Source organism: Marmota marmota, unplaced genomic scaffold, assembly GCF_001458135.2.
Source record: "Marmota marmota marmota unplaced genomic scaffold, marMar, whole genome shotgun sequence".
Lineage (NCBI taxonomy): Eukaryota > Metazoa > Chordata > Mammalia > Rodentia > Sciuridae > Marmota > Marmota marmota.
The window spans coordinates 5107557-5179645 of NW_026000005.1; positions in this window are offsets into that span (position 1 = coordinate 5107557).

Here is a 72089-nt window from a genome sequence, read left to right on the forward strand (position 1 = left end):
TTAGTTAAGATGTAGTTGTGGAAAAAATTGTAAGCATCTTAAAAACGAATTAAAGAGACAAAACAGTAATTTAAGGAAATAATAGAAAGGGTGTCACAAGACATTTCATGATTAGATGTCAAATGAGTAGTACTATTAGACATATCACTTAATTTTTAGTCTCAAGTTTCTTGATCTTTCCATAAAGTGAAAGGTCTCAATAGCTCATCCCATAGTAATGCACATTTGGATATAATACAATTGTTGCCTGGCCCTCATTCTTCTTTTTATTTTCTGCAGGTGGGAGAGTCTGAAGGTGTGACACCAGATGGGGAATGTAAGTGGGAAATTGTACGAGTATGGAGGTGTCTCCAAGTCCTCAGTTTTCTCCTGACCTAATTTTCTCTGATTTGGCCAATGAAGTGGGCATGAACTAGCTAGGAAATTTCTGTCATTGTCCTGGAAGTCCCAGATAGTCAGAATAATCCTCCATAATATTTAAACTGAAATTTACACATTCTGGTCAGCTCATGTAAAACATGTTGACACTAGATTTTGCCTTGCTATGAATAGACTGATTATACTGATACAGCACTTGGCTAGCTGGCTATCTACTTACAAGTTTACACATTCCATTAATCTCACCATAATGTGATCCATATTTTATGTGATTAATAGTTATATCTCAGTAATTGTTATGATGGTAGAGTTTTACACTATAGATAGTTTTTCATACTTTGTCATTTTTTACTTAACATATATTTAAAATCCTCAATTTTCAGTATGTATAAACTTTTCTACATCTTTTTGTATAGCTGCACAATACTCCATTGTGTGGGTATTTCATATTTTTTTTTATATTATTATCTAATGTATGGGGTGTTAGGTGGTTTCCAGTACTTTGTAACTGCAAACAAGTCTGGAAAGAATAACTTTTTGTACTTTCTCAATCTTTTTAAAGAAAAAAAATACCCAGCTTCTAAACATTTTCTTATTTTTATAATATTGCATAATGGTATATAAACATAAACTTTGGCAGATTCTTTTGGTAGCTCTAACACAACCATAAAGTCCTAACAAATATACACATTAAATACCAACCAAACCATTAAAGCAAGTAGAATTCACATTAGCAATATCAATTTATTGTTGTAGAGAATAGTGTTTAATCTGAAACTAAATCATATTTTGTAGTAAGAATTTTTTTTGTAAAAATGGCTGTAGTGTTAAAAAGATTTTTGGTAATAAAGACTAGATTATCATATTTAGTCGATGATTCATTTTTTTTCCTATCACTTTTTTCTGTTTGAGCACTGAGAAACTTTATTCATATAGTAACTCTATAGCTCCATTGGCTTTACTTGGTATTATTTTGATGTTAAGTCCAATTGTGTTCCTTTCTTTTTGGTTTATAGTGACTAATGATGTACATTTTCTACTTTAATGCATATAATATATACATATATATATAAATAATACATATATTTCTATTATAATATATTTCACATTAAAACTAAGTTTTCTTATTAAATGCATAGAAAATCTATTCTTCTAAGAATATCTTTCAATTGTGAATTGTCATTGTAAAGTGAATATTGTACATTATATCCAGTAAATGATTCAAAATGGATAGAGTTTAAAAACAGAATTATTGTTTTAATTTTCACACAAAAGCATGCCAACTTTATGACAGTCTGACAAGCTTATGAACTTATTGTTAGTGTAAATTTCCCACTACAAGTACCTGGAAATGTTTGAGGAAATACAGCAAAAAGTATTCATAGGTAAACTTAAAAAAGTTCAAAGGAAATTATCAGGTACTAGGTCAAGTTAGGAATGAGTATTAGATGAGTGTAGAAGTGGACACTGGGATTACCTTGGAAAGGTGTTGAACCAGGTAGCAACCAGAGGCTCGGGTTTTGACACTTACATGAGTGTGTGAGGGCCTTCTTAGGGCCCTTGAGGTAAGAGTTGAAGGTGAGATCCATGAGTAAAGCTCTAAACTATCTAAAGGCATATCCACCGAGAGAAAGAGGACTAAAAACATATATTCATTAGAGTAGAAGTTGAAGGAGGGGAAAAAGAAAGTGTTTTGCTTGTTTATTTAGGTAAAAGTTCTTGTCAGAAATTCAAACCCTAGTCTATTTGAATGGATTTGGAGTTCATATTACAGTACCAGGTTGGTTTAGGAATTTCTAAACTGAGAAATTAACATAAAATATATCCTAAACTGATGACATGTTGGAACACTGACCAAAGAAAATATAAAACTTCTCAGGAAGAATGATTTGGTTTACCATATTTTCATGGGAATTAGTATGGGGAGAGAGAGTTCTGCTGAAAAAATGAGATTAGAAAGAAACCTCTTGAGAGCAGGAATTATTACCTGTTTTGTTCACTCCTTTACGGGCAGCATGTAGGATGGTGTCCAGTATGTAGGTGCCAAATGACTAGTAAATAATGACCACACATACATTCACATACACTGATGATTGTCAGGTTGACATAATAAACAGAAGGTTATTAAGAACTTGAGATAATAGTGCAATAAGGTGTGAGAGATTATAAAATAAACATTTACAATAATCCATAATTTTCTCATTGAAAATGAAAATTATTAGGAAACAACTAGAGAGTTGTGATGAAAGAGATAAAAATAAAAAAGGGTTTTTAGAGTAAAAATGTTGTCACTGAACTAAAAATTTAGTATGCAATTAAGCAGTTTAACTGGAGAAGATATTGAAGTGTGAGTAAATAAGCCAAATAATCTCAGAGGCAAGAAAATGGAAAATATAAAGGTGGTAGTAGCAGGCACTGAAGATAGAGATTGTATTACATATATGGGTAAGATTCCCAGAAGGAGCAAAAGAGAATGGGGCAGAGAAAATATTTGAGGGTATAATGACTGAGGATTTACCAGAAAGATGAATAATATTTTAAAACAATCATTTGCCTCAAATAGGAAAACAGAAGTAAAACTTTAAAACATCAAAGATGAAAATATGTTAAACTAGAAAGAAAAGGCAGATTACCTACCTACAAGGGATCAAGAACAAGAATTAGACTATCAACAAGTAAGACTTAGGCAATCAAAACCAGACTTTTAGCAGAAATAATAGATGACAGCAGACAAAGTGTCAATGAAACATAACCTCTGATCTAAAATTTAAAAAGCAATCATGAAATTCATCTGGTAAAATAAGAGACCCAGAATAGCAAAAGCAATCCTTAGCAGGAAGAGTGAAGCAGGTGGCATTGCTATAATGGGATAAATTATTATACATGACTAAGAATAAAATTTGTCTACAAAGATCCTTCACAGAATCTTTGAAGGATTATGGAAGAATGCCCAAAGAAGAAGGAATCTGAACTGAGAAAGTTCAGAGTAGGTTGCAAAGAGTGCTGGTAAGCAATGAAGCCAGGTAACAAGTTGGTAGATCAAATAATTAATGACTGTAAAAATCAGTAAAAATAAAAATGATAATAATCATTAATTTAAGCAGTTATTAAAATAAGGTAGAAAAATATGTCATCAAAACATATTGGATGAAAGGAGGTAATTAGAATAAAATGTTCTAATTGTATTATGTTGCTTACAAAGAGTAATATATTAATTTTATATGCTTTTTCAATTATGCCAGTTAGAAATGTAAGGGTATCCACCAAAAGGTTAGGAATAGAATACATTTCATCCAAATCTATAGTAAAAAAGAAAGAAAGAAAGGGAAGTCAATCAGTTTAATGTTTGTCAGAAAAGGAAAAAAAAAAAAAAACAACTAAGCAAAGAAAAAGCCAAATAAAAGCAAAGAACAAAACTTAATAGGAGAAATAATTACAAATAATTAATAACCATAATAACTATAAATAGATAATGTCTCCAGTGGAAACAGGAGAGCTCTCAAGTTAGATAAAAAATAAAATCCAGCCTGAGTTATTTATAAATAATACATAATAAAATACAAGAACATAATTTAAAAGCAAGATAATAGAAAAAGATACATGTTAATCAGAAGAAAACTATCATATAGTATATTAATATCAGGTAAAATGGACTTGAAGAAACACCTTCAGGGCTACAGTTGCCACTTACTCATAATAGAAACAATTCACCAGGATCTTGAACCTGTAATCCATTTAACACTGTGGTCTCTTTATATATATTTAGCAAATAGTGACAGAAAAATGAAAATCCACAAATCTATAGTTACAGTAAGATGTTAGTAAGAACACCCAAAATGAACCAAGAATATAGAAAATTTGCAGAACACACTTATTGTCTAATCTAATGGTTGCATATGTATAATTTTGTATCCCAAAATTATAAACAATTCATATTCTTCTCCAGTGTATACATGCTATTTACTACTAAGCCGGAAACCAATTTCTCAACATTAGCAAAGACTCTATATTAAACTGATAATACCCAGACTTCAATACAATGGAATTAGAGATAAAAAAAGGACATAACTAATCCTGCCTTATGTTTGGAAATTTAGAAGTATTTAGATAAGTACTAGAGAAGAAATCATAATACAGTTAAGAAATATTTATAATTGAAGAGCAATGAAAATACCACACATTAAAAATTGTGGATGGAGGTAAAGTAGACATTAGAGAGAAACTTCTCTCTTAACTACTTATGATAGAAAAGAACAAAGATTGATATATAATTCAAGCATCCAACTTTAGAAATTAGAAATAGAATAATGGAGCAAACCCAAAGAGAATGAAAGAAAGATAAATATAAGAACATAACTGGTGAATTAAAAATAAAGAGAAATTTAAAAAGCTAAAAGCTGATTATATTACAAGATGAACTAAATAGACACCCTCTGGCAGGGGTTTTCTAAGTCACTTTATGATGTGAATATATCTTGATTAAACTCTGCAAAGAAACATACAAGAAAGAAATACTATAGGATAACTTCATTTATGTATTAGACTAAATTTCTAAATACAATATTGGTATAAGTAAATTTAGCAATGTATAAAAAAGTAATAAAAAGTGTTTCTTCCAGAAATACAAGAATTGGTTAACATAAAATCCTTAAGTATAATTTATCACATGAATTGTATTGCTAAATCCAATTACCAGGTTTTGATTAACTGAAATTTCAAACAGAGATACTACCTGGGTAAATTAAATATGTCGTTCTTATATATAGATAGAGAAGGAAAGTCTTTCAAATTTGAGAAGTATACAATTCGATTGTTACTTTTAAGTTTGAATTTTAAACAATGTTAAGATTTTGGAAAATAAACTATAAAAATGATAGCTCTTCTTTGTTGCAGACGCACTGTTCTTTGCATTTCCTTTGACCTTGTCTAAGAATATAAATTCTAATTATGATAGCTATTATTTATTAATGTTGTGATGAATCTTGATATAGCTTTCAGAAGAAAGCTAAGCTTCAGGATGTGTCATATCTTATCCAAATTCACAGCTAGTCAGTATTAGAGAAGCATCACTGTAAACCCAGTGAATTCACAGCTGTGCTTTCCATCCAGTTAATATTTTGAGTAAAAGCTATTGTATACATCCCTATGCTCTCCATATTTTCCATAGTATTTCTCCGAGTTGGCTCACTTAAGCATTTCTAGTTGCTGAACTTTACGTTATTTCCAAATTTTGCTGTCATAAATACTTAGCTATGGCACACATATTTTAAAAAAATTCTTTTGAACAATCTTTTCTTAGAATATAGGCCAATGAGTAAAATGACAAAATATAAATGTTTGAATATCTTAATATCTTGCCCTATACTACCATTACTCTCCAAAAAGAATGCAATGATTCCCGGTGATTCTTTTTTCATCAGTGCATTATACTCACATATAATAGTGGGATTCATTATGACATATTTGTCTATTCAGATAACATAATCCATTTCAATGCACATTACTTCCTTTTTCCCTCCCATACTCCCCACTCATCCCCAATGATCCTTTTCAAATAGATATAATTTTTTAGAGTATCATAATTATACATAGATATAATGTCTAATTATACATAGGTATACAAAAAATACATAAAAGTGAAATTCCCTTTGGTATCTTCATATATGAAAATAGCATGATTTTGTTAAATACATTCCATTTTTCTTCCCCTTCCTTCCTCCCTCACTCTCATTCTCCTTCTTCTTTTTTTATGTCTTATTTAATTTTATGCACTTTTAATACAGACAATACAAATAGCTTAGAGCCATCACAAGCAGTTCTGGAGCCTTCAGCAAGCAGACATCTGCTCTTCCCTGTGTTTTTATGATATCCGATTCCCTCCCCCACTGCCTTCTTTCCTTTATTTTGCTCTAGCTTCCACATTTGAGAGAAAACATTTGACCTTTGATTTTCAGAGTCTGGCTTATTTCACTTAGCATGATTTTTCTCCATTTCCATTTATTTACCAGCAAATGCCATAATTTCATTCTTCTTTATGGCTGAGTAAAACTCACATTATAACACATTTTCTTTTCTTTTTTCTTTTGTTACCAGGGATTGAACCAACGGGTGCTTAATTACTGAGTCACATCTTTAGCCCTTTTTATTTTTTAAGATAGGGTGTTGTTAAATTGCTTAGGACCTCACTAAATTGCTGAGATTGGCTTTGAACTTGCAATCCTCCTGCCTCAGCCTCCTGAATTGCTGGGATTACAGGCATGTGCTATCCTGCCCCCTCGCCCCCCTGCTCCCAAAGCTTTACCACATTTTCTTAATCCATTCATCTATTGATGGTCTTCTCGGTTGATTCCATAATTTGGCTATTATGAATTGTGTTTCTATAAACATTGTAGTGGCTTTATCCCTATTGTATGCTAATTTTAGATCTATTATATAAATATTGAGGATGGGATAAATGGGTCATATGATGATTCCATTCCTAGATTTTGAAGAATCTCCACACTGCTTTCCAGAGTGGTTGTATTAATTAGCATCCCACCAACAAGCAATGCAAGCGTATACCTTGTCCCCCACATTCTCACCAGCATTTATTATTATTTGTGTTCTTGATAATTGCCATTCTGATGGGTGAGCTGAGATCTTAGTGTAATTTTGATTTGCATTTCCCTAATTGCTAGAGATGTTGAACATTTTTTTTCATATATTTTGTGGCCATTTGTGTTTCTTCTTCTTTTTTCGGCAGTACTGGGGATTGAACTCAGGGCCTTCTGAATGCTAGGCAAGCACTCTACCAAATGAGTCATAACCCCAGCCTGCGGTATCGTCTTTTGAGAAGTTTCTATTTGGTTCTTTTATCCATTTATTGATTGGGATATTTGTTTTTCTTTGGCATTGAGTTTTTTTTAGATCTTTATTTATTCTGTTTATTAATCCTCTGTCAGAGGAGTAGTTGGCAGAGATTTTCTCCCATTCCATAGGCTCTCTCTTCATTCTCTTCATCATTTCCTTTGCTGTGTAGAAGCTTTTTAATTTGATGATGCCATCAAATACCACTTATTGATCCTTAACTTTAAAATAAGTATAATTTCTATATATGTTATATATAATAAATATAATTTCTATATTTATTCAAAATGTATTGTTCAAAAATATACAGATATTTATATTTATAGGAGTCTATATGTACTTGGCTATGTGACTCTGTAAAAAAATTCTAAATTGGCAAACTATTTGTTTGTGTAGCTTATGATATGACTTTTTTTCTTAAAAAGTGATTTATGAACTGAGGATCCATTTTAAGTCCTTCTTTATTTTTATTATACTTGATTTCTTATTAATCATAAATTGATAATAGATACATTTCATAAATAGTTAATGAAAAGATACCATATATAAATGCAAATTGTTTTTTACCTGTGGTGCACCATAAATACATGACAGCTTGTATCTATTACTGCATTCTCAATAGGCATAAATATTCTTTTTAATTGCCTTTTGCTAATATCATTTGTCCTAGAAAGGACATTTTCATACAAATTGCCTAATGAAGCTCTGATTAATGAATATTAAAATTATTATGAACGCTTTCAAATGTGGAAAACCAGGAAAAATGGTTCAATAAACTCCTATGCTTATCACTTAGATTATCAGGATTTTACAACTGCTAAATCTACTTCCTTTTTTCTTTACTGATTTAGTTTAAGGCAAATTTCATACACAATGTCAATTCATTTGTATAAACCAGTATGCATTTCTAAAAAGCTACTGTCTTATAGTGATACTATCACAATGAACATTAAAAATAATTACTTGATATAATCTAACACATATTTTATTTTTACATTTCATTAATTTGTAAGTCTCTTTATATGTAATTTTTTAGACTAAAGATTCAAACAAGTATATATATTTTGTAGGCTGTACTTCTTAAGTCTCTTTTCAGATAAAGAGGTCTGCTCATTATTTTTCTTTCTTATGCCATTGACTGGTGTCTGATAGAATACCTATATCTATATTTGCCTCTTTGCTTTCTTTTGTTATTATAATTGTTGAATGAAATGTAGCTCTAGGAGTCCGATTAGATCCTGGTTCACCTCTTTTGATGAAAATTATTTCTTAGGTAGTCCTATGCACCTTCAGTTCCGTCCCATCAGGAGGTACAATGTCAATTTGTCCCATTCGTTGTAATAGTGAACTTGATCAGTAGTTTTTGGTGGGAATAGTTTGATGTCTTCCATTGAAAAGTTTCCCATCATGCTATGACCTAATGATTTCAGTCATTAAATATTGTGTTTCAATGATTTCATATGAGTTGCAAAATGGCAATATTCTAATGTCATTACTCCTTCAATATTTATTAGGTGGAATTCTCCCATAAGGAAAAAAGCTTATTATGATTAAATAGAACTTTCATAAATGTTTTGATACAATATAGAGATATTGCATTGATATTTTTGATATGGTATTTGGATAATATATTTTATATTTTTACGAATGTGCTTACATTTATCCTCTGATTCAACATTTAGACTAATGATGACTTTTATTGGAGACTTACTTGATCATGAATTCAGCTACATACTGATACTATAATTTCAAAATACATTAAAAGAAATTCTAGTTTTGCCATTGGTGTATTGTTTCCCTATGATTTTATTTGTAGAACTGTTTGCATATCTATCACTTTTTCCTTCTTAGATGCAAGGTGAAAAGCAATCATCCTTAGCTTATTGCCATAATGCTTATTCAAAGGGATATGGAAACCAGATTAATTGGACATATTAGCATCTATCATTTTTCTGTTTTGCCTACCAGCTGTCTCTTTATGGAAGGAAATATCCAACATCTTTGCACCGCTGCTCCTAAAGCAGCTCTGCTAACAGATGGTGCCTTGAAGGAATCCCATAGTTCATCATTAAATGTGGGTGTCAAAATTTCTGAACATGTTGTGAGGAAAATTGTTTAATTTTTTCCATTCTTTGGTGCTAACGCAGTTAAAAAGAAAGTATTGTAGATTAGTTAGGAAAAAAACTGTGAAAAATATGCTGGATCTCTGTTCAGAGAGCTAAATTTTATGGTTCTAGCAAGTGTGGTTGGTTATCCCTTACCTCTTTAAAGTCAAATTTGAAGAAAAACTGCTTTTCCTTGGTACCATCATTGTCCTTAAAAAAATGGGCGATTATATATTTGTTTGAAATCATTGTAAGGTTATCACAGATAAATGATATTTGAGATAGAATGATGTTCTACAAAAACTTTTTATTGAAGTTGTTGACAAAAGTAAGTTGACAAAAGTCAAATGGATGGCTTTTAGAAAAAGTTAAATGGTACCACATAAATAAAAGGGTTTAAAATGAAAGTGCATGGATATTAACTGAATTGTTTACTTTTTATGCGAATGTTTTATTGTTATGAATTTACTGGGCTTTCCATACTGGTCATTAGTGTACATATGAAATGTAGCAAGCATTTTCTTCTCGTAGTCTCTGTACATGCTATTTCCTCAGCTTGTGATATTTTTCTCCCAGTGGTGGTTTTGTTCCATATTTATTCAGGTCAAATGTCATTTCTGGAGAGAAAGTTTCCTTAGACAGGTCTATCACTCTCTGTTCCCTTACTTTACTTTATTGTTCTTCATAGTACTTAAAATTGTTTATTATTAAATGTCTTTTCTGTGAGAATGTGAGCTTCATGAGTCTACTGTACTTTCTGAAACATAGTCAGCATGTATATGAGTTAGAATTGTTTTTTTGGTTCTGGATTCCAGAAGTAGCGAAGAGACACTTTAAATATAGAATCTTTACTGATACTTTACAAGAATCCTAAGTGTCAATAGACACAGGGTTGGGATAGAGTCTCAAGACTTTAGTCTGCACTACCAGCTTTGGTGTGTTCTTGTTTTGACCTTTTATGTTTTAACTCATGCACATGAGATGGCTTCTGCAGTTTTAGGCATTATGTTTATGAGCTAAGCAGAAAGAGCAGGGAAAGGGTGATATTAGCAACATCTGTCACTTTTATCATTTGGCATCAGAGATGTTTCCAGTAACTCTCTAGCAGACTCATGCTTATATCTCACTGAATAGCACTGTTATATAGCCACTGCTGGCTGAAAGGGAGTCCAGAAGGTGAATACTCACAATATCCAAATACAGCAGCAGACATAAGCAAAAGGAAGGGAGTTTGGCAGTAGTTGCTAGGAGAGCTAGCTACTAGAATCTATAATAGTAGTAAGAAAAAACAACAATAATCCATTGAATACATAAGTCAATATTAGACAGCATGAGTTGCCTTAGCTCAAAATGCAAGAAACGGCTCAAGTTTTTGTTTATCAATATTAACATCTATTAAGAACTTGGAGCTTTGAGTATATTGTTAAGTAAACTTAAGGAGAGTATGGTTCGTGGGAATCAAGAGCAATGAAATATATAAAAAATGATATAACAAGAAATAAAATAATAAAATAAAAAGTGAAAAATAATACTAGTATGTGGTCATTGTTTATAAACGACAGATTCCTAGGGAGGTCCTATAAGTTTGTAATTAAATGACTCAGCAAACCTGGAATCTAGGCCATTTAGGTGAGTTATTTAATTTCTCTAAGCCTGAGGGGGTTTTTTTTGTCTTTAAAATGATAATCAAATTCATTGGTAACTAAAAAACTTAGATTAGAAGATATAGGCAAAGTAGTATAGTCTAGTACCTAGCACGTTACTGAACAAAAAGCCCAAAATTTGTATATACAACTAAGTAAAAACATTACAGTTATCCAGATTTCTATTTCATTATCTTACCTAATCTAAAATAATATTCTGATTGATGTGATACTTACCTTCTTAACCTCTCAATGAAAATCTAATCCTATTTCCATGATTCTTATATACTTATTTTCAAAATAGAAAAATACTTGAGTTTATTATCAGGCAATCTTAAGATAATATTGCCTAAAAGAACAAATGAGTTCAAAAAGAACAAATGTCTTCAGTACTATAAATTATGAATTTTTATGAGACTAATACAAAACTGTGGTCTATTATTAGTTGTTTTTGTGTGTGTGTGTGTGTGTGTGTATGTGTGTGTGGTGTATTAGTTACAATGCTTAGAAGTTGAATGCCACCCGAACAAGGTGCATTACAGTCTCTTCTGTAGGCATGTCTATCTTGATATAGTGCTGACTCTGTTATTCTTGCATCTAATATATTCAAGTTGGCATGGAAGTGAAAGACATAATTCTCATTACATGGGCTAAGCCAGGCAGCAAGGGAAACAAGCCTGACTAAATGCTTGGATTTCACCCAGTGGTGCAGCAAACTAATGTTGTTTCTGAAAATGAAAACCGTGTCTGTATTTGTCAGCTGGAAATGTCCAGGGCTTTAGAGAAAGTATGCAATCAATGGAGGATACTGTTCACTAAGTTAACCCCTTTTCATTTGAGAGCACTGAGACGAGGTTCTCTGAATAATAAAGGTGCTTGTTGTTAATGACACAGAATGCTTCAGTGACTTTATGCTGAAGGACACATTGTATGACATTTTTGTTTTTAACTCAATGTATTTCTTGGCAGCAGCAGCTAATAAAATTACATTAAAAAAACCCAAAAAACAAAAGACAAGTGCCAGAAACTGTTCAAATACCTCTTGTAGGTCAATCATATCATCTATAGCTAAAAAATTGGCACATTTAAGAACTTTAGTTATCTTTCCTAATTTATTATAAACTTTAAACATGATCTATTTTTTTGTGATTAAAAAATTATTCCACTATATTTGTGGTTAAAATTATTTGTATTTTAGCTGGTCATAGTGGCACATGCCTGTAATCCCAGCAGCACAGGAGGCTAAGGCAGGAGGATTGCAAGTTCAAAGCTAGCTCAGCAATTTAGTGAGACCCTGTCTCAAAAAAAAAAAAAATTAAAATGGGCTTAGGACTTGTTTCAGTGGTTAAGCACTGCTGGGTTCAATCCCTAGTACTGGGGGTGGGGGTGATTACTCATATTTTAAGTACTGTTCTGACTTTGACATATCACATCACAATTACATATTTCTATTATTTCCTTCTCTGCTTAAAAGCTTTTCCATCTTGCTTCTCACCATCCTCCCCCATTACGTATGCATGGTTATTTATTAATATAAATGATAGCTCAAATGCCTCTTATCAATACTTATTAGAAAAGTAGCATTTATTCTTTATCACAGTAAAAGCTGGTCTTCACAGGAGGCATCACAATACCAGATCTTAAAGTAAACTACAAAGCTATAGTAACAAAAATGTCATGGTATTGGCACCAAAATAGACATGTAGACCAATGGTACAGAATAGAAGACACAGAGACAAACCCACATAAATGCAGTTATCTCATACTAGACAAAGGTGCCAAAAACATATATAGGAGAAAAGATAGCCTCTTCAACAAATGGTGCTGGGAGAACTGGAAATTCATATGCAACAAAAGGAAACTAAAACCCTTTCTCTCATTATGCACAAAACTGAACTCAAAGTGGATCAAGGACCTAAGAATTAGACCAGAGAACCTACACCAAATAGAAGAAAAAGTAGGCCCAAATTTTCACCATGTCTGCTTAGGAACTGACTTCCTTAACAAGACTTCTAAAGGTCAAGAAATAAAACCAAGAATTAATAAATGAGGTAGATTCAAAGTAAAAAGCTTACTTTTCAGCAAAAGAAAGGATCAATGAGGTGAAGAGAGAGCCTGCATTTTTGGAGCAAATTTTTGCCACATGCATGTCACAGCACTAATCTCCAGGATATATAAAGAACTCAAAAAACACCAAAAAAAAAAAAAAAAACCCCAAACAACTCAATCAATAAATGAGCTAAGGAGCTGAACAGACACTTCTCAGAAGAAGATATATAATCAATCAACAACTATATGAAAAAATGTTTAACATCTCTAGTAATTAGAGAAATGCAAATCAAAAGAACTCTAAGATTTCATCGCATGACAGTCAGAATGACAGTTACAAAGAACACAAACAACAATAAGTGTTGGCAAGGATGTGGGGGGAAAGGCACACTCATACATTGCTGTTGGGACTGCAAATTGGTGCAACCAATCTAGAAAGCATTATGGAGATTCCTTAGAAAACTTGGAATGGAACCACCATTTGTCTCAGCTATCCCACTCCTCTGTCTACATCCAAAGGACTTAAAATCAGCATTCTATAGTAACATAGCTACATCAATGTTTATAGCAGCTCAATTCACAATAGTTAAACTGTGGAAGCAACCTAGATGCCCTTCAATAAATGAAAGGATAAAGAAACTGTGGTAAATACACACAATGGAGTATTATTCAGCCTTAAAAGAGAATAAAGTCATGGCATTTGCAGGTATGTGGATGGAGTTGGAGAATATCATCTTAAGCGAAGTAAGCCAATCCCCCAAAACCAAAGGGTGAATGTTCTCTCTGATAAGTAGATGCTGACCATAATGGGGGGCAGGGCATGGGAAAAATGGAGGAACTTTGGGCAAAGAGGAGGGAGGGGAGGGGATGGGAGGGGCCATGGGGGCAGGAAAGATGGTGAAATGAGATGAACATCATTTCCCTTGGTACATGTATGACTACACACATGGTGTGGCGCTACATTGTGTACAACCAGAGAAATGGAAAGTTGTGCTGCAATTGTGCTGAATGAATCAAAATGCATTATGCTATCATATATACCTAATTAAAATAAAAAACTGGTCTTCAAAATTTCTTGTGTTTTAAAAATATGGAACAATGCCACAAATGAATAGTGTGGGAGAATAATTAATTATGCATAAATTTCCAACATTGGCGGTAGGATTAAGACTTTACCTGTTTGGGCAGATTGCATCTCATATTACTTTAATAAATCTTTTCTCTTAATTTACTAAGAGAACATTGAAACTCTCTTTTCTAAATAAAGTCTTCTGGGGATGTCATGTATAATTAGTAACATAATGAGCATTTCTCTCTAGAAAATGGGAAAGACACAGATGTTTTTTGACATCTTTAAAAAGATTCCCAAATTTTTATCTTTTTGGAATATAAAGTGTTTGTGGAATTATCATGACAGGTCACCCATGCACTCTGGAAGTCTCAGAGTAATTGTATGATTCAATGGTTAAAAAGAACACTCTTACCAATTCTTTGGGGATTACTGAAATCAAATATCAACATTATCCTAGCATGTCTGACTTTCATTTGAGTTCTGTGTTCTGAAGGGCTATATACCTGGCTTTGTAGCAGTATCTCTATTGTGTTTAGTATTCAGAAATCATTGGCTAGTTTTTCTAAAATTTATATTTTATGATGGAGCTTGGGAGTGGTTGGAAGGATGTAGTTTAGTTATGTACTTAGTCATCCTTATTTTTTTTTTTAGAGAGAGAGAAAGAGAGAGAGAGAGAGAGAGAATGAATCTTTTTTTTTTTTTTTTTTTTGTAGATGGACACAACACAATGCCTTTATTTTTTTATGTGGTGGTGAGATCGAACCCGGGTCCTGCCTGTGCTAGGTGAGCGCTCTACTGCTGAGCCACAATCCCAGCCCAAGTCATCCTTATTTTGATCAACAAACATTTATTGAGGATTACCTACACTAACCCTTGGGCTCTGTTGAGCCTGGCAATCTATTATTTCTCTCAATTATGCTTTCTCATTGTGAATTCATGAAGGGTTGACTTGAGAACTTGTAGGAAGTTGTGCACAAGGTGGATGCTTTAGGACCTTTTCCTGGCAATTCCAGATGATGTGAAGATCACAGGAAGGAATAGGTATAAATTATTGTGTGTGGTATGAAAATGACTCTTGAGATTGAATTATTCTATGGGTTTGATATTGGAAGTTGTATTTCCAATTCTCACTTAAGATTCTGAGAAATATGCACGGGCATAGAACCTACTACATTTTAAGTACCTAAGAAAAAGATAAAGCCTAAAAAATCAGAATGCTGGTATCCCTCATAGTTAAATATATATTTTTGGTTTGTTTTTTGTTTGTAGGCTCTCAGCAGTAACTATTAAAAAAGCTCTGTCCCATCCGATCTCGCCACTTGTGTCTATTTATCTTAGAGAATCTCTTTAGGCTTTATTTCCTGAGAGCACCTTCACAGGAACTTAGATTTCCTGTGTCCTGGAAACACTGATTTGAGACAAAGACCTGGGTCTATGCCTGTCCTTCTGGGCTCAAATTAGCCAAACAATAAGCCTATATTGATGGACATAAATGTAAAATAGACTAACTTCATATCTTCACAAAATCATTTTGTTCAAATATTGAAATATTATTTCAATAATTGACATTCATGCTCTGGTGAGGAACTTTGGGTTTACCAGAGCCTTTTTTTTTTCCTTTCTCATTATCTTACAGTTTTGAAAAGTTTTAAGACAAAATTTAATCTTTAAAAGAATTATCTGAGATTTTAATATAACTGCATCAAATTATATCCCATGCTTTTGTGTTATGTCAAAACGTATCCTATAAAACTAAAAAGAATAAAATTTAAAAAAGAAAAAATATAGCTACATCAATTCTGAAAAAAAAAATCTTTTAGAAATTGGCCTACCTGTAGTTTGCCTGCATGTGCCAAAATCCATTAAAATGATATGAGGAATAAGTATGAAGAGCCAAGTTTCCAAGGGCTTATTATTGTGTAGTATGAGCCAAAACAAAGCTCTTTAAAATGAAACAGATTTATTTAATAATAGAATGACAAGAACAATAGGAGTCACAGCAAAAGATAAGCAGAGAACAGGTGGCAATAAACTCTAACTAGTGTGCCAAATGGAGGTTGGTGATGTTAGTAAATCACAAATATCAATCAATATGGGAGCCCTCATAACATATCATTCTCCTGGAGAAAAAAAAAAAACCCTGATAGGACAACTTCCTGTAAGGGTTATTGTTATCTGCTGCATATCCTCTGTTCATAGAATATTGACTGAATTTATCAGCAAAAAATACTGAGTGCAAGTACTTGTTGATTAGCTTTATAATAATTTCATTCAGATATCACTTAAATATAAATTTTGCTTAAAGAAAGTATACAATTGTTATGGTTTGGATATGAGGTGTCTCCCAAAAACTCACGTGCGAAACAATGCAAGAGATTTCAGAGGAGAAGCGATTGAACCCCGAGTCTTAATCCAATCAACAAATTAATCCCAGATGGGGTTAACTGAGTGGCAGCTAGAGGCAGGTGAGGTGTGGCAGGAGAAAGTGGTTCATTGGGGGTGTGGCTATGGGGTATATATTTTGTATCTGGAGCTGGAGTCTCTCTTTTCTTCTTGATCACTATGATGTAAGCTGCTTTCCTCTCCCACCCTCTCCGCCGTGATGTTCAGTCTCATCTGGAATCCCAAGGAATGGAGCCAGCCTTCTCTGGACTATGACCTCTGAAACTGAGCCCTCAATAAACTTTTCCTCTCCTATAGTTGTGCCGGTCAGATCCTTTATTCACAACAGCGAAAAAGCTGAATACAACAACAATTCAAAGATTTTTAGTATATTCAGTCATGCAACCATCATCATAATCGAGTTTTGAACATTTTCTTCATTTTATAACATCGTCTATGTCCATTTAGCAGACACCTACTGTTTGCCTCCCAATTTTTTCCAGAGTTAGGCAACCACAGTCTGCTTTCTGTCTCTGTAGATCTGCCTATTCTGGATGCTCCATGTAAGTGGAATTATAATATGTATTCTTCTGGGACTGTCTTCTTTCTCTTGATGACATAATATTGTAGTGTATATAAAAAGCACTTCACTCCTCTTTATTATGGAATAATATTCTCTTGTATTGACATATCACTTTTTACTTAACAGTTGATGGATTTGGAGGAAAATGCTGGACAGAGATGCATTCTTTCTGAATAAAATGGAAACAAAAATTTAAAGTTGAGCTCTAACTTATTTAGAGAGTGAGTGAAATAGTTGAGTAAAGGAGTGGAAAATTGAAACCTGAGTTGTAAAAAATCATTGTTTTTTTTTTAAAGAAAACAAATATCAAATACTTAATTTAAAAATTTCTACAGTGTTGATAGGTTCTCTGCAATGTTATGTCTAAATCTCTTTGGAAGCCAATCACTGACAACTGACATGTTGTATTGACAGGAGAAGGAAATCAAGGAGATAGTATTGTATTCAATTGTATTCCATGTTTGAGTTGACACCAGTAAGCAAGACTTCAGGAATTATAGAAAGCAGAAAAGAGAACAACAACTCAGAAGAAGCAGGAAATTAGAGATACCGGGAAGATTTAGGAAGGCGCTGAAAATCCTACAGGCCATGGAGTTATGGTGATATTCATCTCCAGCTTTAGATGCAGGGAAGCCCTAGTTGGCATGCAAGAGCCACCACAATATATGACTCTCTACTATGAAATGTAACTAAAACTAAAAAAATATAAATAAGTGGGGTCATTAAAAAATTCTTTCATGTGCAGACACTGTAATCCCAATGACTAGGGAGGCTAAGGCAGAAGAATTGCAAGTTTGAGGCCAGCCTCAGAAACTTAGTGAGACCCTGCCTCAAAATAAAAAAATTTAAAAAAAAGACTGGAATTAGCTCAGTAGCAAAGAACCCTTGGGTTCAATACCCAGTACCGGAAACAAAACAAAACCAAACCACATTCTTTTTAGGGTATACAATTTCAGTCGTCACTCAGCACTCATTGACCTGTTTTTGGTTTTGGAAGAATAGGAAAATGAAGGGAGAAGAAAGGTAATATATAACTGCCCATGTTCAAAAGTAAGATTCTGCAGTTTTAAAACACATGCTACTATCATCAGAAAAGGTTTTTTAAACTTCTTTTCCTTTCAGTTTATCAAAGTCTAGGCATGGTAGGCCTCTCTTTACCCCTATCTAGATAGGAAGAAGTCTAGGTAAGGAGACAGGTGGGGAGAGCCTACTCTCTGACTCCAGGGACCAAATAGAGGAGAGGATGTTCAAGGCCTGCCATGGATGTCTTAGAGAGGGAGGAGCTTTAGTGATATGGAGCAACATTAAGCATAGAGAGTGCTTTTAGACCCGTATCCTCTTTTCCTCTCTTTGTTAAAGTTCTGAAAATAGCTGTTTCTTGGATTCTTCCATATAAAACTTGGGGCACAGCCACATGAAAATCACTTTGATAACAAAATAGGGTAAGACAGAATGGTGGTTTGAGTTTTAGAGTTTCCTATGTGATGTGGAACTGAGTGAAATTTCAGCCAGGCTGACAAGGGATCCTCCATAATGGGGTGACCCATGGGTCAGGAGCCTGATGGTAGATGAGACAAAGGATTAGTGACCCATAGCTGGCTAGAGCCAATGAGACCCGAAGCCTATAAAAGGGATCTGGATCTGAGATCACATATTGTCAGAGCAGTTTGATGCAGTCCGTATGAACTGCTGTTAAGGAATTGTTTAATGAATTAAACTCTCCGCAAGATTGAGCATTTAGCAAATGTATTTATCTCTGTTCTATCTTTCATATATTTGTCTAGCTACCTACCTACTTATCTGTCATCATCCATCTACGTATATTTTGTTTTGTTACTTACCAATAAGTAGAAATTAGACCAGATTCATATATATATATATATATATATATATATATATATATATACATGAAGTAAAAAAATCATTTTCTCTGCACAATCACAGTTAAAAGATTTAAGATTTATGTCTCACTACATATGCATATTAACTGTTATCAGAATATACCATAGTTCTGGTACTAACTAAATCTTCCTCACTATTTTTTTGTGAAGTGCTATGGGTAGGATTGAAGCCAGGGGCACTATTGAGCAATACCCCCAGCCCTTTTTTATTTTTTATTTTGAGACAGGGTCTTACTAAGTTGCTTAGGGCCTTGCTAAATTGGGGAGGCTGGCTTTGAACTTGTGATCCTCTTACTTCAGTCTCCCAAGCTGCTGGGATTATAGGTGGGTGCCACTGTGCCTGTCTTCCTCACTATTTTGAAAGTCTTAAGAGAATATAGCCAAGGAAAGCCTGTCTACCATGTTCTTAATTTTGTCATCTTATTTTATCTTTCACTTACTAATTATTGTCTTGAACTGTCTGGAGCCTAAAGAAACAGGTGTCTGGCAGCACTAGTGTACTGATATGAAAAGGAAATTCCACATGAGATAGCTCTCTGTTCTCAGACTGACTTTTCATTGTAGAATAGATTGAAACACTCAGAATACTAATTAGATTTTCTTTTGCATCTCACCCATGCAAAATTTTTACCCACCCAAGGACAGTCTTTCCATTTTACTTGATTTTTCTTAGATGTTTGTTGAATTTTTGTTAAGCAATTATATTTTTGAAATAAGGAGTGTGTTAGTTCATATAAATAGCTAGACTGAGATCGTCTCTGCAAAGGATCTTTCTGAAAGGGATGATTGACAACATGTAGACTTCCCTTTAGGCTTTGGCTGTGGGGATTGGTAGGCTAGCTTAGAACTTTCACTATTTTCAAAGTAATGATGATTTTGCTGGAGTGATATTGTGATTGTATTAGTTTACTAGGGCTACCAGAACAAAATACCACAGACTGAGTGACTTAAAAAATAATTTTTTTTAACATTTCTGGAGGCTGGAAATCCATGACTAAGGTGTTGAAATGTTTGATTCTTCTGAAGCTCTTGTTTCTTGTTTTGTAGATGGTTGTCTTCTCCCTTTGTCTTTACATGGTCTTCTTTCTGTGTGTGTCTGTGTCATAATCACTTCTTACAAGGTGACCAATCATATTGGATTAGGATCCACCAAAATGAGTTCACTTAAATTCAACTGTCTCTTAATTTAATTTAAGTAATATTTTGTGGTATTGGGGATTGACCCAGAGGTGCTCTACCACTGAGCTACATCCCCGTCCTTTTATTTTTATTTTTTATTTTGAGATGGAGTCTTACTAAATGCCCCAGGTTGTCCTCAAATTTGTGGTCCTTCTGCCTTAGACTCCAGAGAGGATTATAGGTGTGTGCCACCTCATGCATCTCCGTCATCTTTTTAAAGACTTTATTTCTAAATATCAGCACATTCTGAGCTTTTAAGGGTTAGAATTTTAACAAATGAATTTGAGGGGGACACAATTCAGTCCCTGAAAGTGATTTTTAATGAGGTTTACTTTTTGAAGGAAATCATTCCTGTTTGACTTTATAGGTCCATGGAAGTATTTTGGAGTTCTTGCAGAATTTCTCTGCCTTTGTCCCCTTGATTATACCAGTAGTCCTTCCCAAACAAAATTTCACTGTTTTTAGAGGAAAGTTTGTGGGGCTTCAGCTGGAGGTGAATGATCCAGCCCTCCTGAATGTGCATCTGTTCCAAAAGGAGATGACTACATCCTCTATTATAGCCTTCCCATGTATGTAAGCTCAACTGTTTTCATTTTGTGAGTCTAGATTTGTAAATATATATTTACCATCTTTATCCCTTTTCCAAAAATTTGTAAAAATACCTGAATATTGTGTCTGTAAAATGCATAGTCTTTGACTTCACATTGCTGTGGATTTCTTCTTCTTCTTTTTCTGTCTACATTTACTGTTATTTCAAAGAAATTTGGAAATTTTGGAAAGGAGAGAAATATGTGTGGTTTTTATGGTATATTGAACCAGAAGTTAGCCAAAAAAAAAAAAAAAAAAAACCCAACAAAAAAACTTAAACTATTTTTTTTTCAAAAAACTTAAACTATTATGTTTGCATTTCTATATGTGATTTATATTTATAAAACACTTTATATAATATTGTTTGAATTCTCAGAACCAAATTGAGACTTAACTGTGACTCGACCTGCCCTCTTGAATCATGGGCCTTTTTTTTAAAAAAAAAAAATTCTTTTTTTAGTTGCAGTTGGACACAATACCATTATTTTATTTATTTATTTTTATGTGGTGCTGAGGATTCACCAGCACCTTGCATATGCTAGGCAAGTGCTCTACCTCTGAGCCACAACCCTAGACCCCTGGGTTTTTTTTTTTTTTAGGATTATAATTATTTTTATTAGTGATTTTATAAATGTAACAATAAAACAAGCTAGAAACTAATTTTTGAACTTATTTCTTCTTGGACAAGTACAGTTTTTCTGTTGAAAAACACAATTTCTGAGATGGATTGTTTTGAAGAGAAGCTCCATCATCTCATTGAATGTTATGTAGAAATTGGGCTATTTGTAGAATGAATGTTTGAGCCTGTAATTTTCAAGATAATGTAATTGGGAGATACTGAAGTGGCTTTAACATGACTTGGCCCTGGGAAAGACATGCAATGCTTAAAGAGGGGAAATAGCTTTTTATGTTGCTCCAGGAGCTATATAAATTGATATTTGGTCTTCCAAAATCCATTTGGAAATAAATGGCTTCCATTTATCAGTGAAGTAGGTAGGATGCCGGGCAGCTCATGTTTTTTGGATCTTAGTCATTGACAGGGAGTCTGAATATAAAGGAGTCATGAAGGGTGAAGATACCTTTCTCTTGTTCAGAAAACTTTTAATAATATGGAGAGACTTTTTTTTTCTTTCTTTCTTTTTTAGTTCATGGCACTTAGTCAACAAAAATGGAATACTTTCCCAGAGTTGATGAGAAATGTCACTTGTAACTTAAAACCTTGACTCTCAAAGGCCATAACCATAAGCGGATTATTAAGAATCATTTCCTGGGGAATAGGATGTTTTATGGATACATGCAGGAAGGAAGGGAGATCATTCTTCAGAAAAGTTTTCTCCATGGAGCCCTTGTCTGGGTTTCCTCTTTGGTTGATTGCTTTCATGGTGGACTAGTTTGGGTCATCTATTAAAAGTTTTAAAGCCTTTCAAAATAAGTCGGTAGTGGGTCTTGAGGGTTTGCAGACTGAATCTTTTCCCCAGTAGATGTCAGAAGAGCTTCACTATGTAACCCCGCCCTCTAGTGTTCACAGGAGCTACAGTTACATTCTTGGAAGTTGACCTTCGGTGGACACAACATCTTTGTTTGTATGTGGTGCTGAGGATCGAACCTGGGCCGCATGCATGCCAGGCGAGCGCCCCCCCCCCGCCCCCCGTTTTTTTTAAATGTTAATGCTGCTGCTGCTTCTATCATAGAGGTTTTAGAGTAAAAAGAGCTCCAACGTGTAATATGGCTACAGCACTTGGAACCTAGTGCATTCTTAAAATACTTGCTTATCTATCCAGTGCTAAGTCCTATGCATTTTTAGGTCTCTGGCAACTGGGCCCATTTTCATAGTTATGCTGTTACAGTAGACTGCAATGTGCATTCATTCTCCTTGAAGTGCTCTGTCTATAACTCCCTATGCTATTGGCTTATTTTCAGGTCACCAGTTTGTAAAATTCCTCTCCTAAGAATTTACTTTCATTAAAAAACAAGTTAATGACATTTCTGGGATTGGTTCCTACATAACAGTGTTTAATAGAATATGTTCAAAGAGTTTTCCTATATAACAGTTATATCCATTTCAGTCAAAGTAGTATGTATAGCTATTGAACATAAGGCAAAAATGCTTTATTTTAGTGTTGTCTGTTAGGGTAATCAGGTTAATTCATATTATTTTACTGTGCAGGGATCTTGCAGTATGGATAATTGTTGACTCATTGTTGACTCATAAAATCATCTCAGTGCTCTTGTGCCACTTTTGTTTCATTGGCCTCTTTTGCTACTTTCCCTATTGCCTTTCTCATTTGTCCCTTTGGGCTTGGATTACAAGTCTTAATATACAGTGTGGATTTGATGCATCAGATTTTTTAATGTGCTCAAGTCACTGATCTGTTGCGATATGTGACTAGTGCTTCCAGACTGATTTGTAATCCTAGGTGAGGGAGAAATCTTCTGTGTTCTGGGTCATTGAACTTCACAAGAATGGAGAATTAGATGAAAGCTCAAAGCACATTATCTGTTAGATTTTAAAACCCTGAGAATTTCAAGGGAAGCATAAGCCATATGTATCTCATCTGTTTACAACTTTTCTTATCAAAATGTTATGCTGTTAAGCTCAGAGGTACCTAGGACATCAGTTAAACCTTTTAAAGGACCCTCATTGGATTGTGTAACAGGAAATTATGCTTTAGAAAGGAAAGCAGTCTCTGTCTCTCTTTTAAGTTCTCCATTCCTCACTATTAAGTTATTTTTATCAACCTCAAATTAATAGATTTAAGACAGATTCATTTTCATATTATTATTAAAAATGGACTAATGCATTTAGTAGGCATATAAATAAAAAATAAGAGAGGAAGTAGTGGTGCCATTGTTTTGGCTTGGAAATTGTAATTGGAAAGAAGATTGTAGGAAAACAATTTTCTATTAGTTTACAAAATGAAGAGCCTGATTTCTTGGTTTGTAGGGATGCAGCTCTTCCTGAAGTTGAAGACTTTATTGAATAAGTGGATTCAGTGCTAAGAGGACCCTAAAAAATTTATGTTAAAATCAATAAGAATCTGTATATTTCATATTTTAAATACTGGTTTTTAATAATTTGAGTACTTTCCTTTGTGATATTAAGTAAGAAATGAATTTAGATGAAAGCTACCCTATATTATTGGGATTGCTTCCAAAAGAATTCTATTTTATATATTGCATCTGATTGCCCCATAAGTTAAGAAAATCAGATTTAAAATTACCAAAAACTACTGGTCAGCTTGTAAATTTTTACTATTAATTTAGTTTATTCTTGATATATTTCTTCTATATAAACTTTTAAAAATCATTGAAATTGTATGGTAATATATGTTAATGAGTTAAAGAAAATAAGAACTATTGATATGGATTGAAATATAGTAAAAAAAGATATATACCAGCATTCTCACATATCAAGTACATACTGGTGTTGATTACTATTTATCAAATGACTCTTATAAAACCTTTAATATTTTTGTTTTATCCTCTGGAATATTCTTATGTATGGTTGTATTCACAATTTACAAAAACAAGGATTGTGTGTACTACTCTCCCTTACTGTATTGTCTTACAAAATATAGGCTCAGAAACTGCTCTAGCAGAATTGGTATGGTTTCAATAAAGTGAGATCTTTGTTTTCATTTTTTTGTTTGTTTGTTTTTGGCAAATGGCACAATGTCAAATACAGAATTAATTTGTCCGATTTTGCTCTTGTATCCTGGCTTTCCAGTTATCTGTGAGTTTGAATTTAGCTCTACTATGTAACATTCAGCATTAAGCAACCTCTCTGAGACTGTTACCTAGTGTATAAAAAAGGAAGATAAGAAATATATGCCTCACAGAGAATTTTGAAGATGATGTATGATCTCCAGTAAATGCTGTCTAGATGATGTCAAGGTCTCAAGAAATGGTAGCTTTTGTTATTTTCAATTTTCACTGCTGCTTCTGCCAATGGTAACAACTAATTTCTCCATCCAGAAAGATTTCAGGAGTGTTTGTTGCATCATTGAAGGTACTTTTTTACTTGGAAAATTGCACCACTTCTTTGAGACCTGTTTCATTTTGGTCTTTCACTTTGGCCAGAATTAAAAAAAAAAAAAAAAATCTTTGATTGTTCTTACTTGGTAGGTCACTTAAAAGATGGACTAATCTATGAATGAAAGTTTTTCATTTTGATGAATAGATTTAAATATATATGAAAGGCAACTCTATTTTTAAGAGTATCTTTTTCACTTCTCTGAGTCATAACAAAAAAAAAAAAGAGCAACAGCATTCATTGTCAATGTGTGAGTTCCAAGAAGTTAAGGCCCTTTTCTCTTCTCATAACCAAAGGACAATTTAACAGGAAGTATTAAAGTGAGGATTTTTCTTTTTACAAAAGTAAAGGAAAAGAAAAATCAAATAAAAAATTGCTGCCAAGGGAGAAAGAGAATTGGAGAACTGTGACAAATCCCTCTGGGGTCCAGATTGTTGGTGCAATGAGAAAGGTTAAAGTGAACAGAACAATGGGAAATCAGTCATGAGCCTGAAGCTAGTCATTTGCTTCTTAGCAAAAGGCGGATAGAACCAATATTTTAGAAAGGGAGGTAAGCCTAGGGAGCTGGTGCAAAAGCAAGTTTCTTTATCTAAGAACAAAATATCAAAGAGAATTAATAGACAATTTACTGGAACCTGAGTGGCATCTGAGAAAGACTTACATGTTCTAGAGAGGTTTCCTTTCCCAGATAGTTGAAATAATGTTATAAAATATTGCTGGAAAGAAGAATATTTGATAATATATTCTCATCCTTTTGAGCCTATTAATTTCTTTCTTTTTCTTCACAATTATAAACACAGGGGTCTCTTTAAGTCTGAGGATCTGACTGTGACTAAAGATATGTTGTTTTCAGGATCCAGATTGCCATTTCCTCCTCAATTGCATTAACACTACTAGAACTATGTGTGCATTTTTATTTTTTCCATTTCCCATAGTGTGTGAAAGTAAATATAATAAGATCTTTACATGATTGCATGATTATAAAGAAATAGAACTGTTGTTTAAAAAACTGCACTGCTGTTAGCTAACTTAAAAAGCATTCATCTACACACTGTTAAAAATCTGGTTTCTATATGTGTGAGGTATTTTGGAGAGTTTTGAAAAAATATAGAGAAGTGTAGGTTGAAGGAAAGTTGTGGAATCTTTACAAATGGGTCCCTATGTACCGTATGATGCCTTTCTTACAAAATACTTGCATGAATTGCTTATTATATTTGGAAATTGGCATTGTTCAACTGCTAATAAAGTTAAGTATTTCTATTATGTTAACATTTAAGTGAAATAGTGGAGAATAGGTGGGTAGATACAAAATTTGTCTTACTAGAGAACTCTAGGAAAAGTCAATGCTGAAAGCATCCAATTTATGAGCTGTCTTTCTTGTTGCTCAACATGGAGTGTTCACTGTCTTTGGTACACAAATTTATGTCATCAGCTATATGGACTGTTGTCTTGTTTCATGGAATAGAACAGAGGACATGCAAAAACAAAAAGAAAAAGTGAAACTCTTTTGTTTGGTTGTGCTGTGTTGTATCAGACATAATCATTAGACGTTTGGTTAACTCATGGGGGAAAATAAATGTAGAACTGCTAATTGACAATATTTGCCATTTTACTTATAAAGATTATTTGACCACTAGTTCCAAATAAACACAACTTAGTATAGACATAGAGATAAGGGACATAGGATCCTGTATGGAGCCTGGAATATGGTCTTGATGGTACATTTAGTTCATGGTGCATGGGAGTGTATTTCATAATGTAATTCAGCCCCAGCTTCTCTGTTTGCAAAGTAGGTTTAATGAAGTGATCTTGTCAATCTATTTGAGTTATAAGATTCTGTGATTCTGTTTTTCACATTCAAATGTTAGAAAATGATTGTCATAAGTAAGTTATAATTAAAGTGTTGCAGAATTGCAGAAGAAATTGTTTCTTGCTTTGAGTTTTATGGAGGACCTTATATATTTGGATTTCACATGTGGATATGAAAGAAAATGCATTTGGGTCAGAGAGAACTGTAAAGACATAAAGATGTGGTGAGGCTTTAATAAAGAACAAATAGTTAAGCTTTTTAAAAATTATAATAAAATGTGTTAAGTAAATGGGATTCAAAGATTAAAGTGCAAGGATATTTTATTTCTGATATCCAAAAAGTTATAAACTCAGAGAAGAAAATTTGTAGAGTGCAAAAAGTTATAAGAAAGAAGACAAACTCACATATAATTCTAGCATGCAGAGATAATTAACTGACTATTTTGATATTTTGGTATACATCCTTCTAATCTTTATTTTGTGCATAAATATACATGCATTTGTGTAATTTTGCTCCTATTGTACACATTATTTTATTGCCTGTTCTAGAACTTAATGTGTCATAGAGAATGAATCTTGCTTTGCTCCTTTTTTGGGAACATTTTATTCTATGTTCCCGTAGAACATAGATTAGTTTTGTTCTTAATGGGGGTTAGTTTTGTTCTTAATGATACTTTAATGATCACAGGAGGAAGTGTATGATAATGTTAGGTCACAATATATTTGCTAAGATATGGTGAGTATTTTTTTCCCCAGAGAATTTTTTCACTTGTCATTACATTCTTGGTTCCTAGAGAGCAGTATGAGTCTTTGGTACCACCAAGGCACAGTGTTGGATTTGACATGGGCTGAGTGCTCATGTTTCTTAAACTGTACTTTTAGGATAAATGGTTCTTTTAGGGGAGGGCCAAATGCAGATCATCTTTCTTTCTGGGAGCTTGAGAAAATTTTGCACTTTAGGCAATTTCTAATCAAAGGCACTATTCCACTACATGCTGGGGTTTTTCCTATGTGTAGTGTATAGGTATATAACTAGAGGGATGTGTCCTGTTTCAAGCCTCAGCATGAACAAATTAAGACAAATTAATAGAAATGTATTTATTAATTTGTATTAGTTAAAAAAAAAACAACTAATACATCAAACTTGTGATCCCAAGGATCTTATTACACAGAAAAGAGCTAAATTCAGTTGAAAGAAAAATACTCAGTAAATAATAAAAGGACAAGCATTATTAGGATATGGCAAAAATTGTGAAAATTGAAAGTAAATGACAAATGTTTGGAAACAACTCTGCCAGATTTCATTGACTAGGCAGAGGACACGAATACTTTTCTTTCTTTCTTTCTTTCTTATTTTCATGTGGGAGGAAATTCTTTATTTCTTTTATTAAAATTAGTTAATTTTATGTTTATTTTTAACCTACAAATAAAAATCATATATGTTTATGGTGTACAACATGATATTGTAACCTATGTGTGTTACAAATGACAAGTTTTCCTTTATTTTGTGACCAAATAGTAATTGAGTTTGTGGGTGTGTGTATGTGTAGACTATGTTCTCATTATCCTTTTATCCATATTTATTCATAATGGTACCTAAATACCATTATGGATACTTAGGTGGATTCCACATTCTGGCTATTAAGAATAGTGATGCAATAAACATGGGGTACTGAGTACTCTGACATACTGATTTAGTTTCCCTTGGATATATACTCAGTAGGGGACCAGGGCCTGCTTTCCGGTTAGGATGACTTCTTGCTGTGCCCTAACATGAAGGAAGGATGGGGGGAGCTCTCTTGGCTCTCTTTTATAAGGGCACAATCCTGTTCGCGAGGACTTCTCAAAAGCCCCACTTCCTAATGCCATCACATTAGAGGTCAGGATTTTGACATTTGAATCTTGTGAGGCACAAGTTCAGTCCATAGTGCTAGACTTATCTATGACTAGACATTTATGTTTGCTTTCATCAGATTCTTGTTAGAGATCCTGATGAGAGAAACACATACTTGCACATTTGTAGCTGGAGAACCAGTGATTCGGTGATTCCAACAGGATGACCATATACCCACCCTGGATTTGAGTGTGACGCATTGCTTAGTTCTTTGGTGTGTCAGAGAAGTTTATAAGCTCTAATCAGGATGACAACTTGACTGAGCCTACATTTCTTTGGCTTCTGCAATATGTACATATCTTTCCCTTCCAACTCTAAAACTTGAACTTAATGAGATTCTAAGGTATAAAGGGTCTTTTCCAAATGGATTTAAAGATATTTGAACCTGTTAAGTTTGGAATCTTTATTTCAGTTTTCTTAATTTTAACTCCTTACAAATATTAAAATGATATTTGATTGAAAATGGATATATTTCTCATGGGATTAACTTGCAGTATCAACCTAAGAACCTAAGAGATCTATGAGAGAGAGAGAGAGAGAGAGAGAGAGAGAAGAGAAGCGAAGAGAGAACCCCCAAAACCTATAGCTGAGTTTATGGATCTTCCTTCCTCCCCTGAATTAGTTAAATGGTCATTACTATGCTCTTACTCAAGGTCAAACAGGGTTGATACTGGATAGTGAGTGGTTCATCCTTATCATTGAGGAATCCAGGGACCTTTACTTCTTCTGAGTGTAGTAGAATTCACACTAGGACTAGAATGAATCCTGTGAGTAAGAAAAAGAGAGTGATTGGTTGGGAAAGACTTCAGGCTAATCAGATTTTTTCCCTTCCTTTAAGCTGGGGCTATGTAAGCACAACAACATTTCCTAGTTGAGCTATTGGTCCTACACCAGGGTAATTAGGCATTCACTTTCCCAATTTTTCTTTAGAATACACTAATTAGAAAAAAAAAAAAGGTGTCAAGGCTGGGGTTGTGGCTCAGTGGTAGAACTCTTGCCTAGCATGTATGGGGCAATGGGTTTGATTCTCAGCATCTCATACAAATAAATAAAATAAAGGTCCATTGACAACTAAAAAATTTTTTTAAAGTGTCAAAATAACAGGCAGTTTGTATATTACCCATACTCTTCTTGATGCTTAAATGATGAATGAAAGTATAAGACTTTATTTTGTTCCAACAATAATTAGCTATTATTTACACACTAAGATATTGTCCTGAGGCCTTGATGAGGGTTAAGTTTAATTGATTTTTGTTGACAGCATTGGGGTCTCACTCTCTTTTGGCACCCTGCCTTGTGTTTGGAAGATGGTTGTATAGTTTGGGATTTAGTGTGAAGATGTGCAGGGAATTGATTGATGTCTCAAGAGAGACATCCAACCTTGGCCTATTAGCATCAAGGCCTATATAGCCAGGCTCTGTAATACAACCATCTAGTCCTTCAGAACATATATCTTTGTTTAGATTGATTTTCTTCTTTCCTAGAGTTTTCTGTTTTTTTAAATGTCCTTATATTCTTTGATTTCTTTTAGCTTGACAAGAAATTATTTTCAGAAGTGAACTTGAAAATTCTCTCTTCTATTTTGGGCCTAATTCCATACCCTTAAGGGAAAATATTCTCTTTATTTTACTTAATGATTTTTGATGTCCTTGACTTACATTTCATAAACACAGGAAAAACAGGATAAATCTTTTAAAGCCTCAATTGCAATGTGTGCATGTTCAGCTTGTCTCTTAATGTGGATAACTTTTCATTCTAATAAAAGGTAAGGCTTCATTTCAAGGGCACTCTCTGGGTGATTCAGATTCTTGGATTCCTCTGTGTTTTGTTGAAACTCATTATGTGTCTGAATGACTAAAGGGAGCATGGATGTTTTTATATTCCTCAATGGATGTCGGTTGTAATCAAGTTCAAGTAGCAAACAAAGCTCAATGTGAGTGAATACAAGGGTGTCATCTATCAGTGGCATCTCCATATTTGAGCTATTGTGTCATTCACAATAAAGGCAACAGACAGACTGTTGTAAGTGAACATTGAATGTCTCAGTTTAGTTTGTTCAGATTATTGTTGATGTATCATTAACATAGGAGTGACCTGGAAGGGAGCCAGTTTTTCTGCTCTCTATCTAAAAATGGATCACTGTACTGCTGAGAATACTGTGAAACTAGTGTATAAAATCTTTTATTAAGGAAGGATACAGTCTAAAAGACTGAAAAATTCTCAATTTAGATATTAGAGTTAAATGACTGAGTATTTGTTTGCAAAGTTTCCTTGACAAAAGAACTTGCTTTCTTTCACCAATCCCTTTAAATCAATGTTATTCTGCTTGTTTTCTGTCAGATATATTGTAATTGGCATTATCTGTCAGATATATTGTAATTGACATGATCTGTCTGATATATGGGAATTTACATGAATTATAAAGGTAACATAAACTTTATACAATTTTTTTTTGTTGTTTTTTTTTTTTTTTTACTGTGAGAGGCTCTTAGGTATAAGAAAACCTGTTCAAATAGCTTGAGGAAAGGGTAGAAGGCTACTAAGAAAAATACTAAAATCTTATGGGATTTGAGAATGAATAAAACAGAATTGGACTTTTATACCTGAAGTCATGAACTGAACTTCTGCTGTGGTTTGAATATGGTTTGTCCCCTCTGAAAACTCCTGTTGAAGGTTAATACCATTGTGAGGTATTGAAGAGGGTGAAAACCTAGGCTATGGTGTTTCGAGACGGGCCTTTGAGAGGTGTTTAGAATGAAGTAATTCCATAGGCTGCAGATGTCTTGACTGAGCTCTGAAATAAAATAAACCTCTTTCCTTTATAACTTATCTAGTCTATGGTATTAGCAATACAAAAGCAGACTAATATGATTCCCTTGATCTGTCTTTTTCTCTCTGGGTATTTTCTTTTTTCTCTCAGTCTTACCTTATTCACCTTACACTGGGACCTATATGGTCACCTGAACATTAAATTTACATGATCTTTTAGACCAATGCCTGCATTTGCCTCTGATGGGCTGATTTCCAGTGCCTGAATTCCAAATTTCTTATAGTTTAGTCTGATTGATTATGAATGATCCATTGGCTGGACTTAGCTCAGGGACTTATCTGAATACTCATACAAGTAAGGTCATGTGTGGTAGGTTCTATTGAAGTGGCTGTGATGGGAGCAGGCATTAATTAGCATGTCTATTACAGTCTCCACCATATGTGTGAATCAATACCTCTCAAACTTTTCTACCAAACTGACTGGAATAAATACATGTTTTTTTCCACTCTATCACAGCATTAACTAGCATAAACTAGCATATGCTAGTTTTTGAAATACTACTTCCCCTTATTACAAGTGATAAACTCTAATATTCCCTTTTTATTTTATTTTTTTATACCAATTCATTTCATTACATGAAAACATGCTGGTCTTGCTTCACTAAACTGATTTTATCATCACTAATGAGTTGTAACTATAGCTTCAAAAACACCAATCTATACTTTACATTATTTTCCTCTGGTAGCACTTATTAGAATTGTAATTGGCTCTCCTGTTATATTTTGTAGTTTCCTTTATAGAAGATCTCACAATTGTAATTGCCTCCCTGGTTAGACGGTAAACCACATTCAAGCAGAGACTGTGTCTGTCTTGTTTACCGCTGTATTCCCAGCACCTAACAGAGTTCCTGGCACATAGTAGATGCTCAATTGAGTAAATATTGATGAATGAGTAAACTGAGACCCAAACAGATGGCACTCTTGATGGGCTCACCTGGTTCTTTGCAAAGAGGAGATTCAGATACATATAAAACCGGCTGATTCAGTATAGCCCTGCTGATAGAGAAAGCAGATGGAAAGACCCAGCAGGAGGCTCAGTAGAGCAAGGAGGGCAGGCCAAAGAGCTAGGTTTCCATACAGGTACCAAGAGCTGACTAAAATTCTTTCACCAGGGAAAACTGACTACAATAGGATAGTATCAGGTCTGATTCTTCATCTAAAATTTATTTCATAAAACTATAATGCTTTTTTAGTTGGACTTTCAAACTTTCATTTTTGGTATTTAAAATTTTTCCTTTATAGCTCATAACAGAGAAAGGTAGAGGAAAAAAACCCACACGATTTCTAGACATAAAACACCACGGTACCGGTTTCCCCATCTGGCGGGGAGATTAATAGCATGCAGAGCCCTATTCCTTCTCTTCATGCCGTCCTCCTCCTGTTGAAGCACAGACTCCCATCCCAGCAAGATGCATTTAACTCACGGCTGCAATTTATGGCTCCTACTTGTCTCTAACAGTTGCTTCAAAAACTAATTCTTCTAAGTGGCTATTTTAATGTTGTCACATACTTTCTTTTCCCATTTGTACAGATTTGGAATCTGTAGGACAATTAAACAGTTACAGTGGTTTCATCTAAGGCCTACTGAATGATCTGTGTATATGAAGTTGCACTTATATAAAAACAAGTCATGATAAGTTTCCTATAATAGCTGCCTGGTATCCTTAAAGCAGGGCTGAAAGGATGTACCACTTCAATACTTGGATAGTTCCATATGTTCTAAATATGAACTTATAAGGTATAAATGCTCCACTTCTCACAATTAGTATTAATATTGAACTAAAATTGTCAAAGTTTATAATTAAGTTAATTATATATAGGATATATAAATTTATTCTCTCTACATATCTTTTTTTTTTTTTTTTTTTTTTTTTTGGGTGGTGCAGGGGATTGAACCCAGGACCTTGTGCATGGAAGGAAAGTACTCTACTAACTGAGCTATATCCCCAGCCCCTATAATTCTTTTTTTGGGCTGTGGTGGGGAGAATTTATATCTGAGGCCAACGTTTTTCAACCCTTTTCAATAAACTATATGGGATTGCAGGGTTCAGTAGAGAAGGGAGTTTCTTTATTTCATAAATATTCATTCCAGATTTTATTAAATAAATACAGAAATACCTATAGTACATATGAATTTGGTTCACAGTACTTAATGCAACCTTTGGGGAACAGTCTTGTTTTTCAGTTCCATTCCATTTGGTTCCATGAAAATTTTGTCTGTAAATTTTGTACTCCACTCAGTATGGGAATTCTTTTAATTCATTTATTCTTTTTAGATACACATGACAGTAGAGTATTTTTTGACATATTAAACGTACATGGAGTATAATTTCCATACTTGTGGTTGTACATGATGTGGAGTTACACTGGTCATGTATTCACATATGAATGTAGAAGAGTTATGTCTGATTCATTTTACTGTTTTTCCTATTCCCATTTCCCTCCTTTCCCCTTTGACCACTCCAATGAACTTCTATTCTTTCCTCCTCAACGCTTTTTATTGTGTGTTAGCATCCACATATCAAGAGAACATTCTGCCTTTGGTTTTTTGGGATTGGCTTATTTTACTTAGCTCGATAGTCTCTTTTTTCATCCATTTACCAGCAAATGCTATAATTTTATTTCTCTTTAAGGCTGAGTAATATTCCATTATGTATATATTACAGATTTTCTTTATCCATTCATCTGTTGAAAGGCACTTAGGTTGGTTCCATAGTTATTGTGAATTGAGCTGCTATAAACATTGATGTGGTTGCATCATTAAAGTATGCTGATTTAAGTCCATTGGGTATATACCGAGGAGTGAGATAACTTGGTCAAATGGTAGTTCCATTCCAAGTTTTCTGAGGAATTTCTATACTGTTTTCCATATTGGTTGCACCAATTTGCAGTCCCACCAGCAATGTATGAGTGTACCTTTTCTCCCACCTCCTTACCAAAATTTATTGTTATTTGTATTCTTGACACTTGCCTTTCTGACTGGAGTGAGATGAAATCTCAGTGTAGTTTTAATTTGCATTTCTCTAATTGCTAGAAATGTTGAACATTTTTTCATTGACGATTCGTATTTCTTCTTCTGTGAAGGTCCTGTCCAGTTCCTTTGCCCATTTATCGATTGAGTTATTTGTACTTTTGGTGTTAAGTTTTTTGAGTTCTTTATATATCCTGAGATTAATGCTCTATCTGAGGTGCAGGTAGCAAAGACTTTCTCCCACAGAATGGGAAGTTTTGATGGGGCTGTGACTTAGAATTCTATGTTTCTATCTTTCTAGAGTTATCATACAGCTACTTTTAACGGAGGTCTCTTGGCAGTTTGGAAGTGCAGTTCTAATCTATGAATAATCAATGAAATAAAGTCATTGATAGGGTTACAGCTCTGCTATCCAGGCTGACTACAGATTACTTCTAGTACAATTGTATGGAGTAATCCATACAATTTTGCCAATCCATTTTAAGAGGGAAATATATGTCATTGTTGGCCATTCAGGACATATTTTAAGTAAAGAGGCAATGAAAATATATAGCTCTCTCTCTCTCTCTCTCTCTCTCTCTCTCTCCCTCTCTCTCTCTCTCTATATATATATATATATGAATTTTTTCTACACATGTACTACAAATACTTTGTTACTGAAGATATATTTAGCTAGCAAAAGTTTCTTTTCATGGAAAAAGGTATGCTATATAGAATTATTTAGTTATTATGCAACAAAAATATATTAGATATAGCAGTCATATAAAGGTTGAGACTTTAAGAAAATCATTTGCTATAATATTGTATTTTCTTTTAAAAACTATCTTAAAGATATATGCTAATATGTTCACAGTGAAAATGATCTGATGTCTGGAATTTGATTTGAAAATGATCTAGAGTAGGGATAATGAATGGAATTATATATGAAACAACTTGGCTGTATAGGTAATAATCTCTATTCTGTATGTGTTTTAAATTTTCCAAATAAAAATATACGTGTATATATATTTGAAATACATACACTTCTGTTCTCTCTTCCTACATTTACAGAGAAAATTGGTGGGAAAATGGATGTAAATTTTACGCTCATGGAACGCTGCCAATGTATCTCATGCAGTATAAACATAGGGCCCTCATGCCCTAAGTTGTAAAATCTTCCAATCACTCAGTGGCACTAAAGTGCATGCATTTATTTGCAGGAGTGTTTAGGCCATGTTTCTTTTCATTTCCTCATCATTAAATCTCAATTGCAATAGCACAGGTGCCACAAGCTGAGAATCAGGTGAAACTTCCTATGAAAATAAATGCAGAAATTCCCAATCGTGTCCATTCTAATAAAAGCAAAAGGAACACCTAATTACCTATTTTCTTTTAGGAAATAAAGTCATTGACAGGGTTGCAGCTCTGCTATCCAGACTGACTACAGATTACTTCTAGTACAAAGCACGGTGGTTTTATTGCGAGCTAATGCCATAAGAATTTGCCTCTACTGCTCTGTTTTTTTTAAACACAATAAACTTTACTTCATAGCTCCTAATTAATTATCTTTCAGGGACCCCCTTCTCCCAGACAGATCATATTTAAAAGACATTTATAAAATGTAGTTGAATATATTTTGGTCATAAAACTTTTGCATTTGAAGACATGCTTACTAAGAAGTATTTTATTTATAAAGATTTAAACTTGCTTTAGTTTATAAGGGGTTTTGTTTTATATTTAACATATTACAAAGTCAGTTCTCCATGTAGAATTTTTATCTAAAATGTCATAGGAACTGGAAATTGGAAAAGAAGAAACTATATATTCCTTCACATCTTAATTTTTTTACGTGCTTTCTCTTTGCCTGAAATCTCTTCCCTATCTGTCCTGTGCCAGGTGGTGTATTTCTGTCCATCCTTCAAGGACCAGCTTAGCTCAAGTTACCTGCCATCTAATATCTTTCTCATGCTCTAGAGGATGCAACAGTAGCCTTTGTACTTTGTATGTTTTTCCATCATTTTTCTTACCACATTGTTTGGACTTTGTTTTGGAGGGGAGATACTGGGGATAGAACTCAGGGGCACTCAATCACTGAGCCACATCCCTAGCTCTATTATTATTATTATTATTGTATTTTATTAGAGACAGGGTCTCACTGAGTTGCTTAGCACCTTGCTAAATTGCTGAGGCTGGCTTTGAACTCAGGATCCTCACGCCTTCGCCTCTTGAGCTGCTGGGATTACATGCATATGCCACCAGGCCGGCCCCACATTGTGTTAACTTTTTTGCATTTCTCCCTATCATAACACCTAGAAAGCATATATTTGTAACTTTTATTAAATTATTGGGTTGAATTGATCATTCAAAGAACTGTCAAGATAATGGGGAGATTTGAATAATAAATACAAAAAAAAAAAAAAAAGAAAAAGAAAATGTCAGTGTAGAGGAAAACATTAAGTGAAAAAATTACCTTTCCCCTGAAATAATAACTAGGTTTTTTGGGAAAGATTGAATCATCTTGGAAATAATCATTGACAAGAACATTTGTCCTACATTGTCACATCCAGTTGGAGAACTGCTTATAATAGTTCACATTCAATATAAAACTTGGACTCTTTCAAAAGATAAGTTAATTTTCTTCTTTGCATCAAGATACAAGTTACTTTAGTACACCATAATAGAATAGAAAAATGATTCAGTTTGCGACATGAAAAATATGCTAGGAAAGAAAAAAGATTTTACAGATAAACCACAATTCGACTCTAAGCTAAAGCCTCACAAGAAGCTATTACTCTGTAAAGAGTAATGTGCTCCCTGTATTGAATGCAGCATAGTCGATGAGTTCCAGTGGCATCATAAACAACAAAAGCCAAGTTCAAATCACTCACATGAACTTGTAATTGAATTTTTTGAGACGTGATTTAATGTAGCAAATGGAAGAGGGTAAAATGTTTCAAACATAACAGTGATTGAACAAGTTATAGAAATTAGTAGAGAGTGAATAGTAATACTGGATAGGTAATTTTCAAGCATCTTGAGGTAGCAAAATTCTTCACTCACTCAATTTAACTGTGAAAGAGAAAAGTTAATACTAGGTTCAGAAAGAGGGAGTACTCAGTATGGAGCATTTAGGAAAACTTTTTACAGTTTGAATGATAAAGGATACTACTTAGAGCTCTAGTATGTATCTTTATCAATATTTTTATTGGTACATTATATTTATACATAACAGTGAAATTCGTTGTTGCATATTTGTACACGCACATGATATAACAATTTAATTTGATCAGTATTGTTCCTCAGTATTTTCCCTTTATCCCTGTGTCTCTCTTGGGGTTTGATTAAAGCTTGAGAAAAACCACTGTTCAATATGGCTGGTGGGAAGGACTGAGCAGGCATTCCTCTCCAGATTTAGAGGCTCCTGTCTCTTTTTAAAGTGGATTTTAACAGTGTCAGGTTGACCAGAAGATTTATAAATGTATAGATATGTAAACTTCTTTTACCTAAGTATGAGCCCAGAATGCTGTGAGCCTGGCAAGTCTGTTTGTGTAAACAAACTTTGGATTTTCCAGTGTCAAAGCTCAGTGTTTGTCTTGGGAATAGGAACAGACACTGACATGACTTTCACTGTTGTCTCTCCATATGCCAGTACCAGGGCAGAGAAACACTTGGTAAGACTGAGATGGCAATTGAACTCTGTTAGTTCTACAATATCAAGTGCTTTCTAGTGGGCCCTCAAGGCCTTGAATGGGGGTGCATTGACATTTGTCATTGTGTGCTAGATGTAGCTTTTTCTGTCATTTTGAGAGGTAGCTTTCAATTCTTACCTATTTTCCTTGGAGCTTAGAATTAGGGCCTATTTCCAAATATAGCCAGCAGATGGAGCAATTTACTTTATTTATACTCTTCATTTCAAATGAAAAGAATTTTGAGATCCCCCCCCCCCCCCGATATAAATATATATATAAAATCCAAAGGTAAAATTTTAGTGTATGTTTCAAAATAACATATTAAACATAATTTATTTCATTTTCAAAAAGCAGCGTTGTGAGGTTTAAAATTCAGACTTGCATTTTATTAGCTTTACAGAACTAAAAGGAAGACATGAGTTTCATTAGTTTTCTTATGGAATTCATAATCACACATCCTATAAGGTGAGAGTGAAGTTGGTTCTGATTTGCCATGGAATTCAGCAATTCTTAAGTAGCTTTGATAACAATTTTAAAATCCTGATTTGAATAACTGACTCTTAACAGAAATTTCAAGTTGAAAAATTTATTTATGGAATCATTTCAGCTATTAGACTATCCATCCTATCTCTTGTCAATAGAGGATGGTTTCCCATAGGAGATAACTAATAACTTCACAGAATTTGGGGATGTAATAGAATGTTATTGTCCCCTGGAGGTCATACTTGCCAACCAAAGGGTAATAACTTTTATTACAAGCTTGAAATAGTCTATAAATGTTTCATTAAACCCTTAAAAATGTGCAGTTATTAATTCTCCACCCTCTTTTTTTTTTTATTTCTGGCTACCACACTGAGATGGATGAAGTGTTCCAGGAAACCTGGATAAAATGTGGTTGTGCTCAATTTATCACCTGAAATATTTCCTAGTGGGATTATCTGAATGTATGTGGATATTAGTAAAAATCTACTCAGGAAATTTTATTATTATTTTAAATGCTGGGCTCAGCATATAAGTTCTGTCTTAATCATTCCCTTTTGTAACATGTTCCTGATTCTTGACCTGCTTTAGGCAGCAGGTGAAGTAGGGGGAGAGAAGATACTGCATTTTCTGGCTATTTTAGTTGATTCAAAAGCATTTATGAAGCATCTCTCTGTGCAGGGCTCTGGCATGGTGCTGAGTTGATTGAGTTTAAAAAGACATAGACCATGTCCTTGAGGCAGAGAAGCTGCCAATCGCTGACTCCAGGGAGAAGTGTATTTTTTTTCTTCAGTATGGGCAAAGTTGCCATGGAACAGGTTATGTGTAGGTTTGAACAGGTAGGGGGTGCCCCAATCCCTGTAATCATAGGAAACTGACAAAAATTTTACTTGCAAGGAAACAAGAGTTTAAATTCTTGGGAAATCAGAATTAGAGAATACTTAAAAACAAAATATAGTTTTGACTTTCAAGTTAACATTATAACTAACGAAATATTGTAAAATCGAAGTCCCTTTAGGGCTCAATTTAATGGATAGAGAAGAGAATTTGAAAAGGTAATAAAACAGATTCTCACACAAAAAGTGCTTGGATTTTTGCATCTGAATAATACTCTGCATTACCATACATGGTATCTTTTCTCTTCTTTAACCAAGTAAAAGGAATTCAGCTCTTTACTTCTTCTTAGCATCATACCCATATGTCACCTGTAAGACACATGCATAAGCAATGAGAATAAGTATATTTTGTGAATGACCCATTAAATTGAAGGAATTGTTCTAGGTTCTTTGATTGTAAGGATCAGGGACCCACTCAACTGATTTAAGAAAAAAGAGATTATTTTAAAAAGAGGGAACTTCATGGATAGGAAATACAAGAACAATAGCTAGGTTTTATAACAAATGTCAGAATACTATTTTATTTCTCTTTTTCTTATATGAGTTACTTTTAACAAGTGGTTCAAGGTGAACTTGAAGAGGTCAGGTGCTCTTGGCCAAAGCTGGATCAGTAAGGCCTTGAGGTCATGATATGGGATAATACTGTGGCCATATGTGAACAATATGACAAGAGGGAATAAAGCCCTCAATTGAACCAGGCTGATTGGATTCTCTCTCAAGAATCTGACCTGAGACACCAGTTAGTTTGTGGCTGGCTTTTGAAACACTCATAATAATATCTAATATTTGTGAACGGTTTGCTGTGTATCAGCTATTGTCCTAAACTTCCCTCATATTCTCACATGTTAAGTGTCACAGTGATATGATGTGGGTCAATGTCACCCTTGTTTTACAGAGAAAGAAATTAAAGTACTACTGAAAAGTAAAATAGCAAATGTAAGTCAACAAAGACTGCAGGAGAGCTGGTACTGGAACTCAGGCAATCTGATTCTAGAGCCACCATGTGATGCTCCTTCAATGTGTCAGTCAAAGCCATACGAGATCAAAATTATAAGGGTGGGGGATGCCGAATTAGAGAGTGAGCAAAAGAAGCAAGTGTTCAGAGAGCAGCACAGAGCAGTTGTTCATAGCAGTTACTCCAGTACTCAAACTGAACAAGACCTAGTACTCAGCAGGTGCTCACTAAATAGGTCCTGAGTACTGAACAGATATTTTCAGCAGGATCTTTGGATAAGTCATATCCCCTGTGAGTGCCAGTCAGACAAGAGCCTCCAAATAATTTAATGAATCCATTTCATTAAAAAAAATTACTAAATTATACATACACAACATGGGTACATTCTCTTTTTTAAAAATGTAAAACTCTACAGAGGATGAAGTTCCTTTGGGTCACCTTCTTCCCTCTTTGTTTCTTCTCCTCTGCTCTCCAGGAAGCCTTCCAGACTTCATTGACATATCTACAATGAAGTATCTATGCTGTTAAAAATGTAAGTATTGTTTTGTATATTTTATAAATACTGTGTTTTAGAGTTTCAGCCATATTATTAAGATAAACTCACTATTATAAATTATTTTGTAATTCAGAATTGTGTGTGTATCTTCTTATATATGAATTTCTATTCTGAGAAGTAGAAATGGTTCAGTATTTGGCTCTACACCTTTTACTGTTGTAATAAATAGTGCCACATTGCTTTTCACATTCTTGACATTATTATCAAACTTCTTAACTGTGGTGTGATGGATAAATAATTGAATCTCAATATCATTTTAATTGGCATTTCTCTGGTTATAGGTGAGGTCCATCATCTTTTCATGTATTTGTTGGTTATTATCTAAATCACCTATGGATCTTTTCTCCAAGTGCACCTTTCCTGTCTTCTGGAATAATCCTGATATGGTATCCATGTTATAATACAAATGGGTGTAGGGGGTGGACTATAGTGAGTAAATCACTTTACCAGGTTATTCTAATAGGTATCTCCCTCAGTAATCCCCCCAACATATAACTAGTTGAAGACAAAAACCAGCATTTGATGCAAAAACTACTGCCAATTTTAGTCCAAACTTTTAAAAATCACACTCAGCTATTTTGTTTTGCATTAATGATTCCTTTTCATGGATTCTCTAGAACACTGTTAATTCTTATTATAACATATGAATATTTATTAGTTCTTTTTAGATAGAAACTATCTTCTTTTTTCATGTAAACTCTGTTCTGGGAGCTTTCTTCTTCTTCAATTAAAAACAAATAAATTGGGGCTGGGGATGTGGCTCAAGTGGTAGCGTGCTCGCCTGGCATGCATGCGGCCTGGGTTCGATCCTCAGCACCATGTACAAACAAAGATGTTGTGTCAGCTGAAAACTAAAAAATAAACATTAAAATTAAAAAAAAAAAAGGGCTCAGTGGTTGAGCACACCCCCGTGTTTAATCCCTAGTGCCAAAAAAAGGGTGATTATATACATTAAAAAAAACAACAAATAAATTAATGAACTAATAATACAAACAAATTAAAAAGCTGGGAAGAGATGACCAATTTCTGACTAACTCATTTTCCCCTTTTCTGGTATGGGGTGGTTGTTGGGACAGCTTTTTAGCTAGGTATCACATTTCTTAAAACCCTTTTGCATCTGGTGTGGCCATCTGTTAATCAGTCATCAACCACTAGTCAAGCAACTCTCCTCTTTCCCATAGCTCATCAGACAGGAGGTGGTCATCTGTTACAAAAAGTATCCAATCATTGTTAAGATGCTCCATATAAAAAACTCTGCTCAGATAGAGTTTTTCTGACCAACGTAATTCTACTGTACTGAGTGTTTGATTTGTAAGATATATACAGGAAATTGACATTTGGCTGTGGGGGCAGAAGTAATAAGAGACACATAGAGAGATCTAAGGTAGGAGACAAAGCTATGAATTAGCAGACACTATAAATGTAGAGGAAATTGGTGAGTAGTAAGTAGCAGAACAAGGACAAAGAGGACTGAGTCATCATAGCATATGTTCTACCACATCTTGCTGCTGAGGAGGCAGCAATTCAAGTCGGGAAATGTGTTGGAGTTCAGTGTCTGAGCAACATTCTGTCCCCTGTGAGGTACAGTTGAATGCTATGCAGTTTCTGTGTGATTCCTATTTCCTCTGCTTCCTTGTGTTTCATTATGATAAATTCATTTTCCTTGAGGTAGCCTGAGTGATTTTCCACCAAGCTTGCAGTCAGAAAAGGCTGACATATCTGTCCTTTTAAGTTTTCATTAATTAGCATGTATTGTTTGGAATATAATTAAACATAAAAATATTAATTATAAAAAGTAGGCATTGCCATTATGATAGATTTTGGAAATATGATTATAAAATTAGGTATGCTTATTATTTTTTGGTCTCTAATTCTTTCAGCACACATTTATTATTTGCTATTTGATGTATTGTTTTTATTCACAGAAGAGAAAAGACAATGGGAATCAAGATTACATTTGAGTCATTCATTTTTCAAAGTTCAGTTAGTTTCTCAATATACTTCTTATTTATTATGTTTATGCTTGATTTTGGTTTATCCATAAATATGTCTGGATTTGTCTTAGGTTGGGTCCTCTAGAGGCTGCAATTATAACATGCTCTCCTGTATTCTCCTGGTAAGTATTAGCCATGTTATGCAGGTCTTTCAGTAAATAATCCTTTCCTTTCTTTAGGGACATTCTGGCTTTGCTTTCAGCTATTACTGTTGACCAGAAGGGAAAAATTGGTCAACCCTTGAAGAGGGTATTGTTTTGTGAAGCATCTTCCTCAGCTGAGGCTTCTGCATGATCTTTAGGTAATTCAATGGGTCTGCCATCTCCTAACATAACTCTCCCATAGGCCCAGAGAGTTATGGGGAATCAGAGAGTTCAGTGGATATTCCTACCCTTAGCCTCAGGGCTCCGCTGAACTCCTGACAAAGTAGTAGACACTCTGGGGCTACATATTCAGCCTTATATGAAGTTTTTTACTCTTACATTTAGGTTCCAGGCCTGATCTTCAGCATGGTCTGTCCTGTGACTGTTGGGGAAGAATGTCTCTGTAAACACTGCCCTGGGAGACTTCTGACTCACATTTTGCCTTAAGAGTCTAATTGGCTGAATTGAGCCTGTCATTTTCTCTCTTCAGTGCATCAATAACCCTTAGCAACAACCAAACAAATCTCGCAGTCCTTGTAATTACTGTTTCTTCCATATTTCACAAATGCCAAAGACATCACAGAAGCCACCGAATCCCATCAACCTGTCATCCATTCCAAGTCACCACAGGTGAAATTCTTGGTAATTGCTGTGCTGCAGCATGCCAGAGACCCTCAATACTCATTGAACACCAGAGATGGAGTCCTTGTTGCCATCTGGCTGGGGAGCCATCCAACTTCAGGAACATATTCCAGGCACTGCTAGTTTCTCTTTCTCGGCCCAACCACTAATTCTGGTGGGATGCGGAGTGAATAGGTGGTGAGAAGTTAGAATCAGCTTGGCCTTGAGAGGACAAAGCAGGAGTAGGGTGGGAGATAGAAGACAATAAGGAGCAGGGCTTGGGAGAGAACAAATCTCACCCTAATTAGCAGAGTGAGAACAGTCAGTGAGTAAAGAGGGGGAGGAAGGAAGGGCCTGAGTGGATGAAAGTAGGTAGAATGCAAAATCAACTGGACTGCTGCTTTCCTGAGATGAGAGGGACAAAGGAAAGAAATAACACTAAGCTTGAATAATAATAGCTAGTATTTATGGAGCCCTTTTTTGTGCTATGTACCATTCTAAATGCCATGAGCAGAAATTAGTTTTCATTTAATAACATCAGAAGACTGTTTTAAAAAGTTTTCTACCAGGACTTTGACATAATTCAGTATATTAAAATGGGAGAATAGGTCAAGTGTTAGAAAACATCATTTTCTTGCTATTAAGCCACATTTCCTTCTGTACTTTCTTAAAAGAGCTAGGATTTATATTTTTCATTTTTTTATAACCAGAAATTACAGAAAATCACTTTTGTAAAGTTCTTATTGTTTCAACATTTTCTCTCTACTATTATCCCTTTAATTTAATGGGCAGTCCTAAAAATAAAAGTTATCTTGTATATGGCACATCAAATATAGAATGTGAATGAAGAACTGTGAACATTTCTTTTTTGCAAAGCTCCTGCATTCGATGGCCCAGCAGGCAACGATTTATTGCAATTGTCGCTGCAGAGATCTTAAAAAAAAGGTGAGGCTTCACCCTGAGCAAAAAGGGCAAATTTAACAAGAAGCTATATAGTGTCTCACTACTGCAAATAAAGGGAGAAGGGTGCAAGAGATAATGTAATGGGACATGTGCAGTTTGAGAGGTCTTGGCGTGTTCTGTCATGATGGGAGACCAAGCAGTATCTTGTAATTATCTATATTTCTATGTAGCTTCTTTTCACTAAAGCCTATTGTAGTTCCCTGTTATATATTCACTATTGAATGAATAATCTCATGATTGTTACAACTGAATTACTGCAAGTATGAAGCTATTTTTATTAATCAAAGCAGAGATTATAAGTAAGTTGTGGGCCTTGCTCCCAATCTTACCCAACAACATTATTCAGAAATTCTTGATTTTAGGGTGATAGAAGATTATAAAATTTTGCTGTGTAAAATGTTTTTCTCTGTAAACAGCAGTAGTGACCATTTTTGAGTCATTGAGAAGCTCAGCAGTAGCAATGAATTCATTTCATGTTACTTTAACATTTAATTTCATAATATAGTCACAGTGGGTTACTCCTTTCCTTATTAATATCATTAATAATTTTTAAAATAAGCCCACCTTTTGTACCAAAAACTTATCATAACTTAATATATAAGTCAACCAATATTGAATCATGTCTGAGGAGGTTGTTACTGAATATATTTTAAGAAAAGTGTTTCAACTACAGAATTGACTCCAGGTTTGGCATTTAAGTAAGGTTTAACTTTATTTTCATTTTTTAAATTTGTTTTTTTTAGATATACATGACAGTGCAGTATATTTTGACATAATATACAGACATGGAGTATAGCTTATTTTAATTAGGATCCTATTCTTTTAGTTGTATGTGATGTGGAGTTTCACTGGTCATATATTCATATATGAACATAGGAAAGTTATTCATTTATTTAATCCATACACGAAAAACTGCCATAAACAATTGTATGAGGGAAATAATTCAGCACAACTTGAATTTGTGTTCTCAGATCTATTGATGAGCAGAATTCGGGCATGGACTATATTGTAAAGAAAACTTGTACATCTGCTGGTAGGCATTTTTCTTTACAACAGGTAGGAACATTGACAAAAAGACTAGAGATCATGAAAATAAGATAGATAACACCAACTTATTTCCATGTATGTTTGTTGTTCACTTTTAGACAACTATTTAGAATTAATCAATGAGGATGTTACTTAACTATATACATTTAACATTATCATAATGCTATTTTCTTTGAATTTAATGGTTTGATGTTAGTATATGAAAGGCATCTTTTAATGAGATAAATGATTGAGGAATGTATTAGTCAATGCTCTCTTGGTTACAAATGGCAAAAACTCACTTAAAATAGTTCAAGTGATCCTAGGAATATGGCAACAGTGAAGACATTGTTGTGAATTTGTCTAAATTCATGCATAAAAATAGAGGATTTAGATAACAAAGTGAATCTATTGATAATATTTAATACAAAAATGGTAGACAAGCTATCTCCAGAAATACCAATGACAGTATGTGAGAGTAAACTACTCGATCCTAGGCCTGCAAAGTACCAATATCTTTGTGGGAGAAAGCAATAGAGCATCTGGCAGTGAAGAACAGGGGAGCCAAAGTCCCACAGGGATTCACTATGACTTCATAGTGAGGACAACCAGAGAACAGCAAAGATGCTGAGGAGGACTGTGTTTAATCCAGTAAGGGTGAATGAACATGATTCATGGTATGTATTGAAGGATCTGGAACAGTCTACCCTCTACATTCATTGCAAATATTCTCTTACAGGACAGGGCCCCACTTTGAGGAGAAACTGTTTGGAATAGCATAAAAACAAGCCAAGCAGGATAGAAACAGTTGAAACAGGAAAAGAGGTCTATCAAGAGGTGGAAAAGAAGAAAAGAACCAGGAAGGGAGAGAAAGAAAGCCAGCATGTTTCTGAATATTACCAAGAAATAACAGAAGGGCCTCTGGGAGGCTGGAAGAGTACCTGAAACTTCCTTCTCCTAAACATTCAGGAAAAGTAGTTTCACATAAGAAGCAGTAGCTTAAGAGAACTGAGGTCAGATTTCATGTAAAGTTAACTAGAAGAAAAAAGAATATCAGAGTAACTTTTTTTTTTCTTTTCCCCAAACAAAAGCACATCAGAATGATCTAGTCACAGAATAGAGTAAAACAGTGTTATGGCTTGAATATGGTTGGTGTCCCCTTAGGTTCCATTGTGATTGAACACTTGGTTCCCACAGTGGTGCTCTTGGGAGGTGGTGGAAACTCTGGGAGGTGGGGCCTAGTAGGAGGTCCTTTGGTTTTTGAGGATGTGCCCTTGTAAGGAATAGTAGGGTCCCAGTCTCTCTCTTTCTCTCTGACTTCCTATTTGGCAAAGTAAGCTCTTCCACACATATGTGCCTCTGCATGCGTGATATGATGCAGCCAAGAACTGAGCCAATGCCAGAATCATGCCCTTGAACCTCCCAAACTATGAGCTACTTCAGTTTCTTCACTTTAAATATAGTAAACCACCTCAGATATTTCCCTGTACTAGTGCAAAACTAATACAAACCGTTAACTATTTCAAAAGACAACATCAAGAAAAAGAAAGAAGACATGAAAGGATAAAAGAATCAAAATCAGAAAAACTCAGAAATGAAGTGGTGTGGTGACAAAACATGTAAAAATTAGAAATGAAAAAATTTAAAAAATTTCCATAAATTAACACTAAACTGGAAGGAACACAAAAGCAAGTAAACATAATGGATAATACCTTAAGGAAATGGGGTTTAAAGGAGGAAAATTTAAAAAATGTAAAAGAATCAAAGAAGTCAAAGTGACAGGTACTGAAAATGAGGAAAGGAGATCTGACATACAGATAAAAGGAGTCTCTAAGTAAATAAAGTACATGATCTTTAACATTACTAAAAACTATAATTGTAGGGCTGGGGTTGTGGCTCAGCTGTAGAGCATTCACCTAGCACATGTGAGGCTCTGGGTTCAATTCTCAGTACCACATAAAAATAAATAAATAAAATAAAGGTACTGTGTCTGTCTACAACCAAGAAATATTAAAAAAAACTATAATTCTAGAAAACTTCTGAAATAAAAAAGTTAAAAAATATTTGATACTACATATTGAAAGCAACTGTTATACCTGAGGATCTTGACTCCCAAACAACAAATATCAAGACAGTAAAATTATCTAGTAAAATTATTAGAAATTCAAAGAAAATTTTATGCTTTGAAGCCAAAACAACAGGAAAAAAGAGGAAAAATTGAGATTATCATCACACTTTTCAATAGTAATGCTTTACGTTACAGATAATGGAGTAACATATTTAAGATAGCCAATGAAAAAAATGTGAGTTAAGGATTTTATATTGAGAAAAACTGACTTTTAGTGAAAAGGTAAAACTATAATTAACATGTAAGAACTCAGAGGATATATTTCCCATGAATCCTTCTTGAAGATTTTACTAGAGAATGAAATTTAGAAACCAAAAGGAGAAACACTGATATAAGAATGGTTGATGAGGATCAAATTTGTTTTTTACTTGTAGAACTAATACAAATGAGAGTTAGAGGGAGAAAGTCCAAGTTGTATCAAGTGTATGCCCTCACACTATAGATATATCACACCCATGAAGATAAATGGAAGAGGAGGGAGAACATATACAGAAAAATTTTAATAGTCTTAGCAATTATCACAGTGGTTTTAGTATTTTAAGACTATTGTGTGTTTAATTTAGGAGAAAGTAACTGAGTAATTATGGTGTATTCTAATTCCATTATACTCAGTGTTCTTGAAAACCAGAATACTGTATGTGGAAGAGGGCATACATTTGTAGTCTAGAAAAGATTAAATTAAAAAAAAAAAAACTCTGTAGCCATGAATTTGAATTGAAGTTTCAGCCTAAATTCTTGAATATAGAGAAAGGCTACTTGATAAGATATAGAAACACTGGCTAGCTCAGTAGCAATTCACACTCCTAATGCTGAAGATGTCATCTTGAGTCCAGGGGTTCTCTAGAGAATGCTCTCAAGATGAGGCTGCTTGTATCACAATTCAGAAAGCTAGACATTGTTTACTTGATATAAGAAAACCCATACCACCTATGTCTTGCCAAAGGCATTGAAACTGAATCTAATCAGACCTTTAGATCCAGATACCAATTTGTTAGAAATTGGAAATACAGAACAGGAAATATGAAGGACAGAGGAACATGCTGAACTGTACCACACATGTATAGTCAATAAATTCCAGACAGGAAACTAGACAGGTAAAGTATCTTGAGTTCTTCACAGATCAATTGTAAAGGAAGAAAATAAGGAAGTGGGCATAATACAAGACTTAAGTTATAGTAATGAACATGAAAATAGTGGCTTTGGATGCACATTTGGATGCAAAACTACGAAGAATCATGAAGAATTTACTTCTATAAAAGGATAGTGTTTACTTTCTTTGGCTCAGAAGGGAAGGTTTGAAATACAAGTAGGGTACATGGAGGGACTTCTGGGATCAATGGCAATGTTTTGTTTCTTAAATGGTGATTTGAAAGTAGTATTTTCTGTATTGATATTGTATAGTAAATGGTTAAAATTTAAGGAAAAAGGATTTCCCCCACTGTTAACAACTAAAAAATCCAAGGGTAGACTGCAGTCATGGCTGGATCTAAGGGCTCAAATGATTACACCAGGATGTATCTCTTGGCTTTCTTTACAGCTGCTCCTGCCATTAGGTTCCCTGTTAGTCATTCAATATGGAGGGATGGTGGACCCTAACAACTCTAAGCTTATGTGATCTCTAAAGCTGGCAGATCCAAAAAAGACATGGGTGTAATCAACCACACTTAAACTTCTGGATAAAAACAGGAGTGGGGGGCCAGGGTTGTGACTTAGTGGTAGAGCACTTGCCTAGCATGTGTGAGGCACTGGGTTCCATCCCAGCACCATGTAAACATAAACAAATAAAATAAAGGTATTTTGTCCATCCACAACTTATACACACACACACACACACACACACACACATTTAATATACATATATTAAAAAAAAACAGGAGTGGGAGAGTGAAAATGAGAAAAATTAAGTTTATTGATAGATATGGTTAAAAAGCCCAGGTGTTATAAACATGAAATAATCGAGTCAAGTGCTAGAAAGCATTAGGAGTAATCACAACTTGGTGCCTACTACACTTAACCAGTTGAATGTATATTCAGCTGTGAAGGGAACACATAAAATTAACAGACAGTGTAACTTGAGATATAATTAGTACTTAGTTCTTTGGGAGTGCAACCCCTTGGAAAGGAAATCTATTTTTTGACTTTTGCATCTTTTCAGGAAATATGCATTGGATGTAAAAGTAAGGTGATTTCTATTAAATAAAAAATGTTGGGGGAAAGTTTATGAATGATAAGTACATAAATTACTCCTAAATGGAATATTGTTATGCTTTAAATATAATATTAGGTCAATCAACCTTGATCATTATTAATCCTTGGGTCTTCTGGTTATAGGAAAGTGCTAGCTTTGATAAATTAAATACATTCTACAATTTATGTAATAAAAATGTTGTTCCTGAGAGTGTCTATTTAGCAAACAGAACTTCAATTCACTTAGATATTTCAAAAATTTCCATTCTATTATAAAACATTCTTATTTTCTCCAATAAATGAGCAGTTCAACCATATACAAATGAATTTTAATTGCAGGAATTTTTCAAAGTATAAGAATAAATGAGTTGATTACTCAGTTGTATAGTTGTTATCTATACTATACCACAGTGTGTAGGACATTAAAATAATAAATATATAAAGTATAGCAATTATAATAATATACTATACATTAATAAGTTTAGAAAAAAAGTGTTTTTGAAAATTTTTGTTATAAAGAAATTATAGGGCTGGAGGCATAGCTCAGTAGTAGAACTCCTGCCGAGCATGTATGAGGCCCTGGGTCCTACCCCAGCACTAAAACATAAGTAAATAAAAATAAGAAAGAAAAGAAATGATAAATGTTTGAGGAGATAAATATGTTTAACCTGATTTAAACATTATGCAATGTATACATGTATTGAAACATGAATATGTACAATTTTTATGGTTTTATATATCAGTTAAAAATAAATTTAAAAATAAAAAAATAAATAATAGTTTTTTTTATATAGTATTATGGCACACCAGGTATTCTGAATGCTTTACTGGGCACTATTATTTTTTCAAATCTGTAATATACATTTACACACATTAAATATATAAACACACATATAGGTAGTGTTTTTCTTTGTAATAATACAGTGCATCTTAACTGATGGTATCTGATTAAATAAAAATGGTCTGGTCATTATAACAAAAAACCACACATGTATACATACATATATATGCAAATAAAAATCACAATTTGTTGCAAACAACATGTTGGCATTACAGGCATGTACCACCTTATCCTGTAATTGACATATCTTTTACCTCACATATTTACAATTATTTTTTTCTGTTGAGAACTCTGAAAAATTTACTCTCATCTCATTTTAAAGGACTTAATACATTGTTATTATTTATAGTCACTGTCTTTAACTTATTTCTCCTAATTGAAATTTTAACTTATTTCTCCTAATTGAAATTTTGTTATACTTTAAGAAAGTAACTTCTCCTTGATACCCTCCTTCACTCCCCAAATCCCCAGCCTATGGTAACCACCATTCTGCTCTACTTCTATGAATTTGTGACTTTTAAAAATTCCACATATAAGTGAGATCATGTAATATTTGTCTCTCTCTGCCTCACTTATTTCATATAATGTCGTCTAGGTTTATTCAGGTTGTCACAAATGACTGGTTTTCTTCTTTCTTCAGGTTGAATAATATTCCATTATATGTACACACCACATTTTCTTTATCCATTTATCCTTAGATGGACCCTTTGACTCCATAGTGAATATGCAGCAATGAACACAGGAACACATGTCTTTTTGACAGAGGAGGTACATTATTATCACCACTTCACAAGTGGGGAATCTGAAGCACAAGGAGGTGATTGTTCAAGGATATAGAGTTCGGAAGTGGGAGAACCAGGGATTACATGCAGGCAGTCAAATTTAGAGAGTTTTTTAAAAAGTAACTATTTCACCATTTGTTTAAGACAATAATAGGCATCAGATGAACATATATGTATTTCATACTGACCTAAACTTTGGCCTCTCAAAATTCTGTCTTCATTCTTCACAGGAAAATGCACTTTGATTTGTACTTTTGAACTTGTTTTGATGGGGACTTGATGCAAAGCCATGAGCAGAAGAGGAGCAGGAACAGAACCTCCATTGTATAAAGATATTTCAAGAAATAATAAATCCTATTCTGTTCATATCAACTGTGATGTATTTCAAAGGGTGGTTGTTAACATTTAAGTGCCAGCTTGATTATACAACTATGTATGTATTTGGTAAGATTCAGTATTTACAAATACATATTAAGGAAAACTTATTTCATGTGCATATCGAATACCCAATGAAACAAAATCTTCATAGGCAGTTAACTTATTTCGTTCATTCTGTTCATGACATTTAAGTGAATTTTGAGGAAAAAAGCTCTCGCGTGAGAGCCCAACATTACAATATAAATATACTAATTTGGATGATGTATAAAAAAGTACTCTTGGTTGCATGAGGCAGAAGCCTAATTAAGTTCATAGTTAAAGATGCTTTTTTGAGAGAGGAAAGAGTCTGAGACATAGATAAAGAAGAATGAAAGATCAAGGAGGGGGATGCAACAAACTTTAGGAAAAATATCATTTAAAGGGTCAGAACTTTTTTTTTTTTTTTTAACTCAGTACCATTCAGTTTATCTGCATCAGAATGTTTCCTTTCAGCAAATTGTATCATTTTCATCATTCTGGACCATAGGGCTATTGATAGCTTCCAAAATAAAATATTAAAGGTTCTAGCACTACAAAGGCATAAGGCATATCTCTAGGAAAGGGACTTGTTGGTCCAATTTGTGTCAGCTGCCAGCTCCTGGGGTAATCCACAATGGCCATAGTTCCTTCAGAAATCCTGCAGTTAGACTATGAGTCTCTGTGAGCTGAGGGACAGCTACTAGAAGATGATGTTCGAAATAATCCTTTCAGAGGAACGGGGTAGTGCCAGAGAATAAAGAATTAGTGTCTCACTATAGAAATGGAAAATAAACACCAATAAATAAGGTATACATTGATAAAAACAACACTACAAATCTAAATATGATTTTATGTTTTGTTATGGTATAAATTACATAAAATTCAACACTTAAATGTACAGTGTATGAATCTCACTTGTATAACAACCACTACGAACCAATATAGAATATTCCAGCACTGCAAACAGTTCCCCTTTCCAGTTAATCTTTTGGAGTCCCACAACATTTTTGTGGACCCATTGAAAAAAATGTATTTCTTGAGAGAGAAAAATGGGTCATGGAATGACATCCATTCCCATGGGTGTTAGGTGGAAGTTTCCTGAAAGAAAGACAGTGTCAAAAACAGGGAGATTTTTTTCAGAGTAACATAGCTATACAATAACAAAGCAAGAAGGAAAACTGGGGACTGTATGGTTCCATAGCATATGCTTACCTTTGCCTTACACTATGTATGGTAGGAGTCACATTTAGCATTCAGTATAAATGGCTTCTACACATGCATCTTTATTTTCTTTAATTTATCCAAATCCAGTGAATTCTGAAATTATTCATTCCATTGTGTGTAGTGAATTTATGTAGAGAATGAATGGATTGGTTCAAATGGAAGTATGAGCTGCCTTATAGGTAGGCAGAGCTAGATTCATGTGGATAGAAAAGCAGCTCTTAAGGAGGCTTTGTTCAGGAAATGCAGACAATAGGAAAGTGAGCATTGGCTCTTGGCATTGCTATATTCACAGGACACATGATTGACAGGACCAGCTTCAGGATGGACAACTCATGATTATAAGAACCCATCCTCAATAGTCCTTCCCTTTTTAGGAGTGGAGCTGTGGGATAGCAAAGGAGAAGAGAAGAATCTTCACTCTTCACACACACACACCAAACCTGTGCTGGACTGTTTATCTTTTCTATTGGATTGTAAACACTTAAAGACAGAGCCTGCATTCTTTATATAATATTCAATATTTCATGTTGTATTTATAATTAATATTTCATATAATTCTACATATTCTGAAGTATCTTAATAAATATTTATTTACTGAGTAACTGCTCTTTATCATATTGGAGGAGCTACTTAGGTCATGTATCTTTTTTCCTCCCTCCCTCCCTTCCTATCCTTTTCTTTCTAAATTTTCTGTTTATAAGAGTTTTATGTTGTTTTAGGTCATGCTTTATAGAATTAACTTTGTACTTTTTTTTGAGTTCTAGTAAAGGGTAGCACTTTAAAAATCTTTCCCCCAGAGGTAGCAGTTATGTTATTTTTGAGTTCATCCTTTGATTCAAGTAAGTAGAATTGCCTTTAAGTAGGGCATTATTTCATATCTGCCAAAAGCATTGAAGTGTCTTAAAATTATAGCCTAGTAGACTCTCTTATCTGCTATTACACTAACATTAATCCACGGAAAATCAGAGGGTTTCCATGTGTAAATTTGATTTTAAATGAAATTTTATTGAGCCCACCCCACCCAAAATTTATTGAACTGTGAAACACCATATGAGCCTGCCTCTCCTGGAAAGAAAAGAAAAACAGTGTTCTATGATTGAAAAGTTTATTCTATTTTTTTTTTTTTGGTATCTGATATATGTCCTATATATTAGGGATCATGAACGACAGTATTTATTTATTTATTTATTCAGTACAGATACAAGGCTTTATTATCCCAGTTACATTATATCCCTCTCCATCTCCTTGCTATTTATTAGGACCTTCTCATCTAGGTGAAAACTCAATATTTACCAAATGATTTTCCATAAATTAATAATATAAACAAAGAAAACAAGACAATCCAGTAAAAGAGGCTCAGGAAATTGACTCTCAGGGTATGTGTACAATATCATCTTGGAGAGGTAGGATGATATAATGTTGCAGAATATTTAAATTTTTCAATATAAAAATAACTTGATCAATAATTTCTTTTCTAAAAAATAAGTAGGGTCTGTAGGAGCACAAAGAAAAATGTAAAGAATTCTTATCTTGGCCCTGGATTTGTATCAGAGGATAAGGAGAAGGCAAAGACCCACTTTCAAGTTTGGGCCTTGCAAGTTATTTAAGTCTTGATTTCTGTTAAGGGGAATTTCAGTCCAAGGGACTATTGCCCAGAACCTGAATGTTGTGCAGCCGCTATTTGGGTCATGGCCTGCGTTTGTGGTTTCAATATATGGGTATAGAAAAAAAAAAAAACTGGGAGAGATGGGAATGAGTCTTCTCATCAAACAATGAGGCAAAGGGTAGAAATAAGGGAAGGTGCAACGGAAGAGGAATTTCTGTCCTGGAGTACATTTCTCACTCTGATAATTAAGTTGTTGAAAAACAGTCCATTATTGGAATACTCGTCCATCATGCAGATGCATTCACTCATCCATATCATCTATTCATTTTATCAGTTTTTCTTTTTCATTCACCCATCCAAATTCAGGGAAATTGCATGAAGCCTTTTGATTGTTAATCCCCAGAATTAGTTGTCATCCCATATTGGTTATGTTCTGCTTTTCCCTTCTGGCAAAATCAGGGACTTGTTTTCATATCCTTTTCACATTTTAAAAACACATTTTTAAAAAATTTCAAAAGAAATAGATGTTAACACTATAGAAATATAGGGTAATTTGAAACATATTGAAAAGAAGCTAGGAAGAAAAAGTTACTGCAGCTCCACTACCTAAACAAACAAACAAACAAAAACCACTGTGAACATTTTTCTAGTATCACATTTTTAGTAAGTTAACAAATTACAATCATACTAATTTCAAAAGGGCACAGATAAAAAAATTTACTAGTACATCAGCTTCTGCCTTATGTTCTGTATTCTTAGGATTCCATGTAAGGACATATAGCTAAATTAAGCAGAAAAATAGTTTATTAAAGACATTGCTTTGTAGCTCATAAAATGTCTTGGAGAGATGGCAAACCAGATTTGATGCTGCTCAGTTAGAAACAACACTCATATGCTATAGTGCTGTTCTCTTAGAAATACTGCAACTGCCACCAGGTATAGGTGCTGCAAAATGCACCATTGAGACTGTCAGTGCTAATTTTTTGTTTTTTAATTTATAAATGTTTATTTTGCTTTACAGTTCTGGATTTCCAAATCCAAGATTGAGTAACCACACCTGAATAGGGCCTTGAACAACATAGCAGAAAAGCAGAGGGAAAGCAGCTGCATGTGGAAGAGGCAAACTATGAGGGGCAACTTGCTTTGTAACAACCTGCTTTCACAGTAACTAATCCAATCCCATGAGAATTAACCCAGTCCCAAGAGAAGGGCATGTATAACTCTTAAAGACCTAATCAACTCTCTTAAAAATTTTAATTATGTATATATGACAGCAGAATGCATTTTGATTCGTTGTACACAATTGCGGCGCAACTTTACATTTCTATGGTTGTGCACAATAAAGCTTCACACCTTGTGTATGTCAGTGCTAATTTTGGTTACTGAATGTGTCTGCTCTCACTGAGACATATGTGGGGGGATGTTTGCATTTGAATTGGAGATTTGCAAGGGTCATTCTGAGTGTCATAGCAAAATCATATACCTGTGCCCTAACTGTGGAGAACCCTGGAAAATGAATTTCTGGCTCGAAGAACTTTAAATAGTACTAGAGGGGACAGGAGTTTAGCTCTGTGGGAGAGTGCTTGCCTAGAATACATGAGGCCCTGAGTTCCATCCCAACAAAACAAAACAAAACAACAAAACAAAAATGCTAGTGACCCTAAAACATGAAAAGTGTCCACTGAAGTTTCCCTATAGCTGTTCAATGATAATACACCTTTTCTCTTTTTTAAACTTCTAAACAAGATTAACGATAGCAAAATTCAACCCAACAATGCAATAAATTCCCTATAAAAGTCAGGCAATACAAAATCTCATTGGTTCTTGCATCCAGTTCCATGTCCAGTGTTTTTAACTTTCTCCTCTACTTTCATTATGATTCTGCCCTGATATTCTATAACATACAGGCCAAATTGTAAAATAAAATCAACAATATGCCTTTATAAAGGAATAGAAAAAAATGAGAAGAAAATGAAGAAATTAATACTACAAGTATCACAAAGAATGCAAAGAAATTTGGGGCATTTCTGCAAAAGACTGTGGTCATGCTTTAATATTCTGATACTTTTTCCTTATGTTTTATTTTTTTTATTGACCACTAATAGGACTTATGCTTCTTTTTTTTTCCCAGTATTACCATGAAAATGCCTTTTTCATACTCAGAATCTGAAGATCATTCTGAATTGGTTTTTTTCATTTTGTATTTTTTTGTGATACATATAGATTTCTGCCTTTGAACATTCTGATATATTCCAGAAGATTTTGAAATGTCTACTCCCTTAAATTGCTCTGGTGTGTGACTATCTTCTATATATAAAAAATAACTTTTACTTTTTTGCTGCATCATGTAAATTCTTTGAAGGCAATTAGGGATCCAAGTTCAAGTTAAAATGAAATCTGTTGTAGTGCTACTAATACAAAAAAAGAAAAAAAAGAAAAGAAAAACCCAATTGAGAGAGAGAATCGGAGAACAGATGTATTCTAGAACACATATTGGAGCTATTTAAACTTATTTCTTCTAGTGATAATAGGCAAAATTTTCTTTGGAATTAAATTATAAAATCCATGCCAATTTTAGACATGGGTAGCATGAATTTTATTAGAACATAAACCAGACAACTGAGGAGTCATAGCTCTGAAATTAATGAATATGATGATGCCTCACCTGTCCTTACTTTTATTAAAACTTCCTTTCATAATAGAAAAATTCCTTTCATAATAGAAGAGCCTAAAGCTCATGTGTGCCAACTATTAAAATACGGACACTCTTCTCCCCATGAAAGTAAACTACTAAGGGCCACAAGGAAGATGAAAAGTCAAGAGCTTTTATATGTAGACCTTGATCACTCCATGTTTATGAAGGGAACTTTCAGCAGTTGAACTAAGAAAGGGTCATGGAGTTATGTCATGGTGCAGTGAAAAGAGGGAGGGGCTCTGCATTGAGAGTCCTGAACCTCCTTCTTGCCTCACAGTTTTCTAGCTGTATTACCCTGGGCATGGTCTTTGCACTGAGCCCTGGGTTCTTTATTTATAAGACCCAGTCATCATACCTTTTTATTGGTGGGTCACAAGCATGATACAAGGCAATCATGTAAAGTGCTAAGAAGAATGGAATGTTAGAAACCTGACACATACTTGGACAAAATAGTGGTGGAATAACATTACTGCCTGGACCTTCATGTCATCTGTGGGTCTTACATCTCTATCTTCCGGAGCTGTGATGATGATAAGAGAGAAATAATGGCTGGATCATTGTATTTGACTTTCATTGTATTTAACAGTAGCTATTACTGAGTTGTTATATTCCAGATAACCTTCAGGAAAAGGAAAAATAGGCCACTTCCAGTTGGTTTAAACTAGAAGAGATAATTATTTATTGTATATCAATGATGGAAAATTGACATCATCCCAGTTAGTTGGAATATAATTTTAGCTTACTGAGGGAGATGAGGGTAAAATGGAGATAATGACATATATAAATGTGTTATCTTTGGGGAAATATATTAACTTTGGAGAAAGAGCAATAAAATGTGAAGGAGAGTCAGCTTGGAAGAGTCAGGGAAGAATCATGTTGTGGGGCCAGAATGGGCAATGCTATTTCTTGAAGAAATGCTGACTGAGTGATAGGATAGAACCAAGATTTCATTCAGTAGGTTCTGATGAAAGAGTGAATGACTTATACCTCAGTTTGGGGAAAAAGTTTAAGGCCTAAGGCAGATAATTGGGCCAGTTTAGTCTACAGGGATTCTAGCCTGTCCCACGTTTTTTTGCTGCAGCCAGACTGTGGCACCACAGCCTTATTTTCCCCAGGAGAGTAACAAAGAATTATAGGCTAACTTTCTTAGCTTGACTCAGGTGCCTTGCTTGTTAGAAGCTGATATTTCTCATGAGGAAATTCATGTGCTTTTCTAGGGTGCAAAGCATAATAGCATATTCACAATCTCCAGCTTCTGCTGGGACATTCATTATGAAGAAGAGAACACATTCCAAACCAGCAACAAAAAGTGATTTTTCCAAACACAGTCCCCCTCCCTTGCCATATCTTCTCGCCCAGCCCTTTGGAGTCTTAGTTGAAGCATTTTCTCTGTGGAAGGGAGTCACTTATTTTATGTCAGGGATGATTTGGTGACAGGTGACAAACATCAATTTGAATTAAAAGGACTAACAGGTACATTTATTGCTCCATAGCACTGGGAAGAGCTCTAGTACAACTGGAGATGACCAGAAATAGAAGCTTTGTCACCAACTTTCTCTTTTAACGTTTCTCTTTGTTCTTTTGTACATTGATTTCATTTCCTTTCTTCGAAAAGAGGTGAAAACCAAAAATCCCCTCCTCTTATTTTTTATTTGAAAAGTCCTTGGGATGGACTCTAAAAATCTACCCATCATTTAAGTGCTGTGTGGCCACAGAGATGAGGTTTGTTCTTGCTGTGATCTGAATGTTTGTGTTCTTACGACTTCTGATTCACATGTTGAAACCTGATCACCAAAACCATAGTATTAAAAACTTAGGTAATGAATGTTTTGCCCAAGTGAATGGAATTAACTCCCTTATATAAAGCCCTAAAGTGACACCTTGCGTTTCTGACACGTGAGGAAATAGCAACAAGGTGCCGTCTATGAAGCAGAGAGCCCTCTTCAGACATTGAAACTGTTGGCACCAGACTTCTCTGAGTCTTGAATTGGGAGCAATAAATTTCTTTTTTTTTTTAATTATCCAGTCTAAAGTATTTTGTTATAGCCATCAGAACAGACTGAGAGTTCCTATGTAAATGGTATGAGGTATGATACAGTCTGGGAAGACAGTATTGCCCAAAAGGGAATGAGAAACTGGAAACCACTCCCTCAAGATGGCCTCTGTGAGATTACTGTGAGCTGGGTAATCAGCCTCCACAATCTGTAATTGCCACCTTGTACCTAATACATCTCTCTAAGTCCTCATTCCTTGTACATTCTGCTAGAGACAGGCCTTACTTAGAAGGCTATCTTTGTATACTTTGTTGGAGAAAGTATTTTTGGAGGACTTCCTGTGTGCCTGGTTTTGGGAGAGCTTTGGGAAAGAAAAAGTTGGTCTGATATGGTCTTTTCACTCAAGGGACTATACCCATCTATTTGTAACTGAGGAAGTTCAAGCCATTATAGTACCATTACTGCAAGGTTTCAAGTAATGTTTTTAAACTTAACTGTGTAATTAAACTATTGTAATCATAGTTTTCCATTCCTTTTCTTCTCTAGTACTCTGAAGATCAGATGAACTCAACTGAGATTGGAGTTTTGAAAGCTGAGTATTTTGTCAAATTCTCTGCTTCCTTAATAGCGTTCAAGTAGCTATATAGTATATGCAACAGTTTGGGGCTAGTTGCCCTGGTTACACTTGTGCATTTTGCCAGACTCTCAGAAAGATGTGATCCCTAATTAACCTGAAAATTAACAGGCTAATGGCAAGGATTTCACAACAACTCAGAAAGAGAGGCAGAAAATATACTAGAAAATGTAAATCTAAGGTGACACTTGTAAACTTGCTGAAATATATAATATTATGGGATTTCAAAGGCTGACAGATTACAAAGTACCAACATTAAAACAATAATTGAGTATATATATTTTTTCTCAGCTCAGTCCTCCCATTTAAAAGCTTTGAAGGAAATTAGAAAAAAATGGCTTGAAGATAATATTTAGCCCCGCGTCTTGTAGAGTATGTTAGGGAGTACATTAAAAATGGAGTCTAGTCTTAAAAGAATTACTGACTGCATATTTTGGCCTGTTACCTTTTCTTGTCTTGTGAGTTCATTTGGTTAGTTTTTCAAAACTATTTTATTCTCTAAAGTAAAATCAATACTTTTTTCAAGTATGACTCATCATTTGAATTGTAAAATTGGATGAATAAAGTACCTTTATCATATAGTCGGTATTGGGCATGATTTGTGCAGAAATGGGAATAACTCACAATTCACTGGGTCATTGACTCCAATACATAGAACCTCTATAGATAGATGTAAGTATTGTATATTTTGGACCAAAAGTAAGAATGGACAATGTAGCATTTGAAACCCAGCAGAAAAGAAGGGAGGAACACTCCCTTGATAAAGGAATCCAAGGAAAGTTAACAGACTTAACTTAGGAATAGATGCTGAAAGAAATAAATTAATATACATAAAGATGGAAGAGGAAGACAAAAGAATTTCAGGCATTTTCTTATAGAAGTCAAACACTTTAGACTGTAATTAGCCCCAGCATCTCCCCCTTATCCCTGACTGACTTTCGTTTTACCTTTCATCTATCCTCCCTGTTCCTTTACTTGCTTCTCAGTAGCACAGCATAAACACCCAGGAAGTGAAGTCCCTGAAGGGGTTATTCCTATGAAAAGACAAGATTAAAGCAGATTCTTTATGCTCTCAAATCAGTTGGCCTGTTTAATATGTTGCTAGTACAAAAAATTTATTCAGCTTCCACAAATTCTGCATGGTTTCCTCATTTCCCCTTCTTCCAACATAACTTCTGTTTCATGGTGAATGAAATATCGCTTTCAGCAATTTCAAAGTAACTTCACCTTATCCACATGATTTTAGGGATCAGAGAAGAGGCCAGATTAAATATTAACCTTCGGCTGCGTTGTTCATGCTGACACTCAAGCAAATGTGACTTTTCTGAGCTGATGTTTGGCAGGGGGTCCTATTTCCTCTAGCTCTAGGCTAGAAATTATGGAATTTATGCAAAGTTAAGGTCTGTTTTGTGTGAAATTAAATGATAAAATGAGCACTGGAAACTTGGCAAGGTATTCTTTTCCTTTTCTTTTCTTTTTATTAATCTAGTAAAGAAAACTCTCTCTACTAAAAGCTTGGAGGTTTTCATTTTTTCTTTTCTTTCTTCTACCGTTGTGACACTCTGTCTTTTATTTGCTTTTTCTTTTTAGTAGTGATAAGGAGAGGGAGCAGGTGTTTCTAATACTAAATCCTACATTCCCTGATGTGGTCTTTGGGTTCTCTAAGATTTTCTGACATCTTTGTGGATTGTCTTATAACTATATGCCTTTTTTCTTCCCTCTTTGATATATGGATTGTGTTTCTTATACTCTATTCCTGAGGGTTATTGTGGCTTGCAGATGACCATGTTATGGACACTGTGTCAAGAGCAGTACTGACTCAGATGCCACTCACAGGTAGAACGGCATATTATGTTTGATCAATAAGTGTAGATTTAAGTTCATGGTTAGAAGTTAAATTATTTTTTTAATTTTCCCACTGTTAACTTATTTGTGAGAGGAATACTAGACATACTTGCTTACCTTTAAAGCACTATGTTATTCTCCTTCCTGGATGTGAAATTTCTTTCTTTTACAGAACTCAAAGGTTATGCCATATTATTATCATTTATCCTGCCTTAGTAGAAGTATTATCTTTACCTGAATCACTGGTGGAGCTGGGAATCATAGCTTTGACATAATTTTTAGAATTTTCACATCTCTTGGATTTCTAGATAGGTTTTTATCTAGTTTATTTTTTCCCCTTTTAAAGTATTATAAGATATTTATTGTCTTTTAGAGAGAAAAAATGCCTTTTTCATAGAGGAATGAGATGGTAAAAATTAAGTGTAATAATTTGAACTGACAATTATAAACCTCTATTAGGACTAGATAATTCTTTTTTACTGGCATTTTCTTTACTTTGAGAGACAGGCATTATGATATTTCTACTTTCCTAGGGTTCAGGCACTGTCACAATATTCTCTAGGCTTTCAAAACCTTGCTAATGACTTAATTCAATTGTTTAATTATACTAAATGTGAGTTGGAATTAAATAAGAGTAATCTGAAAATCTTTAACTGGATATATCACAGTTTTATAATAACAGATCCTTGGTTCAGGTTTTGGCTGCTATATGTTCAGAGAAATATATGACCTTTTGATGAAAATGGAAATTAATATAATATTTATAATGTTTAGCATTTAAAATTTTTTTGTACTACCTCCTGTTTAAAGCTTCTTTTCCTTTTCTTTCTTTCTTTTTTTTTTACCATATGATTTATTTAAAGCTTCTTTTTCTATTGTCATAATAAGGGGGTTGGGGGAGATCTCTCCAGAGGCAAAAGAGACCTCTACTTGGATCTTTCAGGTGCTTGACATGACCCAGAAAAGAATTTAAAGATGCTTCAAGTTTTAGCAAAGAGAAAAAGCTTTATTTGATAGTGAAAGGTGAAGCTATGCATTCCCTAGAGTATAATTTGGGTAAGCACCAGCACTTTTGGGGTCTCAGGCTAATCTTTTAAGTAAACTTTGTGAGCGGTGGTATGGGAAGGCGTGTGGGAATGACATCAGCCCAGTGAACCCAGTTCTCTGATCTTGGATCAGAGGCATGCCAGTGATCTGGTCTTCTTTTAGGATCTTCAGGTTGACATTATCTCTTTGCAATATGCCTGATACTTCCATTTGCTTTATCTAATCTGAAAATTGTGTAGTGTAACAGTGCACTTAAGCTTTATTCAAAATGAGACAATTTTCATAGGTCTGTGAATTTACAGTAACTCTAAGATTTGTAGATTTCTCAGAAATCAGGGAGTGACCATCATGGAGGAAAAGACAGGTCTGGGAAGTAAGTCTGATCATGGGGCTTTTAGATTTACGGTTACAGCCTCTTTTTCTTTCCCTTTTGTTTCCTTTCTCCCTATCTTTATTTCTTCTATCATACCTTTCTATAAAGAACAATATTTTTCTGAAGTTTTTTTTATATCTACAATCAAAGATCCTCTACCCCCCACAGAAGCTTCCTGCTGAGACCTCTTGCAGATGCACTATAGAGGGGTGTATGATAAACACAGTCTCTAATTCCTTATTTGTACCCCTGTCTTCTCTCTTGCCTTCCTTTTCACCTTTTTCTCTTCTCCTTGACCCTGAATTCTTTTCTTATCTGGCAGAACTGCTAGAATCCCTGCTGATAAGTCTCAGCTAGAGACACGTTTCCTGCAGAGGGGAGGAAATGTTGCAGCTTCCCCTTGATTGATAAGAGGTGCAGAGCCCTGCTGAGCAGCTGCAAAAAAGCAAATCCCTGCTTCAGCAGAAGAGGGTATTCTTAAGACATTGATCTCAACCTGGGAGCTTGCCTTACTTGTAGGTGTCAGGAAGAATGACTTGGTGAACTGAAATGGTCCTTGGTCAAGATGTGGTCAGATTCACTCTCTAGTGATCATGCCAAGTTGGAAGGGGATACTAGATGCTGAGATTACACTACTGTTCTTGATTTATGTTGAAAATAAATAAATACAACTACATTGCCATGGTGGCCTTTATATTGAGTTGTTTTTGTTATGACTGTTACTGTTCGAAAATTGCATTTTCCAATTAATGGAAGTACTTTAGGTACATTATCTATAATAATCACTTTTAATGATAACAACGGATATGGAAATTAGGCCAGAGCATAAATTAAAGATATTTGAATAATTATAGTGCAATCAAGTCAAAATTACTGATGCCTTTATTTGATGCTGGATTATGTGGAAAACAGCACAAGAATATACGTGCTCTGGAAGTTGAAAGTACATCAGATTTTGACAGCACAACTGCATAAATTACCAAGTAGTTTGGGTGAATTTCTTTCTTAAGCATCTTCATCAAATAAAAGTGATGGTTCCAAAGGTGAGTTTTGAACTAAATTGAAATGAATAAACCAATATTGCAANGTGGAGGATGGGAAAGGCAGCGGAGCACAACAGACACTAGGATGGCAATTTGTAAATCAATGGATGTGTAACTGATGTGATTCTGCAATCTGTGTATGGGGTGAAGGTGGGAGTTCATAACCCACTTGAATCAAAGTGTCGAATATGATATGTCAAGAAATTTGTAATGTTTTGAACAACCCACAATAAAAAATAAAAAAAAAATTTGTGGTGATTTATTAGGCCAATGATAGAAACCAATACAATAACATGCAATAAAATGTAAAAATCTTAAGTATACATCTTGATGAATTTTTCTATGTCTACAGTCCTATGTAACCACTACCCAAACCAAGAAATACACTCTTTGCAGAATCTTAGAAAGTTCTCTCTTGTTTCTTTCCTATGAACCCCCTCCTCAGTCTCCAAGAAGTCATCACTATTTTCACTTTATTGGCACAGGTTAGTTTTGCCTATTTTTTGTACTTCATGTAAAGAAATCATGTATATTCTCTTATGTGTGGCTTGTTTCATGCATCATTATGTCTGTAAGGTTTCCATGTTGTATGCACAAGTAGTTTGTTCATTTTATTGCTATGCAGTAATATTATAAAACTTTTTAAACATTGTTGTTCATTGTATGAATATACCACAATGTATTTACACATTCTATTATTGATGGATATTTGTGACATTTCTGATTTTTGACTATTATTTTTGTTCATGTACTAATTTCTGCTGGCTATGATGGGAGTAGAATTGCAGGGTGATATGATTTGTTTATCTGTAGTAGATTTTGCCAAACAGAATCAGCTCCTTATTTTGTACCATTTTTGATTCTCTTCTATATCAGTGGAACCAGAGAGAGTCCAGAAACATACACATATGATCACCTACCTTCTGGCAAGCAAATCACTAAAATGCAGTAGTATGAGAAGGTGTTTTTAAATAAGAGATGTCAAATAAATTAGACTTCTATATGGGATATAACAAACTTTGTTTCTCTAGCTCATACCATACACAAATTATGTTTAATTGAATGATAGAATTAAATCTAAGAGGAAATCTTAATAGAATTAAATCTAGAAGAAAATCTAGGAGAATGTGTTCATGAAGGCATGAATCAAGGAAGCAAACATTTCTTAAATGAACATAAAAAGCATAATTCAGAAAAGAAATAGTTGATAAATTAGACTTCATCAGTATTAAGAACATCTGCTAATTGAATTGTTGGGATTCAGCACACTCTACCCAAAATATGTCATGTAGACATTTGAGACATTTGAGGAAATAGCAGAGGCAGTCCGTACAAACTAGATAGAATTTTCCTTTCTCTTTGTCCCTTAAAGTGGCCATAAAACCAAGCTGACTTTCCTCTGAAAACACATCATAAGACCTCTTTCCCGAGAGGTCCATTCTATGCCTAGTGGAAAGGAATGGCCTTGTTGCTCAGGACACAGAGATATAGAGATCTGAGAAATCAGACCTTGCTGAGTTTATTACTGTTAGGGAGATCCCTTTTTGTTCAATCACATTTACCCACAACTAACCACTTTTTCATCAGATAGCATAAAATACATAGTTTTCTTTTTTTTTTTTTTTGATCCTCATTTCTGAAGGCTCCTGCATCACATAAAACTCATATTAAATGTGTACTTTTCTCTTGTTAATCTGCCTTTTGGTTGGAATGCCTGTATTAAACATAAGACTTGTATCTCTAATATATAATGTATTCCTTTAAATCTATAAGCAAAAGACAGGTAGTTCCATAATATATGGGTGAAACATTTGAATAAGTATTTCATCAGGGTGGGTATCCCAAAAGCCAATAAGCGTATCGAAAGGTGCTCAGTATCATGAGTCAGTAGGGAGATGCCACAGCACAATGAGATGCCATGACTGAAATGGCTGAAATTATAATGACTGACCAGACTTTAAATAAGAATGTGGAGCAATTGTAACTCTCATAATGTTGCTAGAGGGTGTTAATTTGATGTAACCAGTTTGGAAAACTGTTCAGAACGATCTATCAAAGTTGACTATATTAATATTTCAGGAGGTAAAAATACCCCAAGAGTGGAGCTACATGAGGTTTTTAGGATTCTCTTAGGGCAATGATTGGGGCAGCAGTTGGGAGGTTTATAAAAAAGGATTCTAAAGGAAAATAAAGGGGTATTGGTTCTCTGTGTTGAAGAGAAACTGAGGCACTGTACAAGGTTGTTTACTCCACTGGCAGAGATATGACTCTTATGAATAAATTGAACATTTGTGAAGCACTGTGGTCTCACTTTCCTGACTTTTCTCTTTGCTCAGAGGCAAGAACCAGATTTGCAAGAAGGCCAACAGGTGCCTTTGTGAGTTGGCTGGGACTATCAGTATGGTGGCAGCCCCCATTCTTATTTATTTTTCTGCCTCTGTTCCTGCTAAAGACCTAAAGGTCCTGTATTATCATAAACGTTGCTAGCAAATGATGTTTTTCAACAGAAATATAGAAAAGTCTTGCCACAGCAATCTCATATTCCTCTTAAATACTCCCTAAAATCACATTTTAGGATATTTTAAATTACTACACAATAAAACTGTCATTGTTGCCAATGTTAATATTTTCCTTGCAAAACCAAGCTTTAGGTGTTTTAATTTTTTAAGAAGACATTTCCAAAGCTAGGGTTATTTACATAACAAGATTCTTATCTTTTTTTGTGCCCTCTATTAAAAGGCATTTTTTTTCTTTCTGGGACTCTTCTTTCATCTAAGTTGACAACAGCAGCAAAGATCTTTTTGGATGACTAAAAGGATCACAGAGGTATGAAGGCAGTATCTTTAGCTGCTATCAACCCATTCTCTTCCTCACCTTGATGCTGTTGATAGATAGTACCATTGTTCTAATCCTTTCTGGTTCATCATCACTTATCTTTGTCTTATAATAGAAAAACTTGCAGGCATTTTAATGTTGAAGATGGTTTGTTTTTCTCTCCATGTCCATTTCCTCTATGTTATAGATGAATATAAGCTCTAATACTTTTTTGTTGTTTTTTATTGGCCAGAGGAAAGTAAACAACTTGATTGTGCTCAGAGCCTGTCTCATGCCTCATTAGGTACTGGGTGTAAGCAGACGGTAGCAGCATTATATAGCTCTGTAGAAACATCTGATTTATTTTTATGAGCAAGTTATAGTCTTTAAGACACGAGCACCAAAGTCACAAGTAGTGCCATATACATCATAAAAATGAAAGGTTTTTTTTATATGTTATGAAATAATCCATGCATGTAATTCCTTTGAGGGTGAAAATATATAGTCTCTTAGAACAAATTGATTTTTTTAAACCATGTTATTCCCTTGTCTTTCCAAAATTCAATGATTTGGTTGCATTGGCAGAACGCACAAAGACACTGGCATCTACATCTCAGAAGAGGGAGAGAGTTCAGAATTCCCAGACTGTAAAGAAATATCTTTTCCTCTTATTCTGTTAGAAAACAGCAAAGTTCTTGTGTTTAGAAATGTAGGTCTAAATGATTTCCTGGATGACAAACAAGTGCAGTCAAACATTCTCCCATGGCGGAAGGGCAGGCTGGCTGAAGTTAGCATTCGAGTACCTTACATTCAGTATAGAATGCCCTTGGATTTATGAAACAGCAATAATTACTTTACATTGTGTAATATTTTATCATTTGCAGTTTGCTTTCTCTTAAGTATGATAGGCAGTTTTCAGTCACTATTTCTCAGACAAGAAGACCATATCAGAAGCTAATTTAAATGACTATTAAATGTCAGAAAATTAAGTTAAAATTCACTTTTTCTATACTAGAGTCCTTGTTATCTTAGTTCATGATCTGATCTTTTTACTGAATATAAGATGTCTTTTTTGCTCTACCTCTCAAGGGTTTCTACTTAGATCTTACCCTCTCACCTGGAGACCAACACAGTCATCCCTGTCCCCTCAGGTCTGGTATCCTCTTCTGACTCTCTTTCCTACTCACAGTTCTTTATATTTCATTGTCTCCCCTATAAAAACTTGAACTTGATTTTAGTTATTTATAATTGATTTCCAAAAGGCTTGTAGGGAATTGTCCCTTGATGGCTAGGTATACTTACAGCATTAAACCCAGAGTTGAGCATCAAAGGCCAGAACTTATAATTTGGGCTCTTTAAATATGCTGCCTACAACAGGTTTGTTATTCAGCAATCAGCAAAATATTTCTCAGGGGCCTACATAATGTAATTTATGATATTAGGTATCATGTATCAAAAAGCAGGCATATTGTTTGTTTCAATATTTACCCTTCGGTTTATTGAAAAGACTCAATTTACAATGAAGTTTGAATATCCGAAGACACTTGGGTTATTGCGTCTTTTAAACAATTCCATCTTTTTTTTTTTTTCCACCTTAAGTGAGAACCCAAGGCTTGGAGAGGTAAAATGACTTGTAAGGGGACTTGTAAGCAACTTACTAGCAGCTTTGTGATTTGGTGCCTTGCTGAGTGTTTCTCTGGAGCTGCCCCAGTTAGGCACACTGTTAAGGCAGTAAGTTTCAAGAAGCAGAAGTCACTGCATTCTGAGAAAAGATTCATGGAGGAGGAAAATCTGAGCTGACCCTTGAAATACAGACAGAATATCAGCAAAAAGTATGGGAAGAACTTTCTGATGGGACCATATAGGACAGATTAGCAGGTTAGGAATTGGATAGCTCTGAGCAAGATATGTACTATTTGCTTCTCTTGGGAAGTATAGATTGGAAATCAAACTAAAGGGTAAAATCATTATGACATTTTTGTGAGATTTACTTTGTAGTGGAAAGTAGGATTAATTGTAGAATGGGAGAAACTAAAATAAAAGAGGTCAAGTTGGAAGCTATGAAAGCAGTTTAGGTATTAATAATGGACACCTATTGGATGTGGTAGTTGTATAAATTAAAAGAAAGATACAAATGGGAGAACTGAGGAATTAATGAGAGCTTGACTTGAGGAGGAGAAAGAGAAGTTGTAGGCAAAGGAGACTCAAGTTGGAGCTTCCACAAAGAAAAAAGAGAAATGAAATTCCATGAGAAGAAAAGGGAAACTCAGAAGGAGAAGCCAGTTCTGAGGGGAAGGTGATGATGGTGTGAGCTTCAGGTAAGGATGTAAGTCAGAAAGGCATTTTATGTTCTGTAAAAAGATCACTAGCTCAAAAGCACAGGTTTGGAAATTGTTTGTATAAAAATGTGGTAGTTGAGATAAGACACTCGAATTCAACTTTGAGAACTGGAATGAAGTGGGAGAGTTGTCTATTAGGGAAGGAGGAAAGGAGTCCAGCCCCAAAGGATCCTGTTGGCCTGGAAACAGGAAAATCAGAAAAGTCTGGGAGAAGAATTTGGTTTAAAAAAATAGGAGCTGATTAATTTTAACAAAAGGGTCAAATGTTATATTAATTTTTTTTAAAGAAAAAAAGTATTAGGGAAAAATATAATAACTCTAGTAGAACAGGCCCAAGAGATCTACTTACTAATCATGTTCCCTGATCATATAGGAATGTGTGGATAGGAGAACATTTCTGGGTACAGATTCCAGTCAGAGCTTGATTTTCTAGATTTAGGAAATATTTCTGTTTTTTTTTTTTTTCTACAAATACGGAAACTAATCCTAGCAAACCCCCACAACTTGGACAAATAAACCATCTTATATGGATGTATAAAATCACTTTTTATTTATGAATATATAGATTTTCCTTTGATTTTTTTCATCTTCATTTTTATTTTGTTACATTTTCACTCTTATTTTGTAAAAAAAAAAATTCCTCGTAAAAGTTAAAAGGACTGATGAATGGTCTTCAGTTTCTCTGGAGAGTATAACCTCAAAGAAAAAACAAATAGATTTTGACAAGTTGACAACTGAGGTTTATTTTCAGAGAAGACTGATTTAGTAATTCTAATTAAGATTATTTGAAACACAGGATTTTCATTTCCTAAAGTAGTTTATAAAAAGCAAAGAGGAGTCTTTAATATAAGCATACTATTTTTTTAATTGCTAAGAGTAGAGAGAGGTGTGAATTACATTATAGTTTTAGATGTGTGGAGATTTTAATAAGTTTAGTAGGTTTGATATGAACCCTTGACATTCAAAGTTAGCATAATTTTCATCTTATTTTTTATATCTGTTATTAGACCATACTGGAAATTAATTTTTTAAAACTTAGTTTGCCTTAGAGCTTCCTACTATAGCTTTTTACATGTCTTCATATCTACTGTCAAATGATAGAAAAATATTTTATACATGAATTTTCTTAACCATCATAATATAAGTCAACAGAAATGATGTTGATTTTCCACATGTGTAAATAACTTTTTAAATTTTATGGAATATTTCAAGACTGAAAAAAAACCTGTTAAGATTTTTAAAGATAACATCTAAAACATTTGAAAGCCCAGGTACATTTATCAAATATTTGCTGCATTTTTTGATTCAAATTCAAATTATTTTTGCATTATCAGTTGTGGGCAAAGGGAACCTGAACTAAAGCAGTGGAAATGATGGCTCGGTGAGGGAGAAGTTTTGATTCCAGGAGGTCAGGACTGCTTTTACTTCTGTTTTTCTCAATAGCAAATCACACACACATGTGCACACATGCACAAATTTGTTCAATATCTATTGAACAAAATATGACTTAGGGAATCATAGATCTGTTTCTCTTGGTGATATGCACATATATAGCCTCAATGACAGTTATCATCACATCAGTCAAAATTGGCATTCTTTGTTCATCCGGTGGTACTGCTTAGGAAAGGTGAAAGTTCTCAGGATAAAGTCAACTTTGAGTTCTGTCAATCATGGATCTGCTTTTGCTCCCCTTAAAATAGATGAATCATTTGTCTTAATTGCTGAAATTATAAGAAGTGCATACACATTCAGTTTGTAATTGCTGAGAATTTGTGGCTTGTTGATATTAAGGTTTGTAGTTAAAATTTAAGTTTTAATAACATGTTCAGACCTAAGCATACATCCCTTAAGAGAAATGAAAATGTAGGTGCTCTGAGGCATTGTATTAATCTAGGTTTTCTAGAGAAACAGAATCAATGGGAGGAAGATATATATCTTATATACTTATGTGTGTGTGTATATATGTATATATACACACACACATATATATATATATTTATGTCTAGAAGGAGTTTTATTGTAAGGTATTGACTTACAAAATTATGAAGTCTGAGAAGTCCTACGTTCTGTGGATGGCAAGGAATGTTGGTATGGTCCAAAGGCCCAGAGTCAGAAAGTTGATGGTACAGATTCCAGTTCAAGGCCTGAGAATCAGGAGCATGGAAGGCAGAAGATAAATGTTCCAGCTCAAGACTCAGGCAGAGAGAAGGCCAATCCTGCCCTCTACCTTTTTGTTCCATTCACGCCCTCAACAGGTTGGATGATGTCTACCCACATTGGGGAGGGACATCTGTTTTACTTTATTTAAGTTGCAGATTTCTTATGGAAATATCTTCACAGATGCTCCAAGAAACAGATGTCAAACCCGATAAGTGGGCATCCTGTGACCCAGTCAATTTGACACTTAAAATTTTCTGTGGTGGGAGTATATAGTAAATAACACAAAATGATTTCAAAGCAGGATTTTTTGACTCAAAAATCTGTTTATCTCAAGGCATTACAGTTCTAAAAGGAATTGGGTTAAAAGTCCAATAAAATTCCTTTGTAGAGTATTTTAGTCAGCTTTTTTGCTGCTCT